The following is a 72,089-nucleotide window of genomic DNA, read 5'->3' as shown; positions in this document are numbered from 1 at the left end:
TTAGGGGTTAATAAATATAATACAGGGGTCGGCGGTGTTAGGGGCAGCAGATTAGGGTTACATAAGTATAACGTAGGTGGCGGCGCTTTGCGGTCGGCGGATTAGGGGTTAATAGGTGTAGGTAGCTGGCGGCGACGTTGTGGGGGGCAGGTTAGGGGTTAATAAATATAATACAGGGGTCGGCGGTGTTAGGGGCAGCAGATTAGGGGTACATAAGGATAACGTAGGTGGCGGTTGGCAGATTAGGGGTTAAAAAAATGTAATCGAGTGGCGGCGATGTGGGGGGACCTCGGTTTAGGGGTACATAGGTAGTTTATGGGTGTTAGTGTACTTTAGAGTACAGTAGTTAAGAGCTTTATAAACCGGCGTTAGCACAGAAAGCTCTTAACTACTGACTTTTTTTCCTGCGGCTGGAGTTTTGTCGTTAGATGTCTAACGCTCACTTCAGACACGACTCTAAATACCGGAGTTAGAAAAATCACATTGAAAAGATAGGATACGCAATTGACGTAAGGGGATCTGCGGTATGGAAAAGTCGCGGCTGAAAAGTGAGCGTTAGACCCTTTTTTGAGTGACTCCAAATACCGGAGGTAGCCTAAAACCAGCGTTAGGAGCCTCTAATGCTGGTTTTCACGGCTAACGCCAAACTCTAAATCTAGGCCACAGTCTAATTTCCAACCCTATTACTAGGAAAACCTTGTAAATATGATAAATAGCCAATAAAGCAAACCAGCTTTTAGCATCCAGACCTGGTCCCCTATCCTCCCTAACTCATAATGAAGAATTATCAATCAATGACCTAATTAATTTTTCAACATATACTGACATTTATCAAATTGTAAACAATGAACAGTTATACTCACAGGATTATTTGAAGGAACAAAATGTTTCCTGGGCATCAAATTGGTTTTCCTATAGAAGAGTCCATCATTATATTAACACTCACAAACAATATCTCAATTTGACTCAACCTTTAACTAACCTAGAAAGACTATACACTTCAGCCCCTCCCCTTAAACATTCATTGTCCCGTATTCACAAAATGTATATTTAACTTCCCTCAGGAAATGTACCACATTATATCAAAATATGGGAAAATGAATTGGGAATAGTCATCACCCTTAAGGCCGCTACAAATATTTTTATCAACACAAAATCATCCTCCACTTCTTCTTCTATTCTAGAGAAAAACTAGAAACTGCTACACGGTTGGTACATGACTACAAAACCCATGCATAGATTATTTCCTTAAACTAGCAACTGTTGTTGGAGATGTGGGCATGTGGGGAGTGGGATGGGTCATATGTGGTGGTGGTGTTCTCAAATTAACCAATACTGAAGAGATATATTTATGGAAATAGAAGATATCTTACACATTACCCTCCCCCTTGATCCTCAGATTTGGCTATTAAATAAATCCACAAAACTTCCTAATAAACTTTACAAACCCCTCTTTAAAATTATGATTTAAAGTGTGAGAGTCCTAATAGCAAAGAATTGGAAATCAAAAGAACTCCCTACCCTAAAGATGTGGAGATTAAAAGTTACAAACCTACTCGAGTTAGAGAAATACAGTTCCTATAAGTCAGAAAGGAGAGACCATTTATTGAATTCCAGTCATTAAGGGAACAATACTTTAAAAACATACCAAACTCCCCTGTTATCTCCTCATAAAATATGCCTATATTATAGTTTCTAATCATTCCCACAACTTCATAATACGACACGAGTAGGTTAAAGATTACCTTTATGGGTGAATACATTTTATACACACTGGAGCAAACCAAATATTTACATTTAACATAGTCTGATAGAGGGTTAATAATATTGCTTTATGAGAAATTAAAAGAGAAACAGAGAATACTAATTTTGTAAAATTTTAGTTTATTTTTTGAAAATGTTAAGATAAGAATTCGAAATGTTAAAAAGAATACATGTTTGTTCAATTTGTTTGAATCAATTCTATTTTCACTTTAAAAACTTAAATTAACTACAGAAGATCAGTTGATTTGTTATACTGTTATAATACGAAATCAGCTGTTTTTGTAAAAGTTTATTTTTTTTTTAAATGTAAAGTAAAGAATCCCAATTGTAAGACAGAATATCTAATGTTCATATTTATGGAATTGATTTTGTAAGTTCACTGAAAATTGTATTATACTTTTGGATTCTTAATAAAAAGAAATTGGAAAAAAAATAATACCTCATCTTTCTCCTGCTACGTCCCAAGCCTCAATGGCGTCACATGCAGTGCCCTGCGGTTCATCTATAACTCCTAGTGGAGTTTATTTAAAAGCAGAAATTGCTGCCCAGGTATCTTAAGCGGTATCTGCAGCACTAGCTGCCATTCCGAGATTACAGAGAATCTAGAAAAATCAAAATAGAGGGCGCCACATGGTGCAGATCAGATGGTAAATGATATTACAGGCTAAGGAGGACAAAAGAATCCTACTTACGAAATGTAGAGCACAGATGTGCAATACCAGCAGTCCGGAACCACTTGTCGTCCGGTAGACCAAATGGATATGATCACAGGGGCGAATCCTCGTCTCACCAGGGAGAGTCCAGGGACGCCTTGGGGCAGGAGTCAGTCAGCAAAAAGGAATCCAACACAGGCCAGTCCCACACCTCAAGTGACTAAAGGGGAGACTAGACCAGCTCCAAGAGGGTCAGCGATTCAGAAGATAATCAAGGTAGGCAGCAAGTGAGGAGATAAATATATCTTTAAAAATTTATTAAAATAATAAAAACATATACAACGCGTTTCTCAGTGTAACACACTGTTTAATCAGGTTACAGCCTGATGAAACAGTGTGTTACACTGAGAAACACGTTGCATATGTTTTTATTATTTTAATAAATTTTTAAAGATATATTTATCTCCTCACTTGCTGCCTACCTTGATTATCTTCTGAATCGCTGACCCTCTTGGAGCTGGTCTAGTCTCCCCTTTAGTCACTTGAGGTGTGGGACTGGCCTCTATTGGATTCCTTTTTGCTGACTGACTCCTGCCCCAAGGCGTCCCTGGACTCTCCCTGGTGAGATGAGGATTCGCCCCTGTGATCATATCCATTTGGTCTACCGGACGACAAGTGGTTCCGGACTGCTGGTATTGCACATCTGTGCTCTACATTTCGTGAGTAGGATTATTTTGTCCTCCTTAGCCTGTAATATCATTTACCATCTGATCTGCACCATGTGGCTCCCTCTATTTTGATTTTTCTAGATTCCTTATCCTTGTGTCGTGGCATGACACTCTAGAGGAGCGGCCCTCCCGTCTGGAACATTTTTCTCTGGAACTTTACATTACGGATATTAAGGACTTTGCCGTCACATACCATCCCATTTTGGATGACAGTTTGTACATTATAGATATTATTGTCCTATCTTGCTTACAGTCATTTTAAAGATTTTTGCATTTATTTATTTATTTTACCTGTTTCTGTTTGGTACTCCTAGGCGCCTCTTTCAAGTACCTTAGTGATATTAGTTGTCACTAGAGTACTAGTTTGTTTAGATTACAGAGAAAATGCAAGAGGAAATCTAGAAATTCAGAAAGGAAGGTGCCTGTCCTTAGTTTTGCTTCCCAAGTTGTCCTTTCTCATAAGTCTGATGAGGAAGATACATCAGGACATTTTGAGGGTGAAATCTCAGATTCGGACAGTATAATTCCTTCTTCTGAGACTGAGGTGGTATCCTTCAGATTTAAGCTTGAAAACCTTTGTGTATTGTTAAAGGAGGTATTAGCTACTTTAGATGACTCCGATTCCCCTGCCGTTGTCACTCCTAAGAAATCTAGTACACTTTATAGTTTCTTTGATGAACCTTCTACTGCAGAGGTTTTTCCTGTGCCAGACAGTGCTAGGGAGATTATCTCCCAGGAATGGGTGAAACCAGGGGTGTCTTTTTCCCCATCTTCCATTTTTAAGAAAATGTTCACTGTTGAGGACTCCATTAAAGACGCTTGCTGCTCCTTAACATGTCCGCCACCTCTGAGGTGGCGGACAGCAATCCGCCTGTTAAAATACGATCGAGCTGATTGACACCCCCTGCTAGTGGCCCTGAATCTGCAGAGGGTGGTATTGCACCAGCAGTTCACAAGAACTGCTGGTGCAATGATAAATGCTGACAGCGTATGCTGTCTGCATTTATCGATGTGCGGCAGACATGATCCACTACATCGTATCATGTCCATCCACACATTAATAAATGGATGAAATTCAAGATAGGATTATAGCTCTTAAGTTGGCCAATTCCTTTATTGCAAATGCCATTTTACAGGTTGTTAGATTAGCAGCTAAAACTTTTAGTTTCGCTGTCCTAGTCTGCGGGGTGTTATGGTTGAAATCCTGGTCTGCAGACCTTTCCTTTAAAGTCAAGCTTCTGGCGATTCCTTACAAGAGCAAAATCTTTTTTGGACCTGGTTTGGCAGAAATTATCTCTGATATTATTAGAGTAATTTTCGTTCCTTTCTTAACTTCATAGGAAAGCCTTCCCTTCTTCTTCTAAACAGGAACAATCCAAGTCTTCTTGGAAACCCAATCAGTCTTGGAACAAGGGGAAACAATCAAAGAAACCAGCAGCTGATTCCAATGCAGGGTTTCATGCAGGATCAGCATGCAGGGTTTTCCCCCTATCCAGTATCGGATCAGGTGGGGGGCAGACTTTCTCAGTTCTCTCAAGACTGGATATGAGATGTCCCAAATCCCTCGACTGTGGACATAGTATCCCAGGGTTACAAATTGCAATTCAAGACTCTCCCAGAGGCAGATTCCTTCTCTCAAGATTATCTACATACCAGATAAAGAGAGAGGCATTCTTGAAGTGTATACATCATCTTTCCTCCATGGGAGTGACAGTTCTAGTTCCAGTGCAGGAACAGGGTCTCGGGTTCTACTCCAACCTATTTATGGTTCCTAAAAAAAGGGAACTCAAGATTATCTGCAGACCAGATAAAGATAGAGCAGTTCTTGAAATGTATACATCATCTTTCCTCCATGGGAGTGATAGTTCCAGTTCCAGTGCAGGAACAGGGTCTCGGGTTCTACTCCAACTTATTTGTGGTTCCTAAAAAAGGGAACTTTCCATCCCATTCTAGACTAAAGTTTCTCGAAGTTCCATCCTTCAAGATGGAGACAATTCGCTCCATTCTTCTTTCAATACAAGAGGGTCAGTTCATGACAACGATAGACCTAAAGGATGTGTATCTTCATGTTCTTATTCACAGGGACCATCACAGATTCATGAGATTTGCCTTTCTGGCAAACATTTCCAGATTGTGGCCCTTCCATTTGGTCTAACCACGGCTCCCTGAATTTTTTCAAGGGTTCTGGGGGCTCTTTTGGCAGTGATCCGTTCTCATGGAATTGCTGTGGCACCCTACCTGGATGACATATTGGTTCAGGCGCCATCTTTTCAACTAGCAAAATCTCACACTGAGATATTGTTGTCTTTTCTTCATTCAAACGGTTGGAATGTGAATCTGGAAAAAAGCTACCTTTCCCCTGCTACAAGAGTAGTGTTCTTAGGGACCATAATAGATTCTCTATTGAAGAAGATTTTTCTGAGAGAGGTCAGGAAAAACTAAATAATTTCCTCTTGCTTCTCTCTTCAGGCTTCTGCTCATCCTTTAGTGGCTCAATGGAAGTAATCAGTCTGATGGTGGCTTCCATGGACATCATTCCTTTTGCTTGATTCTATTTGAGAGCTCTCCAGTTGTGCATGCTCAGACAATAGAATGTCGACCATGCAGATCTATCTCAGAGACTAAAGTTAGATCAGTCGTCAAGGGATTTTTTCCTGTCGTGGATTTCTCAGGAACATCTGTCTCAGGGCACATGCTTTCAGAGACCTTTCTGGGTGATCATGACTGCGGAACACCAGTCTGCTGAGCTGGGGAGCAGTCTGGAACTCTTTAAACGCTCAGGGCCTTCAAACTCAGGAGGAGTCTGCTCTTCCCATCAACATCTTGGAGTTGAGGGTGATTTACAATGCTCTATTTGCTTGGCCTCAGTTGTCCTCAGCCCAGTTTATCAGGTTCCAGACAACATAACCTCTGAGGCTTACATCAATCCCCAGGGAGGAACTCAGAGTTCCTTAGCCATGAAGGAGGTTACTCGAATTCTTCAGTGGGCTGTAACCCACAATTGCTGTCTATCTGGAATCCACATTCCAGGAGTAGATAACTGGGAAGCGGATTTTCTGAGCAGACTGATTTTTCATCCTGGGGAGTGAGAACTCCATCCAGAGGTGTTTTCCAGCTTAGTCCTCAAATGGGGGGTGCCAGAGTTAGATCTGATGGCGTCCCGTCAGAACGAAAAACTTCCAAGGTACGATTCAAGGTAAAGAGATCCGCAGGCCATTCTGATCGATGCTCTGGCGGTTCCTTGGGTTTTCTGGTTGGCATACTTTTTTCCTCCGTTTGCTCTCCTTCCATGAGTCATTGCTCGTATCAAACAGGAGAGGGCATTGGTGATTCTAATAGCCCCTGCGTGGCCTCGCAGGATCTGGTTTGCAGACCTAGTGGAGATGTCATCTCCCCCACCTTGGAGACTACCTCTGAGGAAGGACCTCCTGATTCAGGGTCCCTTCCTTCATCCAAATCTCGTTTCTCTGAAGCTCACTGCTTGGAGATTGAATGCTTAATTCTGTCTAAGCGTGGTTTTTCTGAGTCGGTCATTGAGATCATCATTCAGGCTTGCAAGCCTGTTACTAGAAAGATTATCCATAAGATATGGCATAAATATCTTTATTGGTGTTAATCCAAGGGTTACTCTTGGAGTAGAATTAGAATTCCTAAAATTTTATCTTTTCTTCAGGAAGGCCTAGAGAAGGAATTGTCAGTTAGTACTCTGAAGGGTCAGAATTCTGCTAATTCATTTGTCTTATGAGACTGCTGGACAGCAGCTTCCTGAGAGAATTACGACTCATTCCACAAGAGCTATTTCCTCTTCTTCGGCTTGTGGTGTCATAAAACCAGAGAATGTATCTGTAGAGTGTTCAAGTAGTTAATTCTTAAATTTACAAACATATTTTAAAATATAGACTAGGCCGCTGGATTAGTCTTTGTCTAAGAAGGACACTCCCATGTAGCCTTTGATTGGTGTATGGTAGGACACACCTTAAGTGAATTAAGTATACAATGGGAGCCATATAAGCATTCTTATGCATTTACTTTGGGATAAATTCTCTTGTTCACTATGTTTAGTTAATATTGCTTAATCTGGGTTTGTTTAAGATACATTTGCCCTATATAATTTGGACTGTATGTTTGTAGCTCTTGGTATTTCTTGAGACTTGTTTTATATTTTGTAGCTTATAGATAATTGTTAATCTTCATACTTATATTATTTGTCTTCCAATAAAATAATTTTAAAAAGTGGACAACCCCTTTGGTTTAATATTCTGTTATTAATTACCACCACAGGATTTTTAAAAATGAAGCTTCTGTGAAAAAAAATTGCAAGGCTGCAACTTGGTCTTCTCTACATACTTTTTTCAAAATTTTACAAATTTTATACTTTTGCCTCGGCTGAGGCTTCTTTTGGGAGAAAGGATCTTCAAGCTGTGGTGTCTTCTGTTTAGGACAGCCTTTCTTGTTCCTCCCTATTTTTCTGTGTCCTCTAGCTTGGGTATTGGTTCCCAACAGTAATTACTCAAGCCGTGGACTCACCATATCTTAGGAAAGAAAAATAAAATGTATGCTAACCTGATAAATTTCTTTCTTTCCAGATATGATGAGTCCACGGCCCCACCCTTTATTTTAAGACAGTTGTTCTTTTGACTGTAACCTCAGGCACCTCTACACCTTGTGTTACTCCTTTTTCCCAATTTCCCTTCAGTCAAATGACTTGGGGTTGTGAGTAAGGGAGTGATACTTAACAGTTTAACTATGAAGCTCTTTGCCTCCTCCTGCTGGCCAGGAGTGATATTCCCAACAGTAATTACTCAAGCCATGGACTCACCATATCCGGAAAGAAATACGTTTATCAGGTAAGCATAAATTTAGTTTTTTTCTAAGTATTTTTTTGTTGTGGTCATTTTTTTTTATAAATTTTTAAGGTAGTTAGTATTTTGCTATTTTATGTTAGTGAAATTTAATTGGGGTTAACTTAGGGGTTGTTAGGTTAGGGGGCTTAGTTATTAGATTAATACTTTAAGATGTGTGGGGTTGGCAGTTTAGGAGTTAAAAGGTTCATTAGTTGTTTGCGTTTTGGGGGGTTGGTGGTTTAGGGGTTAATAGTTTTATTAGATAATTTGCATTGTGGGGGGGTTGGTGGATTAGAGGTTAATAGTGTAATTAGGTATTTTGCGTTGTAGGGGGTTGGTGGATTAGGGGTTAATGCTTTTATTAGTTATTGCAATGTGGGGGGATGGCGATTTAGAGATAGATATTGAGCATACAATAGGTATTTGTTAAGGCTTCCAGGGAGTTACAGTACTTTCATAGTCAGCGGAAGGCTTGCTGCCCCTTGTCTATGTGCTGTGAGGTGAATTTGGAATAAGATTTCTCCATTCTGCGCTCGTAAGTCCTTGTGCTGGATATGTGATACTGACTTGCGACGTCGGTTCTATGTTAGTTTATGGGAGAAAAAAACGAGGGTGACAGGTAAAATATATGCACTTAACTTGTATGCTTCGCCATATATGTGATCGCTAGATACAACAAAAATTGGTAACGCTGGCTTTTGCGCCCGACGCTGCATATGTGATTGGGCCCCTATATATATATATATATATATATATATATATATATATATATATATATATATATATATGTGTGTGTACAAGGATTTAACAGCGCCTATATATCCGCTTAAGATATGTATAATAATAAAGATGAAAAATAGTAAACTAGACAGTTCATATAAGTCCTTAAAGTGTATTTAGTCCGTGGTGGATTTCCAACATACAGTTGATATGAAGTAATAGATGGTATTTAATACCCTTACCAGATATTACCCCAATCTAATGAGGTAAGTATGCCACACTGGGGGTATGTGTAGATAGTTTGATCTCCTCCTTGTATCCAAATGAGATGGTTATACGAGTTTCGTTAGCCTCCTGGAGTATGTAGGGATGTGCTTCTGATAGTGAAGGTATCCCTTAAGCTTCCTGTGTAGATTAGTGGTTAGCCTCTTGGAGTACTTCACTGTCTCGGTATAAACTTTCTCCGGCGTAAGGATACCCAGGGAGACAAGAAAGAATATATAGTGTAACACAGTTTTATTTACAGCAAAGCAAAGAAATGCAATTCACATAGCACTCACATTTAACATCCTCAAACAAAATGAGGTATGTATATAGCATATAGGACCTTAATAGGTCCCTCCACGAGTGGGTGTCAGTTAGAATTCCCCAATCTTAGTTGAAGGCTCCGTAAAGAAGCTCCACACAGCTGTTACTTAATCCCAAAGGAGGATTGTACAGAACAAAGTTATTCGTATTTAAAATAGCGCTAGAATTCTAGCTAAAAGGAGGTACAGTAATGTCTAAAAACAAGTAAACAATGAACAGTTTAAAATATATAATAAAAGAGTTGTTCCCTGACGCGTTTCAAAGGTTACTTTCGATTGTTCCTTCTTCTTCAGAGGGGTATGTCATTTGGGGTCATTATCATGTTGGAATACTGCCCTGCGGCCCAGTCTCCGAAGGGAGGGGATCATGCTCTGCTTCAGTATGTCACAGTAGATGTTGGCATTCATGGTTCCCTCAATGAACTGTAGCTCCCCAGTGCTGGCAGCACTCATGTAGGCCCAGACCATGACACTCCCACCACCATGCTTGACTATAGGCAAGACACACTTGTTTTTATACTCCTTAACATGTTGCCGCCACAGGCGCTTGACACCATCTGAACCAAATAAGTTTATTTTGGTCCACAAGACATGGTTCCAGTAATCCATGTCCTTAGTCTGCTTGTCTTTAGCAAACTGTTTGCGGGCTTCCTTGTGCATCATCTTTAGAAGAGGTTTCCTTCTGGGATGACATCCATGCAGACCAATTTGATACAGTGTGTGCCGTATGGTCTGAGCACTGACAGGCTGACCCCCCACCCTTTCAACCTCAACAGCAGCAATGCTGGCAGCACTCATACTTCTATTTCCTAAAAACAACCTCTGGATATGACGCTGAGCACGTGCACTCAACTTCTTTGGTCGACCAAGGCAAGGCCTGTTCTGAGTGGAATCTGTCCTGTGAAACTGCTGTATGGTCTTGCCCACCGTAATGAAGCTCAATTTCAGGGTCTTGGCAATCTTCTTATAGCCTAGGCCATCTTTGTGTAGAGCAACAATTCTTTTTTTCAGAACCTCAAAGAGTTATTTGCCATGAGGTGCCATGTTAAACTTCCAGTGACCAGTATGAGAGAGTGTGAGAGCGATAACACCAAATTTAACACACCTGCTCCCCATTCACACCTGAGACCTTGTAATACTAATGAGTCACATGACACCGGGGACGGAAAATGGCTAATTGGGCCCAATTTGGACATTTCCACTTAGGGGTATATTCACTTTTTGTTGCCAACAGTTTAGTCATTAATGGCTGTGTGTTGAATTTTTTTTGAGGGGCAGCAAATTTACACTGTTATACAGGCTGTACACTCACTAATTTACGTTGTAACAAAGTGTAATTTCTTTAGTTTTGTCACATGAAAAGATATAATATAATATTTACACTTTTGTGAGATACTGTACATATTATAGCCTTTGAACCCTTGTAAAAAAATGTCTGAATATTTATCTGACTAATTATTATCAGATGTGTTTATATGAGTGTAACTTTATTTTAATATATTTATGTTTTGTTTGCTGAAACGTTTATTTTATCTCTCGATTGCCCTCGAGCGGACGTGTTTACTTTCAACTTGTAATATGCATGCAAACTATTGCGACCGCAATATATTCTAATATTAATCGTGCACTAACGTTATCACACCATTTGTTATATAGCCCGTTGTGTTTTATTTACCAGGTACTCAATATTATTGTTTTGAATTGTAATAGCATTTTGTTTTTAATATTAAAATAATGCATATGAAGTAAGGAGCCACCTGGCTGCATCTGGCTATAAATCTGTACTGTGTTAAGATGATATTGTTTGCTAATATTTATACTGATTTACAGTATAGTTCCTCCTAATGTAGCTAAATTAATATTACAATAATGGTGATTTTCAATGCCAAGTTGGATCTAAAGATGTTATTTTTCTGTCATATAGAATAAAACCTGTGTTAGAATAATTATGATATCATAATTTTAATTTCAAACATGATAGCCCAGTGTGCCAAACTTGTCCTCAGGGAGCTGTAATAGGCTAGGATTTAAGAATATCTAAATCTGATCACAGCTGTTCCTTCAGTAATTCAGCAGCTTTGATTAAGACACCTGTGCTCAGGTAAATATATCATTAAATGTTGCCCTTTTAGGGTTCTATGGAGACAGATTTGGGAAACAATGCACCAAACAATATCTGTAATTTAAGTAATAACTGATATTATGTAGTACCCAGATACAATAGGCACATGCATGAAGCTTTTCATCTTGTGATGATTCACACACATTTTTTCTAGTAGTTTTTTTTAACTCTTTCTCTATTGAGCCTTATATTACTGCAGTGCTAAGACAATTGAGCTTATTTTGCTACTTACTTTTAAACCCTACTGAAAGTCAAATTTCAGTGAGTGTTTTTTTTTTCCTTCTTCAGCAGGCCCAGTAGATTCACAATATACTATTTTTATATGTATAATTCATGGCATTTGAAATAGCTGTGGCAAGGACTGTAAACATTTTTTATAATTTTGACTTAGATTTTAGTAAATAATACTCACCTAGATTACAAGTTATGCGCTATAGAGGGTGCGAAACAAACGCAAAAAAAGTTGCGTTATTTCACCCTCCATGGCGCTGTCATTACGAGTTTTGGAAAAGCCGCCTTGTGCGTGCGATATGGTGGCGATGAGCTCCATACCGCACAACATACAAGTGCTGCTCTAACGTGCTGGTGCACACTTTCCCCATAGACATCAATGGGGAGAAAGTGTTAGAAAAAAACACCTGCGATCGCGGAATGAAAAGCTCCGTAACGCAACCCCATTGATGTCTATGGGGGAAAAAAGTTACGTTTAAACCTAACACCCTAACATAAACCCCAAGTCTAAACACCTCTAATCTGCTGCCCCCGACATCGCCAACAACTACATAATGTTATTAACCCTTAATCTGCCACTCCTGACATCGCCAACACCAAAATAAATATATTAACCCCTTATCTGCCGTTACCAATATCGCCGCCACTATAATAAAGTTATTAACCCCTATTCCCCCGCACCCCAACATCGCCCACACTAATAAAGATATTCCCCGACATCGCTGCCACTAAATAAACCTATTAACCCCTAAACCGACAGCCCTCCACATCGCAAAAAAACTAAATAAAACTATTAACCCCTAAATCTAACAACCGCCTAACTTTAAATTAAAGGGACAGTAAACACCAGAATTTTTGTTGTTTAAAAAGGTAGATAATCCCTTTATTACCCATTCCCCAATTTTGCATAACCAACACAGTTATAATAATATACTTTTTACCTCTGTGATTACCTTGTATCTATGCCTCTGCAAACTGCCCCCTTATTTCAGTTCTTTTGACAGACTTGCATTTTTAGCCAATCAGTGCTGACCCCTAGGAGCTTCAGGTGCCTGAGCTCAATGTAATCTATATGAAACACATGAACTAACGCCCTCTAGTGGTGAAAAAATGTCAAAATGCTTTCAGATTAGAGGCAGTCTTCAAGGTCTAAGAAATAAGCACATGAACCTCCTAGATTTAGCTTTCAACTGAGAATACCAAGAGAACAAAGCAAAATTGGTAATTAAAGTAAATTTGAAAGTTGTTTAAAATTACATGCCCTATTTAAATCATTAAAGATTTACTGTCCCTTTAAAATTACAAGATCCCTATCTTAAATAAATAAAAACTTACCTGTGAAATTTAAAAAAAACCTTTAAAATATGAATTATACTAACATTACTATTATACTAGAATTAAAATAACTATCAATTAAATAAATTAACTACTAATTTAAAAAACTAACACTACTAAAAGAAATTAAATCTACAATTGCAAAAAATAATTCAAATCAGCCAATATAAGTTCAGTAGCTCTCATCCTATTGGCTCATTTGAACAGTCAATAGAATTTAAGTAGCTCTCATCCTATTGGCTGATTTGAATTTCCAAAATCAAATCAGCCAATAGGAATGCAAGGGACGCCATTTTGAAAAGGCTCCCTTGCATTGAAGATTCAGTATATGGCAGCGACCGTATGAAGAGGATGCTCCGCACCGGATGTCTTCAGGATGGAGCTGCCCCGCGCCGTCGGGATGAAGATAGAAGATATTACCTGAATGAAGCTAGAAGACGCCGCATGGATGGATGAAGACCTTGCCACCTGGATGAAGACTTCTCGCCGCCTGGATGAGGATGGATGTCCGGACTTCAAAAACTGTAAGTGGATCATCAGGGGTTAGTATTAGGGTTTTTTAAACTTTTTTTGGGTGGGTTTTTTCTTTAGATCAGTGTTGTGGGCTTTCTTAAAAGAGCTAAATGCCCTTTTAAGGGCAATGAAAAAGAGCTCAATTCCCTTTTAAGGGCAATGTCTATACAAATGCCCTGGCAATGGCTAGCTTAGGTTTTTTTTAAAGTTAGGTTTTTTACTTTGGGGGGTTGGTTGGATGGTGGGCTTTACTGTTGGTGGGTCTTTGTATTTTTTTTACAGGAAATAGAGCTGATTTCCTTAGGGCAATACCCTACAAAGGCACTTGGTACTTTATTGTAGGCTAGGGGTTTTTTTATTGTGGGGGGGGGGGTTATTTTTATAGGACTATTAGATTAGGTGTAAATGTTTTTTATTTTGGATAATTTTGTTTGTTATTTTTCGTAATTTAGTGTTTGTTATTTTTTGTTCTTTAGTATTTTTTTATTTTTTGTAATTTAGTATTTTTATTTTTTGTAACTGTAGATTTAATTTTTTTTAGTAGTGTTAGGCTTTTTAATGAGTAATTTAATTTATTTAATTGATAGTTATTTTAATTTTAGTCTAATAATTATGCTAGGTTAATTTATAGTTTAAACTTAGTTTTAGGTTTAGGGGTTAATAGTTTAATTTAGTTTTGGCGATGTGGGGGGCTGGCAGTTTAGGGGTTACTAACTTTATTTAGTGGCAGTGATATTGGGGAGCAGCGGAATAGGGGTTAATATCTTTATTATAGTGTGGGCGATGTTGGGGTGTGAGGGAATAGGGGTTAATAACTTTAGTATAGTGGTGACAATGTCGGGGAGCGGCGGAATAGGGGTTAATACATTTTATTAGTGGTGGCGATGTTGGGAGCGGCAGATTAGGGGTTAATAACTTTACTATAGTGTTTGCGATACGGGAGGACCTCGGTTTAGGGGTTAATAGGCAGTTTATGGGTGTTAGTGTACTTTGTAACACTTTAGTTATGAGTTTTGTGTAACAGTTTTGTTGCGTAAAACTCATAGCTACTGTTCTCATATTGCCAAACGAATCGCGTCGGTATAGGGTGTAAAGCAAGCTTTTTAGCCTCACCGCAAAACTTGTAACGTCATTTTTTTGAGTGTGGGACTGACTTTGCGTTACAGGCTAAAAGGCTTGCGGTACAGCTATATCGACAAGACTCGTAATGGCTGCATTGCTGTTTTAACACTGAAATGGACATTATTGCAGCGTTAAAACACAAACGCGGAGGACACCCGGGCGGCGGCCATCTTGTAGGTCGCACTGAGCTTCAGCTCCTCAAGCTTCTTTGACTGTTTTCTAATTAAAAGCCACATCTCTATCGAGACCTTGTTTAAAACAGTAGAGAGGCTCGTCTGAAGAGGTCTACATTCCAGTAATAGGGTTTTGGAAGGTGACTGGGCTTCACTGCCCTCAGTACAGGACTTTTTACTTTGAGGCCTTCCCCTATAACAGAAGCCTCAGCCTGTTCCCATAACGAGCTGTGCCTTGAGTGCACAGTCCTAATCTAAGCTCAACATGTACAAAACGGTTTCTATGCTAACGGAGCTCAGCAATCTCTTGGATGGTTACCAGGCTGCCTTTGAAATAACTCTGCAAAAAGGGCTTTACCTACCCTCAGCTACTAACCAGGGGGGAGACCGGCGGGGAGACTGTGGTCCTAAGGAGGCAGAGAGGGACGCTTCATTTGAGCCCAGACTGACAGTCCAAATCCCCCCGAGTGTGACACAAGCCTCTGTGACAAAGAGCTATGAGCGGTCTACAAGACACTCACCTACCTTAATGGAGACCGGGAAATGGGATAACCTAAGAGGGGACGATATGCCAGCCCAAGAGCCACTTGTTCCCTCTATACCTACGGATACCTCCAAATCGAATGGCGGCTCCTGCAGAAGCGACCGACGTGCTGCACAGAGATTCATACCCCATGATGTAAGGAGCCGGCGGGCTCCAGCGGCTACCCTGTCCATCTCGAATCTGGATTGCAGGATAACCACTATGCAGGGGAGGCCTTATATAGCACCAGAGATGGCTCCGGTGGGAAAAGATAGTGCCTACCACGCCATTCCTTGCGTGTCTGCAGATCTTCCTGTGACAGCCGCACAGCTGACTACCGGGGCCTGGAACAACTACAGTGTGAGCCCAGATAATCTGCCATTAACGGGAGAATGTGCCACAATGACGGTCTCCTTTATCCTGCTGCTACATGTAGTCCGGTACAGAGTTGGCGTGGGGTGAATATATGAATCACTTTAGTTTGCAGCCGTCACTCTCCAAAAGCGGTATCTTTTTGTTTTTTTATTTTTCCTTTCATGCATTGGACTGCTGGTTTTCAATAGTCCTGGCCATTCTGAGACAGATCTAAATGAATATTATACAGAGTGCCCTGAACTGGCCTAATTTGACTTTTAAATGGACTTGACAATGTATTTGTACATGGTCTCTCTGTCAAGGGCCTACATATGTTTTCCATGTTACTATACTACTGCTTGGTGCTTTTTGTGACTAGCGTGTTATATAAAGTTTTCTCTCCCTTTTTTCTGTATATGAAACTAACCCACTTTATCCTATGCTCATATATCCTTTACATACAGGGGGGGTTGTTTTTGTTTTACTTAACTGATGATATATAGCAGTAGTTGAACTAACAGTTTTGGTATGCGTTGTTGTATTAACATATAATGCCTTTCACTACATCATACCAGAGTATGCTGCTGCCAAGAGTGCAAAACAGGGACCACCCTAGGTTCTCCCAGCTGGTTTCCCTCTTACTCCAAAAGTAGTTATAACCCTCATGCCTGTATTGTTCTCAACCCTGGTAACTATTTATCATCCAGCTAACATTGTTTCTGAAAAATTGAGCCCTCAGCGTTCTCTTATAAGTTTTAGTTATTGTTGCTAATTAACTGCTGTTATTAATATTACTGTGGGTCCAAGAGTGACCCAATCAATCCTATTACCCCAGTTATTCCCCTTAAAGGTCATTACTGCATCCAGGGGCCCAAGAGTGGCCCCCGCTTGTTACTAGGGGATATCATTCTAACGCAAACCTTATTAACTTCTAAGGGGATATCCTAACACTGTCATAATCGAAAACCTGAGGTCTGTTTTGTAAAACCAATACAGTACTAAATGTAACTTTACTGCTTGTATGAACATATTTACTTTGGGAATTTTGACTGTAACTTGTTTTGTTTTATAACCTCAATAAAAAATACTTAAAAAAAAAAAAAAAAAAAAAACACAAACGCAAAACTTGTAATCTAGGTGACTAAAAGTAGCCCAGTGATCACTGCTATAACTGTGATCAGCTTACTAAATTGTCATCAAGGGTAGCCACATGTGAAATAGAGGACCATAATGGCTTTAGGGGTCATAATATAAATTAGAAAGGCCCCATTGTTCAGTACAGAAATAAAAGCACTTTATTTTCTTGCAAGGTGTTCACTTTTACCACAGTGATCCCCTGACTATACAGACAAAATTCATATATTTTTTGGGGGAGAGGGTCTAATCTACTAAAAAATAAACTTTATTAGGGGTCTCTAGACATACCAGATTTTTATAGCACCTATAATTCCATTCCCAAGGAAATCCCAATGTGTTTTTTACTTTATAGAAAAAAATAAATAAAACTGGTGTGTGGAACTGCTCCAAGACCAGTAAATTCTCATTCAAATTTGGGGTCTTGGAGGTTTGTTGCTACTAAGGGAGCTGAGATTGAAGAGTTTGAAGGACCTACTTCATCCAGATCTCTTGAAGCTACTCTAAGCTTTCTGGTTCTGCCCCTTTTGTAACATCACCACATGTGTATATGGAGACATCACCAGCACTCCCATGAAGCCTGTAGTGTAGGGGATCACTGATCAAATGCTGTTTGAGGTAAAGGGCTCATCATGCACCCACATGCCGTGAAGTTAAGTAGCTGCTATCTTAAGTCCGCTGCTACATATTCTCTCCGCCACCTAAAGTATGGCAGATTTCAATCATCATGATCTGATTGGGATGATTGACAGCCTCTGCTTGCTCTCTATTGGTAGCACGGGATTGGAGGGGGCAGCATTGAACAAGTAGCTTTGTGCAATGTTAAATGTGAGCAGTAAATGTTGCTGACTCACCACAAGGAGGAATGGACAAGGTCTATGATAGGGAATCTCTTCTGCCTGGCAGATGATAAATGGAGCCCTAAAACGTATAATACAACTATGTTTTTTGTATTATCTGAACATTATTTAATGTTCATTTTTTATGTAATATTTATTTATTAGCACTATACCTTTGAAGAACTCATTAATTACTTAATCTCAAGCATGACCTCTTCAGGAGAGTAGAAGCTCTGCCTGAATGGCCCAGACACTAAAACTGTGAATTTAGTGCACAAAAGGTGCATTCAGACACAGTCCTGACTCTTGAATGGGACTGATTATAGGCCTTCTCAGCTTCTCCCCGATAATAAGTGATAGGTCTTAACCAACCAAGGGTTTTTATCCACAGCCCACATCAATTGGGCAGCACACAACAATAGGCAATATATTCTGCATTTTTTTTTATTATAATTCTAGTATGATTACCTTAATCTTTGCTAAACACTTGTCAGCTAAAAGTCTCACATTTATCATGTTACAAATTAAGCAGTTGATTCTTTATCACTATAAATTAAATTTAACTCTAATTTAATTGTAAGACAATGTATTGTTTAGTTGATATAAATGTACATTAAATATCCTAGCGTCCTAAACATGCTTTTTCTTGTAACTGTAATAGTGTATTAAAAGTAAGAAGTTGTATTTATTTTTAGCTTAGGGAATGCTCTCTTATATTGCAGTTTTTTTTTTAATTTGTATTTTTTATGAATACGGCATTTCTAATAGTGAACCTCAAGTTGTGAAGGGTTATGTTTAGGGTTGCCACCTCAGCCATGTTTTCCTGGACACTTATGAGTTACACATGCTGCAGGGTGTGCAGGGAGGAACATGTATTGTGTTTCTGGATAGCAATATTCATATTCCTCCCTGCACACCCTGCAGTATGAGTAACTTATAAGTGTTCTGTATTTTTAAGGGACGGGTGGCAATACTATTTATGGTGGGTTTCTAAAGAGAAAACAAAGACAAAAGCACAAAACTAGATGTCATAATTTACAATAGGCTACAGAGGAGGTAGTGTAAAAAGCATCCTAAATTTTATTTTAAAAATGTTCTTAAAATCTTTGGCTACGCAGTTCTGCGGCCTTCTCAGTGTCACAACTTTAAAGTGATGTTAAACTGCTGGGTACAACTACATTTGAATATTTTAAAGCTGTTCACTTATTTTTGCACTTTACAAGTGCTGGTCAATAAAGTTTTGCATCTTCCCACTGGGCACCGCCATCTTGGAATTTAAGATTTTGCACACCCTGTGACAGAAGTAGTGTGCACTCACAGATCAGTGATATTGTTGTTTTCTTGATAATCCTTATTATGCATTTCAGTTTAAAGTGTAAATTACAGGTCAGGAGCTGTGTGTTTTGCAGTGGCTGCTTTATTTTATTCCTGAAGGGTTCTCTATATTTATGTAACTTTTAAATTGAATACAAAAAAAAACTGCAAATCTGTAAAGTCTCTGCTTTTTGTTGTGCAAGCTAAACCAAAGTACAAGGATATACAGCTGCCAAAAAGTCAGTAACAAAAGTTATCTGTGAAAACACACTGCTTCTATCACAGGATGCAACAATCAGTGTGCTACAAAATGGCGGTGCCCAGTATAAAGATACAGAACTTTACCAATTGGTTTCTGTAATGGGTTAAAATACAAGAACTGATTTAAAGAGAGTTGCAGACACAGGAGGAAAAACTATATTATGGGTAGTAATAATTGTGCTGCTGAAGTTGTACCCTGCAGTTTACTGTTCCTTTAAATTATAGAGAGTGATGGGTGGGTGAATGAGGGGTGGGCACTACCATTTATAAATTCCCACATTTTTGAGTCAGTGAATTTTGTCCATGCAATACTACTTTCACCAAAGGGATTTTTTGAATCTCGGTTAGAGACTTACCCAACAACCATCTTGAGGGAATTTGCCCACCTCAAACTTGTCAAAGAAGGAAGAAAGATGCAAGATACGCATGATATATAAGATGTGTTTAAATAGAATGCTGCATAATAATTTATTATACAATGGGAATGATAGCAAATCGTTTGCATATTAAAAGGAACGTAAAGTGAAAATTAAATTTTCATGATTCAGACTGAGCATTCAATTTTAACCAACTTTCCAATTTCTTCTATTATCTAATTTGCTTCATTCTCTTGGTATCCTTTTTTGGAAAGAATAACTAGGTAGGCTCAGGAGCAGCAGTGCACTAATGGGAGTTAGTTGCAGATTGGTGACTACCACTCACCCAATATTTTCACCTATCTCCCAGTAGTGCATTGCTGCTCCTTCAGAAAAGGATACCAAGAGAATGAAGCAAAGTTGATAATAGAATTTATTGGAAAAGTGTTTTAAAATTGTATGGTTTATCTGAAGCATGAAAGATTTCCCTTTAAGTGAGATGGTATGGTAGATGTATCATGAATAAAATATAAATAATTAACCAAGGAGGATCTATTGTTCATTTAAAATGTAATTAGTAATTTAGGTCTTGGTGTAGATTTAAAGAAAAAGAAGAATTTACAACATATGACCCAGTTAGGCATATGGAATGGCAGATTAACACCCTGGCAAAAATCAAAGCAGGTTAGTAGGTTGACACTGGAGATAATTGATTAGCTTACTATTAGCTAATTAATAAATATGCAATAATCACAAACATCCAGTAGCAATCTACCTTCAAACACATTCATTTTTTGTTATCTATGTTGTTTGAATTATTGAAGGCATAGTAAATCAAAATTAAAAAAATTATGATAAAGAATGCAATTTTAAACAACTTTCCAATTTATTTCTATTATCTTATTTGTATTTTTTCGATTGGTATCTTTTGTTGAAAAGCATACCTAGGTAGGCTCAGGTGCAGCAATACACTACTTGGAGTTTGCTGTTGGTGGCTACACATATATGCCTCTTGTCAATGGCTCATATATGCCTCTTGTATGTTCTATCTGAATCAAGAAAGAGCAATGTTGGGTGTCATGCCCCTTTAGGCTTTAAGCCAGATGCTACAGTAAGTTTAGATTTAGGTTAAAGAGCCACTAAATGCAGTAGAATTGCATACATAACAAGTGCATAATAAAAAGACAATGATTTAACACAATTTTAAATAAGCAGTAGATTTTCATGCGACAAATTTATGTTTTCTCTTCTATTTTTTGGCCCCCTGTATCATGTGACAGACATCAGCCAATCACAGACTAGTATACGTATGCCCTGTGAGCTTCTGCACATGCTCAGTAGGATTTTGTTCCCCAAAAAGTGTGCACAATTTGATAATGGAAGTAAATTGGAAAGTATCTTAAAACGGCATGTTCTTTCTGAATCATAAAAGTTTATTTTGATTTGTCCCTTTTAATTACTGAACTCACTGTTTGGTTCACATATATAGTTTTGCCTTAAATGGCCTAGTTGGTTTCATTTTGAAAGTAAGATGCTTTGTAGTTTGTATCAATTTTTATCATAATAATTCATATTTCTTTCCAAGTCTTGCTTGTTCTGAAAACTAATTAATAATGTCAATCATGGGTCTTTTTCATTTTTTTATTTTCAAATAGCTTTGTAAGAATATTGTTTTCCCTTTTATTAGTTTGTGCTTGTAAAATGTTAATTTGCATATTTTGGTTAGTTTCTTTAGCTTGTTATTTCTGTCTTATAACTAGTCTAATTGCTTTTAATTTTGTATTATTCACTATGCCATTGTGTGCTTCTATGTTCTTAGAGGATTTACTTAGCATATGCTATATAAGTCATGTACAATACTTCAACTGCATTATTCACAAAAAATAGTTGGTCAACATATAAATAACACAAATACAATGATTTTTCTTTGATTTAATGTTATATTGAGTGATTCTACAGTCATTTAAAAAGAAACCGTATCAGCTTGCAGCTAATGAAATCTTTTAAAATATAACAGCAGGCATCCTTTCATCCTTCAAGACTAAAAGAACAAACGTTTCTTCTTTTTCTCTGAAAATTTCTCTTTACTATGTAATCAGCTTACCAGAAAAAAAACACACAAGCCCAATTCATATACTGTATGTCCTAGAATAGTATTTAGACAAGGAGGTTCAATCATTCCTTGCAAGCTCAAGATCTAAATATATGCACTGATTATATTTTCATTTACTTTAATTTATTATACATATATAGTTTCAAAATAATGTAATAGTATGTTAACTCCAGGCCATTTTCACATGCGTTCAAATGTGCTTACATCTATGTATGACTAGATTCTTATTTATAAAATATTCATGGATGGGTAATATATTAATCTTATATGTTTAAAAGCCTTATGGTTGCAGACAGCTATAGACATAAGCAAATAAAAGGGTTTGACAGTCATATCTTTCTTTAAAGGATTATTTATTTAAGGATGCAGAAAAAATGTTGTATTGTATTTTAAGATGCTTCAGGAAAACCCTTTTAATCTGTCTAGACTCTGCCTACATTATTGAACTCATGTTCACAAAGGTGTGGTTCTGTTTGTAGATACACGTGTGTAGATTATAGGCCCATGTATCAAACTCAGTGCAGACAAGGTTCTCAACTTGAGAACCTGACTACACGGCTTCTCGTGGGTATGCGCAGCGAATCCTGTTTGTCCGCTGTCCATATGTACTATCACACACTCAAGCAAGTGTGTAATGCCGCCTCGTTCCCTCATGCAACCAATTGTGCAAGAGAAGGGCCTGTCAATCAAGCGTGTTCAGGGTATTTTCTCTCGGACAACTCAGTGGTGGGGATTGTAAGAAGCAGCAGTCATCAGCATGTGTGAACCTGCCCTGCAATGGCTCCAAAGCAGCTTAAGGTGCTTAGTACATGGAGCCCTAAGCATGCAGTCTCAGTACTGTTAATATCCAGTATACGAAGATCAGTCAACGTAAATGAAGTTTTTTTGTTTCACTCCAAACCAGAAGCGGTGCTTTTACAATCAATAAATGTAAAAATTGTGAAAAACAATACTTATAAAATATTAAAAGTTACAACTTAGCCATAGAAAAAACATGCCGGTGGGTTTCCGGTAACGGCGTCTGACCACGCTGTGATGCAGGTGCGCATGGAAGAGCGGAGGCGGTAGTGAACGGCTGAGCACGCCAGCAGCAAGCGGAGAGGAGAGTGGTGACAGCCCCAAGCAGTAATTACAGACAGCCGACTGACACTACGCCTCCAGCTCCTCACGGCCAGTATACACAGAAATTCGGAGGCAAGCAGGAAAGCAGCCTGGGTCTGGCTGAACACGCACACCTACCTCTGTCCGTGGCCTCGAGATCTCTTGGCAGGAGTATCCAGTCTGAGAAATAGCCGGAGCAATTCGGAAGGGAGGCCGCACAAGCTAAGCAACATCATAGCTTGGACCGGTAAAACCTAACACAGGCCTAATAATGTCTATTGGCCACAGACAGTTTAATTAGTATATGCTTCGCACTAATAAGGAATATAAGGAGTATAAGCGGGGCCTTTTTTTTTGGAACAAGCATGATGGTATAGCCCCTTGGCTTATGTATTTACAGACACAGGTATTTTAAGTCTGGTAGACCTTGGAGGGTGAAGAGAGTTTAATGGGGCACAAGCAGTAAAGTGTTGTATACTGATGGAGGTTAACAGCGGCTTGGTATGCCATTAATTTACAGAGTAAGTCCCTCTTAGAAGCTGCCAGTGAAGTTACCTGATTATGCCTGCTCTTTGTGGAACAGTTTGCTAATACAGGCAACACGGTGCTGAGGAGCAGGGCCAGTCGCCAGTCTGGAGGAACAGGGGGAGGGTGAAGAGTGACAAATTAAGAGGGGGAAATAAGGAAAAGGATATTCTGCATATAATGCTACCCCCCTGGTGACATACCCTAGGTCTAAGTCCCCCACCCTGTCCCCAGTGAAGCAGCCCTGGGTAAAATAGTAATCTACCCCGCACAGATTTGGGGAAGCTGGAGTCAAGAGAAGTGTATTGGTCTGTTGGGAGGGTGAAGAAAATCCGCTATCTGGTGACTAGCATTAAAATTTTCTGGTCGTTTGTTGAAGGGCAAAGCAAAATCAAGGGAACTGTGTTTTGGCCTGCATATCTTCGGCACAGCTCTATATTATAAAAATTGAGTCTTTGCGGACTTAGTAATACTGCATCTGAAAATCAGGAAGTCCCTCACAGACCCTATACTTCACTGTTGTTTATAGTTGATGGACTCTGGTTTAAAAGGACTAGAACGCTGATATATGTGTTTATATTAAATATAATGCAGGTCTGATTAGCTAGTTGATGATATGCTTAAACAGTTCATTTCTGTATAGCAGGCTGCAGTGGAGATTGATGATAAGGTCTGCTCATTCAATATACATATAATTGTCTCAGAATTTTTGGCACATGCACTAATTGTATATAAGGCAAAGTGAAATTCACTCATATTTATAATTTTTTTTTTTTCTCTCTTTATTTATTTTTTTTGAATTGCACAAATTTAAATTTAATTTAAGTTTGGTTATCCTAGGACATATAGATCTTAGGGGAATATTGTGGTATGTTGCACAGTTTATGATATAATCACGTTTTTACATTTTCTGTAGTTAAATTAGATATATCTCTATGGTACACATATGGAGAAATTTGTACACACAGTGAAAACAAAATCGCCAGTAATTGCTCCTAAAAAAGACAAAAAAAGCAAAGCCACTGTTTTGCAGGATAGTATATTGGAAGAGGGTAGTAGCTTTAAAATGGACACAGACTCACAGGCTTTGATAAAAGCCATATGCGTGGCAATGTCCCCACAATTTGACCAACTGCGCCAAGACGTACTCACACTCACAAATGAAATACATGGATTCAATAGCAGAATAGAAGCAGCTGAACTGCGCATTTCAGATATCGAGGATAGAATGAATATAGTAGAACAAGATACAAGCCAGCATAAAACTTCATTAAAAAAACTGCAGGACAAGGTAGATGACCTAGAGGATAGAGCCAGAAGGAATAACCTGAGATTGGTAGGGGTCCCAGAAACACCAGAATATACCGACTTAAAAAAAATTTATCGTAGAGAAATTACCCCTCCTGTTAGATTTACCAGATCCTAAACGACAGATAGTGATTGAAAGAGTGCGCAGAATAGGGCAGGTAAGAACTAGAGGTGATGGTGCGCAGATACCCAGACAAGTGATAGTGAAACTGCTAAATTACCAAGATAAAGTAGATCTGTTGAATACCTATCGCAAAAAGAAGGAAGTCTTGTTAGAAGGTGCTAAACTATTAATGTTTCAGGATTACTCGGTTGAAACAACAAATAGGCGGAAGGCCATGGCCCCTTTATGTACACGCATTATTAAAAAAGGTTTTGAAGCATTCTTATTGTATCCAGCTAGGATAAAGGTCCGTAAAAACAACACCTGGTTTATGTTAAATACATATCAAGAAGTTAACATGTTTTTAGAGGAGAATGAGTAAGAATGTGTTTGGTTCTTAAAGAAGATGAAAGAATCAAATTCCTATAACAGTGATGATGCATATAATTGAAGATGCTTTTAAGTATCAGTGTTGGTTTTTTTTTTTTTTTCCCTCCTCTCCTTTCTCCTTTTTTTTTTTTGGCATGCTTTTCCCCTGTCCCCCCCCCTCCTCCGATAGTGAGAGTCGCATTAGGTCTATGGGACATCTATTATATTATGGAGCATAAAGTCAAAAGAGATTTAAAGTTTCCAGGTTAGTAGAATGACAGAGATTGTAAACATTAATCTGGTATCTTGGAATATTAGAGGCATAACAAACCCAATTAAAAGAAAAATGGTTATAAAAAACCTTAAAAAACTTAAATGCAATATTGCATTTTTACAGGAAACTTATGTAACCCAAAAGGAAGTAAATAAACTGAAAACAGATTGGGTGGGTGAAGTTATCGCTTCAGTTGGGACTACCAGAAAATGTGGGGTGGCTATTTTGCTACATAAAAATTTAAATTATAAGATCGCCCAGTTAGAGATAGATGTAGAGGGACGGTTCATTATAATGCAGATAGAGATAAAGGATCAAGTATATATATTGTGCAATATTTATGGACCCAACAATCAAAGCCCAGAATTTTGGGAATAAATAAAAGCTAAATTGACACCATATATAGAAAGCAATCTGATAGTTGCTGGGGATTTTAATCTAGTCGCTCAACTCCCACTAGACAGATGGCCGCTTAAAGTGAGAGGCCTAGGTCGAGAGAAAAGCAATATCACTCGTTTTCGAAAATTCAGAAACACGTTAAATTTAAAGGATGTGTGGCGGATTCAGAATCCAGAGTCAAAAGCTTATACATGTAAGTCCAATACGTATAAATCACTATCACGGATAGATTATATATTAATAAATGAAAGGCTTGTTGGGATTGCTGAGGCAGATATAAATACGATTATTATATCAGATCATGCTCCAATATCATCATCTTTATCAATTGGTTCTGCTAGTAAAAATAGCCCCACATATCCTTTCCCAAAACATCTATACTCAAATCTAAAATTTCAGAATTGGTTAACAGAGGCCTGGAAAAAGTATGAATGTTTGAATAAGAATTCAGTCAAAAGCCCTGAGACATACTGGGAAGCCTCGAAGGCGGTACTACGTGGTGAAATAAAAGCATATTTACATAAGTTATGGAAAAAAACTCAGCTCCGGGAGGGACAGCTAACAAATCAGTTATCAAATGCATATAACACATATTTACATACAGCCTCGCCATCTAATTGGCAGAGCTATGCTAAAGTAAAAAAAGAAAGAGATATATTCCTCCAACAAAAAGCTGCTTACACGCTGGCCAGGGTCAATGCAAGATTATATAAGTATGGGGGAAAGATAGGTAAAAATTTAGCTAACTTAGTCAAACAATATCGGGGTTCTAATTTCATATCTGCAATATCAGTTAATGGCAGTCGCTTAACACAGTCTAAGGACATAAGCGAAAAATTTCTAGAATATTATGCTCAAATTTTTTTATCTAAGGATATTAATGAGGACAATAAAAAAGCTTTTTGGGATACATGTAGGCTCCCGACATTGGATGAGAATGCATGCAAATCGATGTGCGAACCAATTAATAAAGAAGAAGTCACTCAGGCAATAAAAGGTAGCAAGCTTAATAAGGCCTCAGGTCCGGACACATTTCCGGCAGAATTTTATAAAATTCTTATACAGCAAATAACGGATCCTCTATGTGAACTGTTCAATGCATATTACCTGCAAGGACACCCCATCTCGAGTAATTTCAGTGCGTCCCTAATAGTGTTAATTTTAAAGAAGGGCAAGAATGCAGAAAATCTAGACTCCTATCGCCCTATATCCCTGCTCAATGCCGATTATAAATTATTAACAAATATTTTAGCAGCTAGATTACAAAAAATTCTGGACAAACTTATCCATCCAGACCAAACTGGTTTTTTAAAGGGCAGATCTCTCTTTTCAAATTTAAGGAAACTATTACTAACAACAGAATATTATAACATTAGGAAGAAATCACATAAGGCTGATAGGGAGGACAAGGCTATCATTGCTCTTGACGCCGAAAAGGCATTTGATTCCATTGTTTGGGATCACTTATTTACCACAGTTGAACAGTTTGGAATTAGAGGTGCCTTCCTCTCCTTTATACAAGCACTATATCAGAAACCAAGGTCTGCCTTAATTGTGAATGGCAGGACTACAGAATGGTTTCAATTGGTGTGGGGTACCCGACAAGGGTGCCCACTCTCTCCATTACTTTTTAATCTCTGCATTGAACCCCTGGCTATAGTATTACGCAATTCCATTAAGGGGATTAGACTTGGGGAGACAGACATCCAAATCTCCCTATATGCAGACGATTTGCTTGTATTCCTTTCTAACACTAAGGAGAAGGTACCTATATTACTGAGTCTATTGAAGGGATATGGTTCATTCTCAGGTTATACAATAAATGATAATAAATCAGAGATTATGTGGTTAAACAGGACCAGAGATTCTCTGGGGGCATTGCCCTTTAAGGAGGTTAAAATGATAAAATATCTCGGTATTAATGTGTCAAACTGCCCGGAAGAGTGGTATCGAGTTAATATCGATGGCGTAATCAAGAAAATTTTAGAGGATATCTCTAGATGGACATCATTCACATTAACACTAGCTTCCAAAATAAATCTCATAAAAATGATCGCACTCCCTAAACTTCTGTATATAATGCAGAATATCCCACTTTTCTTACGAAAAGGAGATATAAACATGCTAAATTCGGCATTTAGGAGATTTTTATGGGGAAAAGCAAAGCATAAGTTATCGTTAAAAAGACTATTTCAACCAAAGGAAAATGCAGGCTTTGCCCTCCCCTCAATTTATAATTATAATCTGGCTTGTTTGATGAAGATAGTACCAGATTGGCTATTAGATATGGGTCAGCTAGCACCTCAGGATGTTGAAAATGGCCTTCTTAAACCTCATACCTTAAAAGCTCTAATACATATGAGGCAAAAAGATTGGCCTCCTTTACTTAAAGAGATGTACACTCTTAAAAACCCTATCATAGCCTGGCAAAAATTATGCATGGCTGTGGGTGTCAATTTCCAGTGTTCTAGATATTTACCAATACAGAATAACCCACTTTTCCCCGCAGGCTCTGATACTGAAATTTTTAAGAGGTGGAAGGTAGGGGGCCTAGTCTATTTTGTACAATGTATTGATGAAGATAGACAAGTTATACATTCATTTGGCTCTTTAAAAGAAAAATATAATCTCCCTAACCGTGATATGTTTGGTTATTTCCAAATTAGGCATTTTCTCAACAATACAGCACTCAAAGACTTTTATACAAACTGGGAAATTTTAACTAAAGCTCTGTCCCGCCGTCAGTTTGGCAAAGCTTCCATATCACAATGGTATAGCTTATTATTGCTTAAAGAAGGTGTATATAGCATGGAACGGCTCTGTGAAAGATGGTCATTAGACATCCCGCAAATAGAGCTTAAGACAATCCAAGAAAGTATTGATAGGGCTTGGTCAGCGACTCCTCTGTTATCCTGGCGCGAATCTCACCTCAGATTAATTAATAGGACTTATATCACTCCAGAGAAGCTAGGGAAGTGGAATAATACACAAAGATATGAATGTACACGTTGTCACTACCCAAATGCCAACTTGATTCACTGTATTTGGGAATGTCCCAAAGTCAAACAGTTTTGGGCAAAAGTCTCATTTTGGCTCTCAAAAATATTAAAGCTTAAAATCTCTCTGAAGGTGGAGGAAATTATCTTTCTAAGGGAATATGATGGAAGAGAGTGAAACATAAAATTTATTAATTTTGTAATCTTATCTGCTAGAAACATTATTTTTTCCTCTTGGAAATCTAACAGAAGCCCTATGTTCACCTCCCTTCTGAACATGTTAGACTCCAAATTAATATATGAACAATATGAGACGCAGATATCTTCCGAAAAGAAATTGCCAATTTTTTCAGGAAATGGGGAGAATATATTCTCTCCAATACACTGGAAGTTCAAAGAAGTCTCATTGCTCCCTTTAAGCATTCTGAATGAATTCAGAATGCTGTATTGAGAGGGGAAATTAGTAGTGGTGTAATTGCTTAATCTTTGATGGCCCCGGCCTCTCGGGGAGGGGGGGGAGGGGGAATTTAATTTTTTTTTTTTTTTTTGTGTTTTTGTTTGTTTGTCTCGTTGTTTGTCTGTCTGGTTGTCTTTTTTTTTTTTTTTTGTTTTTTTTTTTTTGTTTTTTTTGTTTTTTTTGTTTTTTTTTCTTTCTCTTCCCAGTTTTGTTTTTGTAAAATTTGTTCTGGGTTATTGTATGTTAAAAAAGGAGAAAATGTTTTGAGGTACAGGCTTCTTAATTTTATTTACAACTTCTACTCCAAGAAGTATTATTGGATAAGGTTCCTGAACTCTGTAAAAGCATTTTGTACAGCTTTTGTTTTATAAGCGGTTGTTTCTATTGTATCACTTTATAGTTGCATTTGTGAAACTTGTTCCTCATCACAATAAAATAAGAATAAAAAAGAAAAAAAAAAGAAAAAAAAGAAAAAACATGCCAGTGTGCCCATCATGCCAACATACAAATGACATTCAGACGTTTAAGCAGTGGTGAGGATGGAATCAGATTGCAATACGTTAATCTCAATCATGTAGAAAAGCATTTCCTTTACACAGTAAACAAATGGGTTAGTTCCGATCAGCCAATAGAATGCGAGCTCAATCTGATTGGCTGATTGGATCAGCCAATCGGATTGAACTTGATTCTGATTGGCTGATTCCATCAGCCAATCAGAATATTCCTACCTTAATTCCGATTGGCTGATAGAATCCTATCAGCCAATCGGAATTCGAGGGACGCCATCTTGGATGACGTCCCTTAAAGGAACCATCATTCTGCAGTTGGACGTCGCCAGAAGAAGATGGGTCCGCGGTGGAGGTCTTCAGGATGGAGCCGGTCGTCATCGGATGAAGATAGAAGATGCCGCTTGGATCAAGATGGTTGCCGGTCCGGATCGCCTCTTCTTCCCGGATAGGATGAAGACTTTGGAGCCTCTTCTGGACCTCTTCAGCCACCGGATGATGGATCGCCAACCCCCGCTTGGGTTGGATGAAGATTTTGGAGCCAGGACGGATCGGTGATACCTGGTGAGGTGAAGACAAGGTAGGATGATCTTCAGGGGCTTAGTGTTAGGTTTATTTAAGGGGGGTTTGGGTTAGACTAGGGGTATGTGGGTGGTGGGTTGTAATGTTGGGGGGGGGGTATTGTATGTTTTTTTTTACAGGCAAAAGAGCTGAACTTCTTGGGGCATGCCCCGCAAAGGACCCTGTTCAGGGCTGGTAAGGTAAAAGAGCTTGTAACTTTAGTAATTTAGAATAGGGTAGGGCATTTTTTATTTTGGGGGGCTTTGTTGTTTTATTAGGGGGCTTAGAGTAGGTGTAATTAGTTTAAAATTGTTGTAATATTTTTCTTATGTTTGTAAATATTTTTTTATTTTTTGTAACTTAGTTCTTTTTTATTTTTTGTACTTTAGCTAGTTTATTTAATTGTATTTATTTGTAGGAATTGTATTTAATTAATTTATTGATAGTGTAGTGTTAGGTTAATTGTAGGTAATTGTAGGTAGTTTATTTAATTAATTTATTGATAGTATAGTGTTAGGTTTAATTGTAACTTAGGTTAGTATTTATTTTACAGGTAATTTTGTAATTATTTAAACTATTTTAGCTATTAAATAGTTCTTAACTATTTAATAGCTATTGTACCTGGTTAAAATAAATACAAAGTTGCCTGTAAAATAAATATTAATCCTAAAATAGCTACAATGTAATTATAATTTATATTGTAGCTATATTAGGGTTTATTTTACAGGTAAGTATTTAGCTTTAAATAGGAATAATTTATTTAATAAGAGTTAATTAATTTTGTTAGATTAAAATTATATTTAATTTAGGGGGGTGTTAGTGTTAGGGTTAGACTTAGCTTTAGGGGTTAATCCATTTATTAGAATAGCGGTGAGCTCCGGTCGGCAGATTAGGGGTTAATACTTGAAGTTAGGTGTCGGCGATGTTAGGGAGGGCAGATTAGGGGTTAATACTATTTATTATAGGGTTAGTGAGGCGGATTAGGGGTTAATAACTTTATTATAGTAGCGGTGCGGTCCGCTCGGCAGATTAGGGGTTAATAAGTGTAGGCAGGTGGGGGCGACGTTGTGGGCGGCAGATTAGGGGTTAATATATATAATATAGGGGTCGGCGGTGTTAGGGGCAGCAGATTAGGGGTACATAAGGATAATGTAAGTAGCGGCGGTTTACGGAGCGGCAGATTAGGGGTTAAAAATAAAATGCAGGTGTCAGCGATAGCGGGGGCGGCAGATTAGGGGTTAATAAGTGTAAGGTTAGGGGTGTTTAGACTCGGGGTACATGTTAGAGTGTTAGGTGCAGACGTAGGAAGTGTTTCCCCATAGCAAACAATGGGGCTGCGTTAAGAGCTGAACGCAGCTTTTTTGCAGGTGTTAGTTTTTTTTTCAGCTCAAACAGCCCCATTGTTTCCTATGGGAGAATCGTGCACAAGCACGTTTTTGAGGCTGGCCGCTTGCGTAAGCAACTCTGGTATCGAGAGTTGAAGCTGCTTTAAAAATGCTCTACGCTCCTTTTTTGGAGCCTAACGCAGCCTTTATGTGGACTCTCAATACCAGAGTTATTTTTATGGTGCGGCCAGAAAAAAGCCGGCGTTAGTTTTTCGGGTCGTTACCGACAAAACTCCAAATCTAGCCGAAAGTTTGCAAAATGTCTGCAAAACGCTATGAAGATCAGTGTTTACTATTGTCAAGAACCAAGCCTCCAGACTAAAAAGAAAAAGAAAAGGTCTGGGAGGAAATCTGCCTGACAGGGCTGTGCTTTACTTCTTTGTTTGCTTATGTGTTGAGCCACAGTCAGTTCTAGCACTCTGAGATTTATAATGCAATATCATGCAGCTTAAAATAACAGCCTAGAGAGTATTTGTCTTACTTGTAATTACACCTGTGCAAAACACAGGTGCTCTTAATTTTTGATTTACTCAGAACCAACCCTGTGCAAAGCCTCCCTATTTAAGGCTGTCTGTTAGGCTGCACAGGGCCTTCACATTGATTCTGTTTTGTCACAAGCCAGAACATTACCTGCCTTGACTGGACCCTGGTTTCCTGCCTCATCAATTTACTAAACTTCAGTAAGACTTTACATTTGAATCTGCATCTATGTTTACAAATTCTTGCACTTCAGTTCCTACCTGGAGAAAGACTTTACTTTTTAAACTGCATCTCTGTTTAGAAGTTTGTATCCTGCCTTATCCAGATTCCTGCACTTCAGTTCTTACCTGGAGAAAGATTTTACTTTTGAATCTGCATCTCTGATTAAAAGATTGTTCCTTGCCACTCCTGGTGTTTGTGGACAATACATACCTGAGTAATTCGTACTTAATTTAACTGCAAGTATCTGTTCATTCAAAAAATTTTCTTATTCAAATAAATATCTGTTCTACATGGCTTCTACTAATCTTCATTTAAAGCATCTGTTCCAGAAAATGAGGCTCTCACAAAATATTCTGAGACAGAACATGACAACTATTGAAGCAGCATCTATTCATTTGGTCTGAATCTCATGAATGTTCTTTTTTGTCATCTGAACATCTCAAACTTAGATTCATCTGTCCATAACACTTGTTTCCAATCTTTCTTTGTCCGGTGTCTGTGTTCTTTGCCAATCTTAATCTTCTTCTTTTTATTAGCCAGTCTGAAATATGGCTTTTTCTTTGCAACTCTGCCTACAAAGCCAGCATCCCTGAGTCTTCACTGTTCATGTTAAGACTGGTGTTTTTGCAGTTACATGAAGCTCTTTAGTGCAATCGAAATCTGTCACTTCAAAGGTTTTGCTGCTTGTTTAGAATGGTGTCACCTTTTACACAGCTCTTGTTTCTTCCATCTGGAATATTCCAGGTTGGAGGTTGTCTTGTGGTATCTCCATAATGAGCTCTTGCCAAAGCTGGTACCTCCTTGTTGAAATCTTTCCAAAACTACACAGCATCTCAATTAACTGCACCCCGATCACTGTCAGCAAATCAGTGTGTTCCATGTCCAGCAAGAGAACAGCTACAGCTGTTCTCACAGAGTTACTCACAGAGCTCAACCTGTTATATGGCTTAACTGAACTGAATAGTCTATTATCTTGGGTCCATTATTATAAGAGTTCTGGCCATCCTAGAGTACTACGCACTACTCAACAACTCCAGTCACAGGTATGGTGGCTGAACCTTCAAAAATATGTCAAAGAATATGTTTCCTCATGTGCTACTTGTGGAGCAATGACGGTATCTAGAATGCTGCCTTATGGTCTCCTGCAACCTCTCACAGTGCCTAAACAACCTTGGACACATTTGTCTATGGACTTTATTGTGGATCTACCACCATCTAATGACTGCACTGTGATTTGGGTTGTCAAAGCAGGCTCATTACATACCACTTCCTAAATTACCTTCTGCCCCAGACATGGCTACATTGTTTATTACCCACATTGTTAGACTGCACGGGTTGCCAGAAAACTGTCTCTGATCGTGAAACTCAGTTCATATCTGCTTTCTGGAGAGGTCTTTATAAACGCCTGGGTACTACTGTAACTTTATCTACCAGTCATCACCCACAGACTAATGGGTAGAATGAAAGAATTTATCAGGAACTTGAAAGCTATCTCCACAATTATGTTAATTCACAAAAGTCGAACTGGGCAGATCTTCTTCCATTAGCAGAGTTGGCTAAGAATTCCTTGTGGAACAGCTCTCTAAAAACCACTCCATTTCTGGCTTCTCTAGGTTATCAACCCAGAAGCTTTCCTCTACACTCATCACAAATTGGTGTACCTGTGGCTGACCATCGTGTTCAAAATCTAGAAGCCAATTGGTGCAAGATCTGCATCATACTTCAATGTTCTACTTGTCGTTACAAGAAGTACGCAGACAGATCCCATTAGATTCCTCCTAAACTGAAAGTTGGTGACAAGGTGTGGCTCTCAATCCGTCACATCTGGTTGAAACAACCTTCCTACAAATTAGGTCCTAGATACATCGGTCCTTAAAAAATTGTGCGACGTGTCTCTGACACAGTGTTTAAACTAGCACTACCATCATCTCTAAATGTTTTTCCAGTATTTCACGTGTCTCTGCTAAAACCAGCTGCTTTTAACCATTTTCCCGAACTGTACCTCCTCCTCCTCCAGTTACAGTTCATGGCCAGCCAGAATATATCATTTTAAAGATTCTGTATTTCAGATATTACAGCCATCAACTCCAATACCTTGCTCACTGGAAGGGCTATTCTGTTGCAGATTGCTCCAGGGTTCAAGATATCCATGCTTCAGCCCTTCTTAAAGCATTTCATCTCACTCATTCACATAAGCCTGGTGGCCCTCGGAGAGGTCCTTAAAGAGGGGGTACTGTCACACCCTGGGATTGAACCTGGGATCTCAGTTTCCTGGGCTGTTGCTATGTGCTATTCTTGCAACTGGACTGCAGTCTGTTTCTTTTGCCTAGTTAGTTTTTTGTTTTCCTGCACTTTGGCTCCACCTGCCTGCAGCTGAAGGTAGGTGACAATTACTCTCTGCCTATATAAACCCAGCTCTTCCAGCAGTCATTGCCTGTTTATTGAGTTTTCACAGGGTGTGTTCTTTATTGCTATTTTGAATTGCTCGGACTTGGGTTTGGATTCTGGACTGGATTTATCTGCCCCTTGGTACTGCATTGTATCTGCTGTTTTCTTTGATCTTGGTATTGGACTTTGACTATTCTTTGCTTTAACCCCTTGTACCTCACTGGATTGTTTGCCTTACTGTTGCTGACCTGGATTGTCTTTGACTACGCTTAAGTCTGATCCCTAGTGACTGTTTCCAGTACTACCGGATTGTATCCTTTTTGCAGAACTAGTTTTCCTTGTGAGTACACCCCTAAGTGGAAATGTCCAAATTGAGCCCAATTAGCTATTTTCCCTCCCCGGTGTCATGTGACTTGTTGGTGTTACAAGGTCTCAGGTGTGAATGGGGAGCAGGTGTGTTAAATTTGGTGTTATCGCTCTCACACTCTCTAATACTGGTCACTGGAAGTTCAACATAGCACCTCAAGGCAAAGAACTCTCTGAGGATCTGAAAAAAAAATTGTTGTTCTACATAAAGATTGAGCTATAATCCTATTGGCTGATTGGAACAGCCAATAGGATAAGAGCTGCTCAAATCCTATTGGCTGATTTTAACAGCCAATAGCATTTTAGCGGCTCTAATCCTATTGGCTGATTGGAACCTTTCAGTCAATAGGAATGCAAGGGATGCCATCTTGGATGACATCACTTGCATTCAAGATCCAGATTACGACGGAGACCGTATTGAAGAGGAGCTCCTCGTCGGAGGTTTTCAGGATGGACCCGCTCCGCGCCGGATGGCTGAAGATAGAAGAGGCCGCATGGATGAAGACTTCGCCGTTTGGATGAGCCATATGGGTTATATTGTTGTTATAGACACCACCCGGAAGTAGTTGTTATAAACTTCCAGGGTTACAATGTTAAGTATATACCGGAAATAATGTATGTTTGGCGCTTTTTTTCACAGGAAGGGGGAGGTACCACTTTATGTTTGTATATTATTTAAACACTGTATGTAAGTGGTAATATTGTTCTGAAGAAGGGGAGATAATTCCCCCGAAACGTCAACAAATTTGACTGTTGTATTTGCTGAAAATCCTGGTTTACTTCTGTTTTGTGAGATGATATTAAGCAACACAAATTAACCAGGTAGTTGACCTAAGGAGGCCGGATTCTGTGTATGTATGTATATATATATATATATATATATATATATATATATATATATATATATATATATATATATATATACCTCCAACAAAAGCAGGCACTCATCGAGTTTGAAGTGGCAAAAAACTTTATTCCAATAGAGTGACGTTTTGGGTCCTCAGACTGAAACAACAACAATTAAATGCTCAACAACCTTCCTTAAATACCCCGTTCACCATACATGTGTTTCAAATAAGTGTTAATTACCTTGTGTGCAAAACCAGGTGTTAGCAAGCACTTAGCATACATCACTAATAAGCATTGCATGTTGCCTAGCAACCAAACACTAAAAATTCTAGATGCACCTAAGCAGTAGAATCTATACAACAATTGACAATATACATGTGTTATTTAAAGTGACCATATAATATCGGCTAACGTGACTTATAGAACATCCGTTTACCAAATTATGTGTAGCGGTAATTACCCAGTGCCTGTGCGAGCGTCACTAATGGATGCTGTGGATATGTGTAACTTAGCAACTAATCGCACGCTAGACACAAAGTGTCCAATGTGTTAACTATCTCTACTTCTACTTTTACCCAGAAAATACATATAAACATAAAAACATAAAGAAATGTACAGCAATATTAAAAATGCTAAATCTCAATTCAGCATGTCAAGAAACCGTTATATTAATACGGGGCTATTATACCTATTCCTAGGGCTCAAATGGCTACCTCTATTGGAAAGCATATAAACACAAAATAAAACACAATTGGCCATAGTAGACTATAGTAAGGGCATATACATAGCACCAATTAACTAATATATCCTTGGTCAATATTAGACCGGACGCAACGCAGCAGTGTACAAATAGAAAATTGTAAACAAAATTACACACAATGTTACATCTAACTAAGTTGCCTAAACTGAACTTGAATTACATATATATACAGAAATGTAATTTGTGCTTGGCATGGAAAGATTGGCATCGGGACATTACAGAAAGCTGTGACATTCAATTTAATAAGGCCCTTCGGGATCAGTGTGTCCAGTTCAAAAGTCCATCTAGCCTCTCTCTGCATAAGTATCTTATTCTGGTCCCCTCCGCTTGTCAACGGAGGGACATGATCAATGAGAGTATATCAATGAGAGTATATCTCAAATCTGATACATTATGATTGTTCTGTAGGAAGTTGCGTGCCACAGGTTGTTCTGACTCTTTGTTATTGATAGCTGCACGGATGGCGCTTCTATGGTTAGTCATCCTTGTCCTCAGATCATCACTCATTTTTTCTACATAAAACAAACTACAAGGACAGTGTACTAAATATACCACAAATTTGGTGGTGCATTTCAACCTGTGTTTATGGAAGTATTTTTTCCTGTTCCTCGGATGATGAAAGAAGGATCCCGTCAGCATTCCATTACATGTGGTACAACCGCTACATTTGTAGCAACCACACAGGCACTGGGTAATTACCGCTACACATAATTTGGTAAACGGATGTTCTATAAGTCACGTTAGCGTATATTATATGGTCACTTTAAATAACACACATATATTGTCAATTGTTGTATATGCTTAGGTGCATCTAGAATTATTAGAATTCTTAGTGTTTGGTTGCTAGGCAACATGCAATGCTTATTAGTGATGTATGCTAAGTGCTTGCTAACACCTGGTTTTGCACACAAGGTAGTTAACGCTTATTTGAAACACATGTATGGTGAACAGGGTATTTAAGGGAGGTTATTGAGCATTTCATTGTTGTTGTTTGAGTCTGAGGACGGGGGTAAAACCCCAAAATGTCACTCTGTTGGAATAAAGTTTTTTGCCACTTCAAACTCCGTCTTGAATTTGTCTGATGACGGGGTCGCTCCCCGAAAACGTTCACATGGAATAAAACATATCTTTGACACGAAGATTACGGCGAGTGCTCTCTTTGGCCTTCTCATACATACTATAATACCGGGGATGCAACCCGGAGGAATTTGGGTATAGAGAGTGCTGGACTTTTGCACTTATATATATATATATATATATATATATATTTATATTTTTATATTTATATATATATATATATATATATATATATATATGAATATCTATTTATAAATACACAGAACATATTCTGCTATGTGAAATATATATAGTAATTACATAGTTAAAGACTTAATTAAATATACTTTTCATGATTTTATCTATGTAACTGCAGAGGGCTCCAATGCCCACACACTAGGGTGACCATATTGCCGCTTTAAAAAGGGACACATATGTAAAATACATATGTCATGGTTCTTATACAAAACATTTCTTTAAACAGCCCTGACATGTAGTTTTCATATGTGTCCCTTTTTAAAGTTACAATATGGTCACCCTACCCCACACATACCCCCACCTCAATAATCAACTGCTAGGGTGCCAACAATTTAGTACATAAAACATAGGGAGGCACTCTCTGGTCTTTATAACAAGTTAAGTTTAATATAACAGTTGTGACATTTTGGGGACTCACTCACAAGTGTGTTCCCTAAACTTCACGCCTGTTATATTAAACTTCACTTGTTAAAAAGGCCAAAGAGTGCCTCCCTATGTTTTATATATATAGACATGCAGTCCTTTTTTTATAACACCTGAGGTCTCATATCTTTGAGCCACTATAACGTTTGTTTGCAATATTTTTTTGAATAATTTTTATTAGATAGTGTTATTTTGAGTGTAACATTACTTTGTAATGTATTTTTTCTTTGATCTTTAGCTTCACAAACTCCCCCTTTCCTCTTTCTGACCACCATTTCCTCACCTGCAACATATCATCCCTCCCTACAACTCTCCCTCCTCCTACTCCTCACATCAAACTTCACAGAAGCATTAGGTCTTTAGATCAGCAACAGCTTGCTAATTCCCTCGAACCTCTCCTTTCATCCTTCCCCTCCTTTTTCTGCCCTGACCAATCTGCCACTATTATTCCACCCTTACATCCATCCTTGACAATCTGGCCCCTGTTACCATAGCTTGGAAATCATACACTCATCCTCAGCCCTGGAATACGCCTCTGACATGGTACCTACGCAGATGTTCCCGTACTGCTGAGCGGCACTGGAGAAAATCTCTGAGTTCAGCTGATTTTCTTCATTACAAATTCATCTTGAATTCCTACTATTCTGCCCTTAATCTCTATAAGCAACGTTACTTCTCTACTCTTATTTCTAATCTTTCATCAAATCCAAAATGTCTGTTCTCCACTTCCAATACTCTTCTTTGCCCACCCCCACATCCTAATACAACTTCTCTGTCAACTCAAGACTTTGCCAGCCACTTTAATAACAAAATTGACTCCATCAGAAACAAAATCAGCTCTCAACATAATTCCATTCTCTCACCCCCTCAAACACTCGCAACCAACCACAACCCACATAGCCATAAACTAAGCTCTTTCTCCCCTGTTACTGAGGAAGAGGGTTCGGCACTTATACTGCGCTCTCACCTCACTACCTGTCCCCTTGACCCTATCCCCTCACAGCTACTCCCCTCCCTCTCTTCTACCCTTACCCCTATACTCACACACATTTTCAACGTCTCCCTCAGCACCGGTATATTTCCCTCATCTCTGAAACATGCACTGGTCACACCTATCCTCAAAAAACCTTCCCTTGATCCAACATCCTCATCCAACTAACGCCCTATTTCCCTACTCCCTCTTGCCTCAAAGCTTCTTGAAATACTAGCATATGCACGCCTATCCCATTCTCCTTGACCCACTGCAATCTGGATTTCATCCCCATCACTCCACAGAGACAGCATTTGTTAAGGTTACCAATGACCTACTTACAGCAAAATCAAAAGGCTACTACTCTCTGCTTATCCTTCTTGATCAGTCAGCAGCCTTTGATACTGTTGACCACCCTCTTTTGCTCCAAACCCTTCAATCCTTTGGCATCTGTGATGCAGCCCTCTTGTGGTTCTCTTCCTACCTGTCAAAGCCTACCTTTAGTTAGCCTTATCTGGGGCCTCCTTTGCCCTGTCACCACTTTCTGTTGGGGTATCACAAGGCTCTGTCCTTGGTCCCCTACTCTTCTCAATCTACACATCATCATTAGGTTCCTTAATAAAGTCCCACGGTTTTCAATATCATTTGTATGCCAACGAAACCCAAATCTACTTCTCTGCACCAGACCTATCTCCTTCCTTGCTAACCCGTGTCACTAACTGTCTTGCTCACATCTCTTCCTGGATGTCCTCTCACTACCTCAAGCTAAATCTCTCCAAAACTGAGCTCCTTATTTTCCCCCTTCTTCCAAAATCTCCACTCCCAATCTCTATATAACTGTCAAAAAATCCATCATTACCAAAAGAAAACAAAAGAAGGCGTGATGTCAATAACAGCCCACACTCAAATATGATGTACTTACAAGATGTAAGGCACTTGATAAGTGCTACAAATGCCTTCTGAGCTCTTATAGTCACCCAGCAAACTATTCCTCGTACTCTCCAGACTCCTCCATGCTTTGTGAACAGCCTTCATTATGTTGTACTGGCTTATTGCCACAGGTAGGTCTCGAGTAGGGAATTAGACTGTTCGGTTCCAACAGTATGCATATATAATGGTCACAAATATAGTCTATGCTTCAAATTAATGTGACTCTAAAAACATAAAAATCTGTGGAAAGTCTATTATGATTAAAAAGACTATATTTTTAAAAGCAATAGAACACAACATTTCACGGTCTACAACAACCGTTTCATCAGGTGTATTACATATTTAAAATTACCACAGATTTAAATACACTCCTCTGCATCCTAGAAGGTTACACTGCACCTGCGCAAAGATTTTCCATAGTCCTCATAGGGACCAGTCCTGATTTGTTCAAATCGGCCCAATCAGTGCCTACTATTTTATTCACACCTCCGGTTTAGGCCACCATTATTTAAGTAATTGAGGGACACATGTTATGTGATTGCTACATACAAACAATTATATTTGTATGTGAATGGATACATACAAACAATTATATTTGTATGTGGATTGATATTTAACACTTTTGTCACTATTAGGCGCATCCAATTGTTGTTTTATATAAATCCATCATTACCCCTACCCCACATGCCCGATGTCTCTGGGTCACATTTAACTCAGATCTTTCTTTCACTCCTCACATTCAGTCCTTGGAAAAAGCCTGCCGCTTCCACCTTAAAAACATCTCTAAAATTAGACATTTCCTTACACAAGACACAACTAAGATTTTAATCCCATCTCTCATCCTTTCCCGCCTTGATTACTGCAACCCTGTCCTCTCTGGTCTCCCCAGCTGCCGCCTAGCTCCTTTACAATCCATAATGAATGCCTCTGCCAGGCTCATCTTCCTTACACGTCACTCTTCATCTGCTGCAATTCTCTGCCAATCCCTTCACTGGCTTCCTCTTGCCTCTAGGATTAAACACAAAATTATCACTCTGACATACAAAAGCCCTCAACTGCACTGCTCCCCCCTATATCTCAGACCTTGTTTCCAGATACTCTCCCTCCCATCCCCTTTGCTCTGCTCATGACCTCCTACTCTCCTCCTCTCTTGTTACCTCATCACACTCCTGTTTACAAGACTTCTCCAGACTTGCTCCCATCTTGTGGAACTCTCTGCCTCGCTCCACAAGACTCTCTTCTAGTTTTAAAAGCTTCAAGTGCTCCCTAAAGACTCTACTGTTCAGGGACGCATACAATCTACGCCAACCTTTCCTAATACCAGTTTCTCTCCTCCACTGCAATCCCCTGAACCCCCTTAGCATGTAAGCCTAAGAGTCCAGCTGTTTGTAGATCACCTTCTTAAGAGCTGACTATAACAGTGCAACTCTTGACAGGGCCCTATAATTGTTTTGTTGTACTCCCCCTTTGTTTATAGCGCTGCAGAATCTGTTGGCGCTCTACAAATAACCGATAATAATACCTAGATTTAGCTTTAAACATAGAATATAAAAAGCAAATTTGATGATAAAAGTAAAGTTGTTTAAAATTGCATGCCCTATCTGAATCATGAAAGCTTAATTTTGACTAGACTTTCCCTTTAAGTGTAGTCAATCTTGTCAAATTTTATAATGTGTAAATACATTTTAGTCACTTGGCCAAAACTTGCTTAGCTCAAGGGGAGCTCTTTCCAATCATTTACTAAGGGCCCCCAAAATTTCTACTGGCATCCTTGTTCTTGTGTAACTAAAATTACAGAATATATAAGATATAGGACAATTTAGCACAGTTCATGAACATATTATTTTGAACTGTCAGGAGCCAAAACCAAAGAGCTAGATTGTATGATATTCACATAAGAGTGAATGCTTCTACTTGTTTATACAGAGACAATGCTAGTTTTCATGGATCCGATCATCGCTGTGTCGCCACGGCTCCTGGATCCGTCTGCTCATCTTAATAGTGTCATGTTGCCTAGCAACGTGATGTGGTCTCTAAGCCGACCCTCTCTGAAGACATCAGGCGGGTCTTTAAATCTCCAGCGGGAATAATCTTCTGGGCCCATTTGTTGGATCATTCCTGTATCCTGGGTTCGTGTTTTTTGTTTTGTGTACCTTTGTGCCTGATTATCCTTTGCCTGGCATATAGTGTTACTCTGCTTTGTCTGACCTCTCTCTTGAATTACCCTCTGCCTGCCATTAAGTGATACTGACCTCTGCTTTGCCTGACCCCTCTCTTGGATTACCCTCTGCCTGCCATAAAGTGATACTGACCTCTCCTTCCTTGCTAACCCATTTCACTAACTGTCTTGCTCACATCTCTTCCTAGATATCCTCTCACTACCTCAACTAAATCTCTCCAACACTAAGCTCCTTATTTTCCCCCTTCTTCCAAAATCTCCACCCCCAATATCTCTATAACTGTCGACAACTCAATCATTACCCCTACCCCGCATGCCCGATGTCTCAGGGTCACATTTGACTCAGATCTTTCCTTCACTCCTCACATTCAGTCCTTGGCTACAGCCTGCCGCTTCCACCTTAAAAACATCTCTAATATTAGACACTTCCTTACACAAGACACAACTAAGATTTTAATCCACTCTCTCATCATTTCCCACCTTGATTACTGCAACTCTGTCCTCTCTGGTCTTCCCAGCTGCCGCCTAGCTCCTTTACAATCCATAATAAATGCCTCTGCCAGGCTCATTTTCCTTACACATCGTTCTTCATCTGCTGCAATTCTCTGCCAATCCCTTCACTGGCTTCCTCTTGCCTCTAGGTTTAAACACAAAATTCTCACTCTGACATACAAAGCCCTCAACTGCACTGCTCCCCCTATATCTCAGACCTTGTCTCCAGATACTCTCCCTCCTGCCCCCTTTGCTCTGCTCATGGCCTTCTACTCTCCTCCTCTCTTGTTACCTCATCACACTCCCGTTTACAGGACTTCTCCAGACTGGCTCCCATCTTGTGGAACTCTCTGCCTCGCTCCACAAGACTCTCCCTTAGTTTTGAAAGCTTCAAGCGCTCTCTAAAGACTCTACTGTTCAGGGATGCATATAACCTACACTAACCTTTCTTTATACCAGTTCCTCTCTTCCATTGCTATCCCGTGAACCCCCTTAACATGTATGCCTAAAAGTCCAGCTGTTTGTAGATCACCTTCCTAAGAGCTGACTACAACAGTTTGACTCTTGGAAGGACCCCATTTGATTCCTATAATTGTTTTGTTGCACTCTGCCTTTGTTTATTGTGCTGCGGAATCTGCTGGCACTCTACAAATAACCGATAATAATAATAATAATAATGATATTTTTTATGTGTTGTGAGCAACATTTTAGTTTTGGGAAACAGTTAATCAGAGCTCTAAAGTTGTGGTAAAAATTCTACTGTAAATCTAAATTGCGCTAATGTGATCATGTTTACTTTCAACTCGTAATACAAGTGATAATTCAGATTAGCACAAGCCCCCGCGATAAACCCCTTATCGCTCACATCTTATCGCCTAACTTGCCTAAATATCGGCTAGATTATGAGTTATGCGTTAAGGTAAAAAAGCAGTGTTAACAGGTCCTAACGCTGCTTTTTTACGCCCACTGGTATTACGAGTCTTGCAGGTATAGGTGTACCGCACACTTTTTTGGCCTTACCGCAAACCTACCTACGTAAAGGCTTTTTTTCTATGGGATTTCCATAGTGCCAGTATTACGAGTTTGTCCTGGGAGGCCAAAAAGTGAGCGGTACACCCTCTACCACCAAGATTCCTAACCCATTTTAAAGTCAGTAGTTATGAGTTTTACGCTACAAAGCCGTAGCATAAAACTCATAACTAAAGTGCAAAAAAGTACACTAACACCCATAAACTACCGATTAACCCCTAAACCGAGGCCCTCCTGCATTGCAAACACTAAAATAAAAATATTAACCCCTAATCTGCCACTCCAGACATCACCATCACTATAATAAACATATTAACCCCTAAACCGCTGCACTCCCACCTCGCAAACATTAGTTAAATATTATTAACCCCTAATATGCCATCCCTAACATCGCCGCCACCTACATTATACTTATTAACCCCTAATCTGCCATCCCCAACATCACCAACACTATTCTAAATTTATTAACCCTTTAAACCTAAGTCTAACCCTAACCCTAACAACCCCTAACTTAAATTTAAATAAATCTAAATAAAATTAATATCATTAAATTATTCCTATTTAAAACTAAATACTTACCTATAAAATAAAACCTAAGCTAGCTACTATATAACTAAATGATACATTGTATCTAGCTTATGGTTTATTTTTATTTTACAGGCAAGTTTGTATTTATTTTAACTAGGTAGAATAGTTACTAAATAGTTATTGACTATTTAATAACTACCTAGCTAAAATAAATACAAATTTACCTTTAAAATAAAACCTAACCTAAGTTACACTAACACCTAACACTACACTACAATTAAATAACTTACCTAAATTAAATACAATTAAATAAATTAAATACAATTAGCTAAATTGCAAAAAAAACAAATTACAAGATATTTAAACTAATTACACATAATCTAAGAGCCCTATCAAAATAAAAATGCCCCCCAAAATAAAAAAACCCTAGCCTAAACTAAACTATCAATAGCCCTTAAAAGGGCCTTTTGCAGGGCATTGTCCCAAAGAAATCAGCTTTTTTACCTGTAAAAAAAATACAAACAACCCCCCAACAGTAAAACCCACCACCCACACAACCAACCCCTCAAATAAAACCCTAACTAAAAAAACCTAAGCTCCCCATTGCCCTGAAAAGGGCATTTGTATGGGCATTGCCCTTAAAAGGGCATTTAGCTCTATTGCTGCCCAAAGCCCTAACCTAAAAAAAACCCTCACCCAATACACCCTTAAAAAATCCTAACACTAACCCCCGAAGATTCACTTACCGGGAGAAGTCTTCATCCAAGCGGCAAGATGTCCTCAACGAAGCCGTCAGAAGTGGTCCTCCAGACGGGCAGAAGTGGTCCTCCAGATGGGCAGAAGTCTTCATCCAGATGGCATCTTCTATCTTCAACCTTCCGACGCGGAGCGGCTCCATCTTTAAGACATCCGGTGCAGAGCATCCTCTTCAATCGACGGCTTCTTCGGAATGAATGCTTCTTTAAGTGATGTCATCCAAGATGGCATCCTTTAGATTCCGATTGGCTGATAGAATTCTATCAGCCAATCGTAATTAAGGTAGAAAAAATCCTATTAGCTGATGTAATCAGCCAATAGGATTGAGTTGGCATTCTATTGGCTGTTCCAATCAGCCAATAGAATGCAAGCTCAATCCTATTGGCTGATTGGATCAGCCAATAGGATTTAAGTTCAATCCTATTGGCTGATTGCATCAGCCAATAGGAGTTTTTCTACCTTAATTCCGATTGGCTGATAGAATTCTATCAGCCAATCGGAATCTAAGGGATGCCATATTGGATGACGTCACTTAATGGTACATTCATTACGAAGAAGCAGTCGATTGAAGAGGATGCTCCGCGCCGGATGTCTTGAAGATGGAGCCGCTCCGCGTCGGAAGGATGAAGATAGAAAATGCCGTCTGGATGAAGACTTCTGCCCATCTGGAGAACCACTTCTGCCCATCTGTAGGACCACTTCTGCCAGTTTTGTTGACGATTAGACTTAGGGGTTAATAAATTTAGAATAGTGGTGGTAATGTTGGGGGTGGCAGATTAGGGGTTAACAAATGTAGGTAGGTTGTGGCGATGTTAGGGGCAGCAGATTAGGGGTTAATAAATATAATGTAGGTGTTGGCAATGTTGGGGGCAGGAGATTAGGGGTTAATAAATATAATGTAGGTGGCGGCGATGTCCGGAGCGGCAGATAAGGAGTTAATAAGTATAATGTAGGTGTCGGTGATGTGGGGGGCGGCATATTAGGGGTTAATAAGTGTAAGATTAGGGGTGTTTAGACTTGGGGGTCACGTTAGGGTGTTAGGTGTAAACATAAAATGTGTTTCCCCATAGGAATCAATGGGGTTGCATTACTGAGTTGTACACTGCTTTTTGGCAGGTGTTAGACTTTTTCTCACCCGGCTCTCCCCATTGATGTATGGGGAAATCATGCACGAGCACGTATAACCAGCTCACCGCTCACTTAAGCATCGCTGGTATTGGAGTGCGGTATGGAGCACAATTTTGCTCTACGCTCACTTCTTGACTTTTAACGCCGGGTAAGTATTTAGCTTTAAATAGGAATAAGTTATTTAATAAGAGTTAATTTATTTCGTTAGATTAAAATTATATTTAATTTAGGGGGGTGTTAGGGTTAGGGTTAGACTTAGCTTTAGGGGTTAATACATTTATTATAGTAGCGGTGAGATCCGGTCGGCAGATTAGGGGTTAATTATTGTAGGTAGGTGGAGGCGACATTGGGGGAGGCAGATTAGGGGTTAATAAATATAATATAGGGGTCGGCGGTGTTAAGGGCAGCAGATTATGGGTACATAGGTATAATGTAGGTTGCGGAGGTGTACGGAGCGGCAGATTAGGGGTTAATAATAATTTGCAGGTGTCAGCGATAGCGGGGGCGGCGGATTAGGGGTTAATAAATATATTATAGGGATCGGCGATGTTAGAGGCAGCAGATTAGGGGTACATAGGGATAACGTAGCTGGCGGCGGTGTACGGAGCGGCAGATTAGGGGTTAAAAAATTTTAATAGAGTGGCGGCGATGTGGGGGGACCTCGGTTTAGGGGTGTATAGGTAGTTTATGGGTGTTAGTGTACTTTAGAGCACAGTAGTTAAGAGCTTTATGAACCGGCGTTAGCCCAGAAAGCTCTTAACTACTGACTTTTTTCTGCGTCTGCAGTTTTGTTGTTAGATTTCTAACGCTCACTTCAGCCACGACTCTAAATACCGGCGTTAGAAAGATCCCATTGAAAAGATAGGATACGCAAATGTCGTAGGGGGATCTGCGGGATGGAAAAGTCGCGGCTGCAAAGTGAGCGTTAGACCCTTTCCTGACTGACTCCAAATACCAGCGGGCGGTAAAAACCAGCGTTAGGAGCTATGATTGGAGGTGTGGTGATTAATACCAGGTGTATGGAATCCTCATTAGCTTGGTTCCCATAGAGACCATAGTACATACAAAAAATAAAATCTGTTGATGTTTAACACAGCACAATGTGACAGACATACACATCTATAAGTGTATTGTATGATACATAATACATAATATACAAACAAATTAATTAATGACAGTCCCTATATGGGAACACACATTTATCCAAACACATCCTAGCTTCAATAATTAAAAAATCTAAATATATAATATATATATATATATATATATATATATATATATATATATATATATATATATATGCAAATAAATGGATTCCTATTGAGATAATTTGTAAGGGTTAAGGCTGCCTTTCTGTACCTTTTAGCACCTGCTTATTTAAGGCACCTCCTACCTATTCACATTGCTGCTTAATTGAGTTCCCTTCCTGCTTCAGCCTGTGGACGCTCACTTTTCTGAGTACTAGTTGGCAGCTACTACTGAACTCACCTACAACCTGTCCCTCTAATAGAGAAGTTACAAGCCGTGACTAACCTCTTTTTTTCTTCCTGCTCCGGTGATACTTCAGGTTCAGCATCTCTGCTTCTCCCATCAACTGTGTCTGTGCGGTACTTCAGGTTCAGCACCTCTGCTTCTCCCATCAGATGTGTCTGTGCGGTACACACAGCCGCATACGTTATCAGACACAGCCGTCAGCACTTCTCCCTGCCTGTTGTTTCCAGTGCTTGCCTCGCTCCTGCAGCTCAGCTCCTGGTTAAACACCCAAAGACCTCAGGACACTCACAGAGGTAACCGGAACACTTTAGGAACATTTACAGGTCAGGACATTTATTTGACTCTTAACATAACTGTTTTACTCCGATCACTTCTGCTGTCTACTTGGAGTGCTGCTTGTTGCATTACGCTGTGCGTGTTCAAGTTCACAAATTCTGATTTGTTTCACTGCCTCCTAAATAGATTGTGTAGTCTAAAGTTCATATAAACTATCCAATTCTATTTCCTGGCATATACTAAAGTACTAGGGAATCCTGGGAAATCCTTCCCTGGATTACCTAGCCTACAGCAAAACCTTTTCAGTCTTCTTAGGAACCTTGTCATTACATGAAAAGACAGCACAGTTCCTACAATTCCTAACATAATGTAATTCATCAGTACCTCCCTAAGCATGGAAAAGAGCATAGTTACTAATGTTACCTGTTGGCCACCTATGAATAGGAACAAAATCATCAACTACACAATAGATATTTAAGTAATTTCTTATGTGTGATTGCTGTTCTAATTCACACAACTGTTATATTACCTATTGGCCATCTATATGAGAAGAATAAATCCTTAGATAGATGAATGTCAGATGCAAAAATGAATGAATAAACCTATGTTGAATTTGTAATATCAGTTCCGGTCCACAACACTGCCATAGCCCACAGATTCAGACGTAGTCGGACTGCCCATAAAGCATGTCATCCAAGTCAACCAATCACGGCACAAGATAGCGCTAGTGTCAAATGACTCACAGGCTGTTATGTGGATACGGAGCCTACAAACCACAAAGCAAGTACGTCCTATTACTAGCGTAATGATATGGTATTATCAAAAGGGTCCTTCAGACTAAACAATATGGATCATGTACTTGCCCGCTATAACAATACGCATGTTAAGATTTGCCACATTATTTATACCCAAACGATCATAAAATAATAAAATGTGGTCCAAAAATTGTGGGAAATAGACTACAAAGTTAAAATCAATTGAATAAATAACATTAATATAGCAATAACTAATGAGATGTTTAAAAAAATATGAATGTAAGTGATATTTTATAGGAGAATCATATGACCTAGTGAAAGACAACAACAGGAAAACAGGAAAAAATAAAGGTAATGTGTGCTGGATTTACACTCAGCATAATTAATATAATATATACAGTATATACACACATACTGTATATTAAAATTTATATATTATGGTGTGGTTATTTGCTATAATATAAACAATATAATGACCAAACACATGATTATAGGAAGGCAGCCATATCCAGATTCTCATTAAGTCCATCTGGTTGGAGTTAATTTCGTGATCCAAAACGATTCCCTACCTCTAAGTGTGAGAAAAGCATTGGGTTGGGATCTAGATATCTGTTCTATCTGAATGATTTTCATAGAAATTTTATGTCTGATATGGCTGAAAAGGTATATTTAAGATGGAGGGGAGAGCTTTGAATATCAGAAACTCATGGTGATGTTTACCTATCAAAATACTGGTTACTCCCATGGAATGCCCATCAAACTCCAATGGAAAGCCTAAATATTCAAGATTTCTGTGATCTCCATTGTCAATAAAGACAAAAACCTTCCTATTAAAACTATAGGAGCTGTGGGAATGTGGGTACATTAAACATTTATATACGTTTTTTTTTATATATATATATATATATATATATATATATATATATATATATATATATATATATAAAATTGTATAATACTAGAATATGTATTGTAATTATTGTCATGTTTTTAAAATTGTGTGTATTTTGCTTTTGGTGTTTTGTGTTCATAATTTCATTATTATTTCATAAAAGACAGTAGCCATGACTATCTAGTTTTATTTATCTATTGCTGTGCGGTCACAATACAAGTTCAGAACAGTGAGAATGTATATCTGCAATAAATAAAGAAAACTAGAAAGTCGTGGCCACTTCTTCCTAAAAAAAAGAAAAGAAAATATGCTAAAAGCAAAATACACAATTTTTAAATACATGACAATAACTAAAATACATATTTCTAGCATTATACAATAAAATACATATAAATAAATAATTGTATACAAATGTACAATATGCCCACAATCTTCCATCCCCTATTGGTGTGTTAATGATATTTCACTATTGTATTGTAAAGAAAGGTGTTGAGTTTCTATTGACCCATGTAAATTGCATTGCCAAACAACACCGTCTAAAGGGATAATTTATAATCCATCTTCAATATAGGTGACAATGCTGCTTTTAAAATATTGCCAGAATCCCCTCCCACTAAGATGTAAAGTAAAATGCCTCTCTGCGAGACTGCCTTTAAATACTGATGTCAGTAGTTTTGAATATTTCACCGGCAATCTTATTCATATCATGAATCCCTTTTGAATATATTGCCACATCGTATATGTTTCGATCATCAGGGCCTAGGAGTTTACATGGGTTATGTAAGGTTTGAAGAGAGTATATTTCTGTGTGAGGATGAGAAAATGCCTGGGTGTTATGTATGTGAGAGTACATGGTGGGTGTGTAAAAGCAGAAAAATGGTATGCATAGGATAAGGAAAATATCTAGGGTGTCAGAGTTGTGCAAGAAAGGAAAAGCACCTTGGCAATCTAAGGCCTCGCTTCCATTGAGTCGTAATTCAGTTTGCGTGCACTCGCAAACCGTTAAATATGCTGTCGAAAGCAATAGCGTTTAACGACTGTTTCCAATGGCGCGTTATACCTCTATATCGGCTTCCGGACTTCGGCTGCCGAAAAGATTTTCGCGTCCCATAGAAAGTAATAGAAGCCGTTAATCGATAAATTATACCAGGTTTCCATTGAAAGCGCTAACCGTTAATACACTGTCGGAGGCTGTCGATACATTGAGACATATTACCCCCAGCTCAACTAGGTGTAAAGGAGGAAAAAAGAGCTTTTTGAGGCCTGTTTCTCATTGAAATTGCAAATCAAAAAAAAATTATGAGTGTTTCAATGTACAAATAACATTATATATGCTACATTTATTGGTCCTATGTATAGGAATATTTGCACCCATGTTGTCATAGAAATTTCAATATGTATGTGCATATAAAATATATGCAAGCACCACAATTATGGAACGACCTCCCGCACACTTTTAAACCTTCCCCATGCCTAATATCCTTTAAGAGATCCCTCTCTACATATCTCAAAACAGAATGCACCTGTCATTGTTGATTATATATTTCCTACCTGTTCTATGTTAAATTTTTGGGCATATGTATTATTATTTTTTTTTTTTTTATTGTACCCATTGTATCAATGCAATGTTTTGTGTACCCAGGACATACTTGAAAACTATAGAAATCTCAATGTATCTTTCCTGGTAAAATATTATAAATATAAATAAAATATCTACCTATTCAAAATGAAACCTTTGCCCAGGGATGCTATATATAATCTCAATACATATAGAAAAATAATTCAAAGGAAATAAGTTGTTTATAATGAAGATGAGTTTTATTATTACAGATTTACCCTCATTCAAATGTAATTTTCAATGTGAAAATCATATTTATTCAATACAAAACGATGACACATTAAAGTTATGTGTCATAGTACTAATATTTATAAAATATATGTAATGTCATGTCTGCTAAAGCAGATAATACATTTGCAATATTTAGACTATTAACCAAAATACATAAGTGCTTAATATTCCATACTTCAAGAGATATGAAGTATTGTCTTTAACATGGAATTATTGAAACAATTTAAAAGTGCATTGTGCATTGGTCCCAGGGAGAGTCTGTGTCTGTTCATATGATGTCAATTAAAATGTATTAATCACCTCTATATCATGGCAATCACATATATGTTGTGTATACATCATTGCTTAAATATCATAAAGATACATTTATCTAATTATTCTAAATATTGAATAATAATCTTGACAAAAAGGAGTGCATTAGTCATGATAGGTATATATTTCAGATATTACATTCCACATAGGACTAGAATGAATGCAAGGTGTTTGGCCATATCAACAGGAAGGAATATTTACTTTTCAACTCTTCTATAACTGTATAAGCCTTATTAGCTTCATCTGAAGGAGCAAACAACATATGCTTGTGGAATATAAATCATAACATTTACACATGTCACGTTGACCAATGTTAGATAGCATATACTGTATAAATTTCAGACACGTATCCCCAAGTATTCTTAAACGGCATAATATCCTCAATAAAAGGACACATACATTTATCAACAATGTACACCTGCATATTAATTGACATCATGTGAAATAAAAATGAATAAAGCTGTTAATGTTTTGAAAATAAACAGCTATTAAAACAATTTTGAAATATATTTTCTAATTTTGATTAGAAAAATATATGCATATTTATGAGATGGAAATCACACTTAAGAAAGTGCTTCATACAAAAAAATTAGATATTATATATCTGGAAATAATTTAAAAAGAAAAATACTTATTAATGCTTGCGGCGGGATTTGGCCTTTGGAGGAGAGGTACTTGGGATGGAAGTGTGGCGTCTTGGGCGACGCACACCAGCTGACTGGGAGGCTAAAACATGCGATTCAGGGTCCTGCAGGGAGATAACGGAGGATGCGAGTGAGGAGGGAGTTTGCGGCCTATCTGCAAGCCTCTCCACTGCCTCTGCCAGGCGGACGAGTGCGGCATTATGTATGTCCATCTGGCTCTGTAGCCTCCTGAAATCCTGCTGCTGCTGGAGCCTAGTAAGTCTAAGCTCCCTGTGAATGAGCCTCAGTAGAGCATCCTGCTGGGACTGTGCGGGGATATTGGATTCCATGGGGGGCACTTGTGGCTGTATAGGTGTCTCCGGCACATATTCCTGGCTCTGTGTGAGGTTGTCGTCACTCAGTCTTGGGGACTGTGTGGGTGGCTCAATATCCAATTGAGGACAGACATTGGTGGGGGGGGGGTGGTGATTGTTGTTGTGGTGGTAGTGGTGGCGGCATTTGTTGTGCCATGGGAGGGTGCTGAATCTGTTGTTGAGGTGGCATATAGTACATATGCTGCGGTGGAGGATGCATCTGCTGATGCTGTGGTGATGAAGGAGGCATCTGCCGATGCTGTGGTGGTGGAGGATGCATCTGATAATGCTGTGGTGGAGGATGCATCTGATAATGCTGTGGTGGTGGAGGATGCATCTGATAATGCTGTGGTGGAGGATGCATCTGATAATGCTGTGGTGGTGGAGGCTGCATCTGATGATATGTCCTCCCAGATGAATATGGGGATGGGCCAGGAACATTTTCAACCTCATAGGCCAGTGGCTGTTGCTCATCTCCTTCAAGTATGCTGAGGTAGGAGTATCCAGCTTCAATAACATCCCCCTCCTCCTCCTCACTGAATTCCGGAACATCACTGGCCTCCAGTCTTGTTGAGGACTCATACTCATGTTCCAAATCTGAAAAATAAATTGTAATTATAAATTAATCTGATGAAACATCTAACATTTGAAAATCAATTTTATAGATATAGATATAGTTTTATATATATATATATATATATATATATATATATATATATATATATATATATATATATATATATATATATATTATTTCTGTATGAACTTAAACATATTTAACCAGAGGTGTATATTTAAAGATTGTGCCTCTAAGCGACTCTTTGTATTACACATAGTCCATATATATGATATAGATAGAAAGAATTTAAATCTATACCCTTGCTTGTTTGAGCAGATAGCCACTCCAGAAATCAGGATGAATATATCCACTACAACTATGTTAAGATGCCATTAAAGGGGCAATGAAGTACAAATTAAACTTTCATGATTCAGACAGAGCATGCAAATTTAGTCAACATTTTATATTTTACTCCTATTATATTTTCTTCCTTCTCTTGGTATCTTTATTTGAGAAGCAAGAATGTAAAGCTTAAGAGCCAGACAATTTTTGTTTCAGAACCTGTGTTGCTGTTGCTTATTGGGTGGCTAAATGTAGCCACCAATCACGAGCGCTAGCCAGGGTTCTGAACCAAAAATGCAAAGTCTCCATAGCTTACATTCCTACTTTTTCAAATAAAGATACCAAGAGAACAAAGAAATATTTATAATAGTAGTACATTAGAGAGTTGCTTAAAATTGCTGCTCTATCTGAATCATGAAATAAAAAAATTGGGTTTACTATCACTTTAAGTTACTGTGCAAATTAGACTTTGAACCATGTAAAACATTACTTGTACTAATCCTACCTAGGTATGTTTTCCACTGATGCTTGAACACAATTGATTACTAAACATATATAATATATAAACATTCTATATTCTGTATTACACATGTGTATGATTACATTTATATTTTAAAAAACAAAGCCGATATATATTTCTGATGTTAACATATATTTGTTAGAAATAAAACATTTATTACATATGATATTTAATATTCACCTTCATGGACCTCTTCAGCTGGCACTGATGTGTCCATTGTCCCCTTACATCCTAGGACAGATTCATCTGAGATGACATTGGCCATCATCTCCTCCCATGACCTTAGGTGTATTCTCTTGCTAGGACCACCACCTGTCCCACGTGCATATTTGGCCTGCTGTGCCAGCTTAGCTTTGGTTTCCCTCCTGCAGTCATGATAGCGGTGTTTAATGCTGGCAGTAGAACGATTACGTCCTAAGCAGCTGACTGCCACTCGAATCTCCTCCCACAGCTTATTCCGGACAGCCGGCCTCAGGTTAGGGTTCTCCAGCTGAGCTGCCCTCTCCAAGTAGGCCTCAACAAGAGCCTCCTTCTCCTCCTCAGAGTACCTCTCCTCTCTAAGCCTGCCCTTCACACCTGAAGGGCCAGCAAACACAGACTCTCCCTCCTGTGACTGGGGACCAGCCCTCTCTACCTCCTCTGTCCCTGCAGGCTGTGACAGGCTACCACCAGCCCCACCCCCAGTTGCCACAGTCTGCCCCACTTTCCCTTTTCTTTTGTGCCTAGCTGAGGCTGACTCCTCCTCACTCCTCCCACCTCCATTCCTCTTCCACCCTCTCTCCTTCCCTCCTCTGCCAGGGTTTGAGGAAGGACAAATCCTCCACCCAAACCTCGGCCCCTATTCCTGCCCATACTACTCCCTACTTCCCCCCTCCCCCTCCCTCTATCCACCCTCACCACTGCCCTCCCCCTAGCCACCCCCTTCCCAACTCCACTAGGCCTATCCATCCCTTTCTCCTTCCTCCCTAACTCTAACCTAACACTAAAGTCCCTAGCTTACCTAACTACACTAATTCACCTAACTAAACCCTAAATTAAATAGCCCCAAAACTAACTACCTAACCTATCTAGACCCTAACTATCTCTATTCTATATCCCTCAAAAAAAAATAAATGTGGGGGTGAAAATAAACAAAGGGATGTAAATGAAAAAGGAAAAACTAAGGAGGATTAGAACAAAATTATAGAAAAATAATAAGGGATGCAAATGAAGAAAGGGGTGAGCTATATAGTCAAATGAACCAAAAAATATGGGATGTAAAAAAAAAAAAAATAGGATGGGAAAAATGTATATATAAAAAAAAAAGTTATATAGTGAGGAAGGGAAGGGTAGTCAAAGGGGGGATGGGAAGTGGAATAAGGGGATTAATGAAAGGAGTAATAAAGGAAGATGGGGATATGGGGTTAATGAAAAAAAAATGTGAATGTGTTTGTATCAAATAAAAGTGTGTATGTGTGTGTGTGTGTATTTGTGTGTATAAACTAATGTGTGTTAATTAACTAATGTATGGATGTGTGTGTGTGTTCCTAATATTATATGAGGCCTACAATAAGAATATATGAAAATCAAATATCAAACTCTCCACTAACTCTCAAACAACTCTCAAAAACCCAAAACTCCTACCAACGCAACTAGCTCCCGTGTCTTTCTCTCTAGAGGCGATCACAGGTAAAGAGCGCAGGCGCAAACCGTTATTCTTATAGACAGAGGTCGGGTTACCATGGCAATGCACTTGTTATGGCGTGCTTTTCGACAAATCCGACATCGGTTGGCAACACAAACTTACGTACGGCCGAAAAGAGCGACTGCGCGCAACACGCTAATCTTTTCAATGGAAACCTGGTACTAAAATGGAGCTGTAAATTACTTTTAGCTGTCGTCCGCTTCGGTAGCTTACGGCTCCATTTTTAACGACTCAATGGAAGCGAGGCCTAAATCGGTGCTCTAACAAAATGCCGACGGACATTTGGCTGACAGCATTCTGTCCAACGAATGTTCTGAGTTCATCCGAGGGCAGATAGGTTTCCGAGTGCTCTGTTCTAATCAACATCCTCTGGGAACCTAACCATGGTATCTATCTATCTATCTATCTATCTATCTATCTATCTATCAAATTTATCTATCTATCAAATATATTTATCTATCTAATATATCTATCTATCTATCTATCTCGTGGCCGGACTTTTATCTGACAGCCACTTGTCTGTCGGACTATTATCCGTTAGCCAAATGCCCATTGGTTAACAGTCCAGCCACGATCTAAGTCATACCTCCCGATTTTTTTTTAAATGTGGCTGGCAGGAGCAGGGACGGGGCTTAAAAAATCATAAGACCAAAGTAATATAAATGAAATTGTAAAAAAAGTCATATATTTTAATACTCAAATGCAGAAAATCAAACACAAGCTCAAACCACTGGTATAGCTATGTGAGCTCTGTATTTAATTAGCCTTTCCAGAGACAGTGCTAAATATTTTTATCTTAATTGGACATTTAATAATAGATTATTTAAAACTACTCTCTGCATTCCCCATTAATATTCTAGATTCTGGCTTTTAAAGTCAGCAAATATGCACAGTAACACACTACATAGCTTAGACTTACACATGCAGATACAAACACACACTACATACTACATATCATATACTTATACAGGCATATACAACACAGCATACACTTATACATGCAGATACAGTCATACACACACACTACATAGCATACACTTATACAAGCAGATACACACAGACACACACACTCTCACTACATGACATACACTTATACATGCAGATAAACACACACACACTACATAGTATACACTTATACATGCAGATACACACACACACACTGCATAGCATAAACGTATACAGGCAGATACACACACACTACACTGCATACACTTATACATGCAGATACACAGACTACATAGTATATACTTATACATGCAGATACACACAATACATAGCATACACTTACACATGTAGATACACACACACACTACATAGCATACACTTATACATGCAGACACACACACTACATAGCATAAACTTATACAGGCAGATACACACACACTACACAGCATACACTTATACATACAGATACACAGATACTACATAGTATACACTTATACATGCAGATACAAACACACACACACACTACATAGCATACACTTATATATGCAGATACACACTTATACATACAGACACACACACACACTGCATAGCACACACCTATACATGCAGACAACACACACACTTATACAAACGGATACACACACACACTACATAGTTTACATTTAGACATGCAGACACACATACACACACACACTACATAGCTTACACTTATACATGCAGATACACACACATATTACATAGCTTACACTTATACATACAGATACACACACACACATGCACTACATAGCTTACACTTATACATGCTGATACACACACTTATACATACAGAGGTTGCCACTGTTTGTTACCCTGGTGTTACCACTGCTCATCGTATAAATCTGAAGGCATGCTAGTATTATCACCAGGGGTTAGACGTCATCATTACCAGAGATTAGACATCACCATTACCTAAGGTCAGAGGGTATAGAGCCTTCTTACTCCTGCTCAACCCACACACAATTCCTTTTCCACAGGGAATCTAACAGGTATCTAACCTTGGGAGAGAAAAGCCATTTGCTTCTGAGTATGGGCCCAATAGGGGCTGTTAATATATATACAGTCGTATGCAAACGTTTAGGCACCCCTGACAATTTCCATGATTTTCATTTATAAATAATTGAGTGTTTGGATCAGCAATTTCATTTTGATCTATCAAATAACTGAAGGACAGAGTAATATTGCAGTAGTGAAATGAGGTTTATTGGATTAACAGAAAATGTGCAATATGCATCAAAACAAAATTAGACAGGTGCATAAATTTGGGCACCCCAACATAAATATTGCATCAATATTTAGTAGAGCCTCCTTTAGTAGAAATAACAGCCTCTAGACACTTCCTATAGCCTGTAATGAGTGTCTGGATTCTGGATGAAGGTATTTTGGACCATTCCTCCTTGCAAAAAGTGCAGTAAAAGAAATGAATGCCCTTTTATGGGCAATACCCATACAAATGCCCCTTTAGGGGCAATGGGTAGTTTAGCTTTTTAGTGTTATTTTATTTTTATTTTGGGGATTTGGTGGTGGGGGGGCTACTGTTAGGGGGGACTTAGTATTTTTTAAATGTAAAAGAGCTGTTTAATTTATGGCAATGCCCTACAAAAGGCCCTTTTAAGAGCTATTGGTAGTTTAAATTAGGGGGTGTTTTTATTTTGGGGGGTCTTTTTATTTTCATAGGGATTATGTATATTTTTTTTTATTTTGGATAATTTTGTTTATTTTTCTCTGTAATGTTGCAATTTAATGTTAGTATTTTTTTATTTTAATTGTAATTTAGTAGTAATTGGGGTTAATTTAGGGAGTGTTAGGAGGCTTAGTAATTAAATTAGTTATTTGCTTTGTGGGGGAGTTGGCAGTTTAAGGGTTAATAGGTTAATTAGGTTTATTGCAATGTGGGGAGTTGGCGGTTTAAGAGTTAATAGGTTAAATAGGTTTTTTTGCGATGTGGGGGTTTTGCGGATTAGGGGTTAATAGATTTATTAGGTTTATTATAATGTGGGGGGTTGGCAGTTTAGGGGTTAATATTTTAATTATGTTATTTGCGGATTTAGATGTTGGCGGTTTAGATGTTTGTTAGTACGGTTTAGATGTTTGTTAGAACTTTGTGCGGGAGGTTATTTTTTTTCGGTATGCTTCGTGTGGGCGGTTACATTTTTTTTAATTTCTTGCGGGCAGTTACGTGTTTTTTAACTATTTCGTGCAGGCAGTTCCGTGTTTTTTTTTAAGGCTTCGGGTTTGCCTACGCTGCATCCAGGTGGATTCTGAAAATGGCAAGCTGGTGAGGATTCTTTCACCACTCTGCCATTTTTGGAATCCACCTTGATGCAGCTTTGATGCATCCAGGTGGATTATTTTGGCTGCATGCACAGCCAACATTCTTTTGGCTGCCTCGCGCAACTGGCAACGGACCCGTTACAAACGCAATTATAGTATAGATATATATACACTGTGTTCTATATATATTATACTGTTAAATACCAGATGGGCCAGATTACAAGTGGCACACTGTTGTTGCTTAAGCACAAACTTCACTAGTTGTAATCTGTTTATGTGTCTTGGGCACATATTACAAATAAAAAGTAAAAAGTTTGTGAGCGAGTGAAACCCGACATGTGGTAAGCTAATATTGTGACCGTGTTTTTAAAAACCGGGCACTTTTATCATGAAAGTTGACATTCACTTTAATGAAGAGTACAGACAGAAAAAAAACGAACAACTATTGATCGCGCACAAACCTGACAGGAGTTATTCATATTTCTCATTCAAATGTTCTTCACATACAGAACAATGTAGTTTTATATAACAATGACAGTGTATTTATTTTTAAAGATACTGTATGTAGGCATAGATCTCTATTTTACATTAACATTATTACAGAATGAGAATATATATATATACATACAAAACACAAAAGGGACCTGCACTCTCAGTGACCGCTGCTCCATAACTTGTCCGCTGCCTCTGTGGCTGCAGTCTTCAATATGCCTGATCCTATATGATCGGACTGATTGACACCCCCTGCTTGTGTAATGATAAATGCAGACAGTGTATGCTCTCAGCATTTATCGATGTGAGGCGGACATGATACGCTACATAGTATCACGTCCGCTCGCACTTTGATAAATTGACCCCTTAGATTGGACTGGGTTCACATCCTATGACCCTGCAACATGCTCAGCCCTGGGTGTTCAATAGCACTCTCAGGAGGCTGTTCTGTCTTCAGAGTCCCAGGCAGTTAACCCCAAACAAGTCTTGGTGCAAGGCCCATAGGGAAAATTACAAAATAAATTAATACAACACACAGAGAAAGTCTAGCACTCGCTTGCAAGCTCTCAGCTATGATTAAAAGCAAAACTGGAAGAGTTAGTTACCGCGTCTGGCCAAATGGGACAAGCCCAGGTACCACGTCAAGGTCTCTCCCAAAACCTGGGTCCCTAAACCAGCTAACCAATGCAAGCTCTTAATCAAACAAACTGGGAACAAGTCAAGGGTTCACAGACTTATGTAATCACCCTAGACATATACAAAACACGGAAGAGGACTGCATTCTCAGACTCGACTGGTTATACATCCCATGACCCTGCTACATGCTCAGCCCTGGGTGCTCAATAGCACTCTCAGAAAGCTGTGCTGTCTCCAGAGTCCCAGGCGGTTAACCCCAAACAAGTCTGGGTGCAGGGCCCATAGGGAAAATCACAAAATAAATTAATACAACACACAGAGAAAGTCCAGCACTAAAGCTCTCAGCTAAGATTAAAAGCAAAACTGGAATGGAGCGGTCGCAACTCACAAGAGCTCTGTGTGCTTAACAGCAGTAACCACTAATATTTAGGCACTTTTTAGATCAAAATTGCTGAATATACCTGGCAACCACTGGAGACTACAAAAAGAAGAGATTCCAATGGCACTACTTATTAAGTAAATGTAGACTTTTATCCAATAATAGAATACTTGGGTATTATTTAACCAAAGTTACGGATTAGGTGCTGTGTATATTAGAAATTACAAACTTGGAGGTTTGTGGAGAACAGGATTTCTGCACAAGTATACACTTATAGCACTCTAAAGTCTAGAAGAGTAAATCACCCTTAGGTGATACTAAAAATCATAGATATGTCCAAATAATGATTGTATTGGGTAAGATAGATAGAGAAAACTAAATTAAAAATTAACTTTTATTAATCAATATTAAAAGTATTTTCATACACACACAGCACACAATTAAAACTACGAATAGAGGGAATGGACCAAGCGTGTCCTTATAATCATAAAACGCTATAAATTTAGTGTAAATGGAGACTACCTTCATCAGTCCTGGGGAGTCGAGACATGATCAGATCACCCATCTGGTGCACACAAGAAGACCCTAGACGTGACCCAGCTAAATGCACTAAGACACGCCATCAAAAGCACCTAAATAATACATAAAGTGCCACCCTACAACTTCACTGCTTTTCACTCTGGAGGGTCGGGGCACCACTCCAGAGCTGCACATATCCAGTTCCAGGCTTGGACGAGTGAGGCCACAATGACCTCAAACCGAAGAAGGTACCTCCCCATACCTAGTGAGTGCTGCAACCAAAACCAGCCGCCAACTCAATCAGAGCATGGCAGGGAGCGACCGATTCCCAAACCTTATTCGGCACTATCAAAATATGCTGTGAACAGCCCGCTGATTACCTAGTGATGTAGCAGAGGGCTGTGAGAGGGCCCCGTGTGGGTTGAAAAGCCGCCATCTTCCCACCATTGCTGTACACTCAGAGGACACACGCAGGCCCTGCCTGACCCATACAAGAATAACTGGCCATTTCAGAAGGGATTGCAAGATTGTCTCACCTTACTGGCCCACCTCAACTAGCCTGCCTGGGTATGTAACAGCCAGTGATCCCCATGCCAGACCAGCCCATAGGCCCTGCTGACGGAAGTGAAGTTTCTATAACAGCTAGGAATCTCTAATGCCCACTCATCCAGTGATCGGTCACTTTCTCACAACATCATTGAGCCTGCCCCTGAATTGGACACTCACAGCTCAGCATAATGAAATCCTCCTTTCAGCTACATGGACCGGGGCATAATCAGCACTTTGGTGAGATCTATGCCTTTCATTTACTCTACCCCTCACATAAGGGATCAATACATCACTCACCCTTGTAGCCCCAAAATAGGCATTTTATTCTATATCTCCTGCCCAGTCTTAAATAGACCCCAGTGAGACTGAACTTTCAACTTAACAGATTAAGATTAAGGATCTGCTTTGAACAAATTTAAAGGGGCTCACTTCTGAACAACAAGGACTTCTTGTCACACCTATGAGACTGATCAGATTTATCCTAGATAACATAGCCCCTGCCTAATACAGAGGTTACCTTTTATTCTGAATGCATATCTCAATTTTATTTGTTATCCATAACTAGTTTCACCTTAGATTTGCCGCCCTTGTTCTCCTTCTCACCTCTGCCTTTCCTGCCTGATCCATTTAGGGTTGTATCCACGAGAGAGATGTTTTACACCCACCTGACAGCCTAAGAATTTTGCCAACAATGTAAGCTCTATATTTTATTGCTACTGTTTTTGCAACCATTGTCTTATTTAGATATATGTGTATAGGTACTGACCTTACCCTCTCCCCCCTCCCTTTTCCACTCTGCTAAGTCTGAGTGGGTCACATCCCCAGGCCCTTTCCTCCTTGGTAACAGGACTTATCCCAATTTCCCTAGGGAGTGGGGGTAACAAACAGCTGATCTCACCATATTGAATTACTCTTTAAATTACTAATTTATACTAATTAAGGTGCTTCTTTCTGGTACCCAACTGCCCTCAGGTTCCACCCACCCATATGGGTGGAGGTCTACTCCCCCTGAAGTCACCTCCCTATCGTCCTCCATAGAAATTTCCCTATTTTGACCTACTAGAACGTGCCTAAACCCCCTACTACCCCCTTATTGGAGCAACAGCCCAACAAGCTAGACTGTAAGCCTCTTGCCTGTATTCTGCCACAGCATTCCACCAACCCTCAGCTAGCAACAAGCTCCCCAAGAGGGGGCACCCTCCTCCCTTTTTCCCAATCTCCCTTTATCATTATGCTATAATGAAATTCAAAGAATATGTGCCAGCCCTGCTCTATTCCATATCTCCTCTGTACTAACTGTTTTCAAAGTGTCTAGTATTTTAGCCTGTGTTAATCTCTGAGCAACACCAAAGTCATTCTCTTGCTCTCTTCAACAACTTTTACCCCAAATACCTTTGATCATGCCACACTAAACACCCCAAAACCACATACACTTTTTAAAAAACGGTCCTAGTCCTATACCACTCCCAGAAACATATCTCCCTAGACTACAAGCCATGGTGAATTCATACATCTGAGGTCTAGCTACGCATGTTACAATCACACTCTAGCCTCTCTACAATTTCATCCTCCTTGACAACTGCACTATCTAACCCCGTCTTCCTGATAGGATTCTATATAACACCATCATCCATCGACAATCTACATAATGAATTGCCATTCTATACTCTATTAGATGCAGATAAATTAATCCCTAAACAACATCTAGAAAACCTGAACTTTGTACACTTTTCCCACTGGTTTAGATATCTGCAGTTGAGACATTTCTTTGACACCCACAAATTAAAACATTTGATATTTAGAGACCTCACACCTGTTGTACCCTTGACTCCCCCCCCTCTTCATACCATCTCCCTATTATATTTGCTTCTCATAACTCTCTCTGAGATTATTCACACCGCAACTGTCATCTCTTTTCACAAAGAACTTCCATATACATTAACAGAACAAGAATGGCAAAACTTCCTAATCCGCCCACTCAACCATTTCTCCTTAGGTGGTACCTCACCCCACATAGACTAAAATACATATTTCTGGAAGCAACTAACCACTGCTGGAGAAAATGCACTGAAGAGGGAATACCTTATCATATATGGTGGACTTGCCCCAAAATCATTAAATTCTGGCAAGACATTAACTCCACTATGAGCACACTTCTGAATCATAACCTTTAGACTCCTAATATAGTTGTTCCACATTATTTTTAAACTAGCCTTCAAACTCTATGCATCCCTTCTTCAGATGGCCATATGTAGCGCTAAGCAAATAATCCCAAGACTATGGAAATCGGACACCACCTATACCCTATCTATGTGGATTGAAAGATGAAACATAATCTAATTATAGAAATATATTTTTATTACACCATAGATAAACTTGATTTTTATGCAAAATTTATGTTTTTCTGGGAATCACACTACATGCCCAGATCAACTAGAACTGATCGCCAACTAACATAGTCATAAACCCCTACACTTCTTAGTAATTTGTATTTTCTCTTTTTCTGATCTTTTCAATATGTTAAACCCATCTACCTCATCAGAGATCTCTACTATTTTACAACAAATCACTGGCTTTCCAATACACTATCAAACATGATATACTTATCCGACCTGTCAATAAAAATTAAACATAGCATTTAATTAAGTTCATGTTTTGATACCCCTTTACTCCTGCCCCCCCTTTTGTTCCTACCCTAATGTATGGAACATGTATGTGGTAAATTTTTTTTAATTTTTATTGTTCTTTCAAACTTTGTTATAAAAAAAGGTCCTAGGTCATTTCTCGCAATCCTCTAAGGACTTAGGTCAAGCTGTTAACAGAGATCTGAGTGATCCTGACTCCCAGGATGAGGAATCCCAATCAAGCACTAATTCCTGTGCACATCTACAACATTTCATAACTGAGTCTACTCTTAAAAAGATGTTAGCAACACAAACACTGTCTATCACACAAGAAATACAGAGCAGCTCCACGGAGCTCCACAAGGACATCTCTGAAGTAGGCGAAAGAGTGGATGCCTTGGAACACAAGAAAGACGATCTTACCACCACAGACCACTCTAACTTGCTGATCACCCAACTCAAATTTAAACTAGCAGACCTAAAGGATAGGTCACGTAGGAATAACATTAGATTAAGGGGAATCCCAGAAACAATTGCTCCTGAGGACCTACGTGATTACTTTCTTTCCCTATATAAAGAACTCATTGGGCCTCTGGATGGGTATACCACTACAATGGAACTAGCCCACAGAGCCCTGAGGCTGAGAACGGTGTCTCTAGACAAGCCTAGAGATGTTATTGTTTGCTTCCTCAGTTTTACCTTCAAAGACAAAGTTATGCAAGCTGCCTTCCACAAAGCAAACATTCCAGACATATATAAGGACATACAGATACTTCCAGACGTCTCTTCACATACTGTGCCGAAACACAGACTCTGTTTCCCAATCACAACAGCACTCAGAAAAGCTAATAGTAGGTATAGATGGGGCTATCCTGCCAAATTAATCATCACTAAGGACAACCAGACACACATTGTGTCCTCTATACCAAAAGGTACGGCCTTGCTTGTGTCCTGTGGTCTTCAAAATTACTTTCCTGATCAACAATCTCCCCTACGCCCGAAACTCAGAGCCTCAGCTGTGGAATTGACTGCCAAGGACCAGAGAGCTAAGAGACAAAGACCGCACCAACCTCAAGATAATACACAATTTCACTCTGCACTTGCTAGAACTATTTATTCAGGGTTTACTTGAGTCTCGTTAAAGTAAGCTTAACGTTGCACTACCTCTAAGGTTGAGACATGCTAAAACTCAAGTCTCTCTTAGTTGTTGTTGTTTTGAGGTAAATTAATTTGTATGCATAAGTTATAACAGTTTAGTATAATTATTTAAAGTTAACTGTTTTGCACTACAGCGGAAAACAGATGAACTAATCAGACTATATTCCAAAAGTTACCTAGTAGTTGAATTCACCCCGTTCTCCAAAAAAGCCAGGGGCTCGGCGATACATATCCACAAATGACTGACATATGAACTAATACACATACAGCTAGATTACAAATTTTGTGTTATAAGTCAAATAGCATCGTTTTGGCCCATAACGCTGCTTTTTCCCTAGCCCTGATATTACATGTCTTGTAGGTATAGGTGTACCGCACATCTTTTAGCCAGTCACGCAATGTCAGTACCACACTTTTAAAAATTCCTTTTTCAATGGGACTCCCATAGCGCCAGTATTACGAGTTTGCCTGGGAAGCCAAAAAGTGAGCGGTACATCCTATACTGACAAGATCCGTTCCGCCATAAAAAAGTCAGTAGTTATGAGTTTTACGTTACAAAGCTGTAACATAAAAATCATAACTAAAGTGTTTTAAAAGTACACTAACACCCATAAACTACCTATTAACCCCTAAACCGAGACCCTCGGAAATGTGCAATGCCCCTAAACCTGCAAGACTCGCAATAGCAGCGGTAGTGAAAAAGCAGCATTAGGACCTGTTAACGCTGCTTTTTCATCTTAACACAAAACTCGTAATCTAGCCGTTTGCATTTTAATCCTTTGTTGGCACAAAATTATATGTTTCAAATTGAAGGGTTAAACATTTTTTCTGTTGTTTTGATTAATTAAAAACTGACTATACACCTTATTAGCCAATAATGACACTGCAATTGCATGAAAAGCACTAAACTACAGAACTAGCTACAGATCTAGATGCAGACTTAAAATGATTACAAAAAGACAGCTGATGTTAGCACATACCTGTCCAGTATGATATTCTCAGCATTTTCTGGACATCATCCGACAACATTAAAATGTCAAATCCTATAATATAAAAGGCCAAATGTGTTTGTCCGAAGCTGTCATGCACAGTAGAGACTGCACGAGAACAAACACACCTGGCCTTCAACAAATTGACCTGGCACCTAATCCTTGAAGGTAGCAGGGCCGACCGGATTTGAAGGGGGTGGAGGCAGTTGTGATGGGGGTGGAGCCGGATGTGATGGGGGCTGGGCTGTGCGGGAGCGGCCGTGGCTGTCTGCGTGAGAGAGCGCACAAGATGGGAATATAGAGCAAAAGAAGGGGGGATATAAAGAAAAAGAGATGGGTGAGAGAGGAAAAGAGAGGGGTGAGAGAGAGCAAAAGAGAGGTGGGAGAGAGAGCAAAAGACAGGGGGGAGAGCAAAATAATGGAAGGAGAGAGTGCTAAAGAAAGGGATTGAGAGTGCAAAAGAGAGGGGGAGAGAGTGCAAAAGAGGGGGAAAGAGAGCAAAAGAGGGGGAGAGAGAGAGCAAAAGAGGGTGGAGAGAGAGCAAAATAGAGGGGGAGAAAGAGAGAGCAAAAGAGAGGGGGAGAGAGCAAAATAGAGGGGAGAGCGAGAGCAAAAGAGAGGGGGGAGAGAGAAAACAAAAGAGAGGAGAGAGAGAGAGAGCAAAATAGAAGGTGAGAGAGAGAGAGCAAAAGAGTGGGTGAGAGGGAGATCACAAAAGAGAATGGGGAGAGAGAGTAAAAGAGAGGGTAGAGAGTGCAAAATGGAGGGGGAGAGAGAGCAAAAGAGTAGGGGGAGAGAGGAAAAGAGAGGGGGGAGAGAATGGGCTAAAGAGAGAGTGAGAGAGAGTGCAAAAGAGAGGAGAGAGAGAGAGCAAAATTGAGAGGGAGAGAGCACAAAAGAGAGGGGAGAGAGAGAGCAAAAGAGAGGGGGAGAGAGAGCAAAAGAGAGGGGGAGAGAGAGCAAAAGAGATGGAAGAGAGAAAGAGCAAAAGAGAGGGGGGGAGTGCAAAACAGAGGGGAGAGAGAGCACAAAAGAGAGGGGGAGAGAGAGAGCAAAAGAGATGAGGAGAGAGCAAAAGAGAGGGGGAGAGAGAGAAAACCAAAGAGAGGGGGAGAGAGAGAGCAAAAGAGAGGCGGGAGAGAGACCAAAAAAAAGGTGAGATAGAGAACAAAAGAAAGGGGGAGAGTGCAAAATAGAGGGGGAAGAGAGAAAACAAGAGAGGGGTGAGAGAGGGAGCAAAAGAGAGGAGGAGAGAGAGCAAGATAGGGGAGAGAGAGAGAGAGTAAAATAGAGGGTGGGGATAGAGAGCAAAAGAGAGGGGAGAGAGAGCAAAAGAGAGGGGGGAGAGTACAAAACAGAGGGGGAGAGAGAGAGCACAAAAGCGAGGGGGAGAGAGAGAGCAAAAGAGAGGAGGAGAGAGCAAAATAAAGCAGGGGAGAGAGAGCAAAAGAGAGGGCAGAGAGAGAGCAAAAGAGAAGGGGAAGACAGAGCAAAAGAAAGGGGGGAGAGAGAGCAAAAGAGAGGGACAAGAGCAAAAGAAAGGGGGACGAGAGTGCAAAATAGAGGGGGAAGAGAGAAAGCAAAAGAGGGGTGAGAGAGGGAGCAAAAGAGAAGGGGAAGAGAGAGCAAAAGAAAGGGGGGGATAGAGAGCAAAAGAGAGGGAAAAGAGCAAAAGAAAGGGGGACGAGAGTTTAAAATAGAGGGGAAAGAGAGAAAGCAAAAGAGGGGTGAGAGAGGGAGCAAAAGAGAAGGGGAGAGAGAGCAAGATATGGGGAGCGAGAGCAAAATAGAGGGGAGGGAGAGCAAAAGAGAGGGGGAGAGAGAGAGCAAAAGAGAGGGGGAGAGAGAAAGAGCAAAAGAGAGGGGGGGAGAGAGAGAGCAAAAGAGAGGGTGGAGAGATAGAGCAAAAAAGAGAGGGGGGAGAGAGAGAGCAAAAGAGAGGGGGAGAGTGAGAGCAAAAGATAGGAAGAGAGCACAAAAGAGTGGGGGAGAGAGAGAGCAAAAGAGAGGGGGAGAGAGCGCAAAACAGAGGGGGAAGAGAGAGAGCAAAATAGAGGGGTGGGACCGCTGTACTGCAAAAAATAGCCTGTGTACACGGGCTTTAGGACTAGTAATTAATATTCGCCTGTTATACAATTTACCTAAATGCACAATGCTGATAAGGAAATTTGAGCAGAAAATGTGAAGGGGGCGGGGTGATTGTGATGGGGTGGAGCCAGACATGACGGGGGCTGGGCAGGAGTGGCCGTGGCTGTCTGCGTGAGAGAGCGCACAAGATGGGGATATAGAGCAAGAGACGGGGAGATAAAGCAAAAGAGATGGTTGAGAGAGAGAGCAAAAGAGAGGGGCGAGAGAGAGCAAAAGAGAGGGGGGAGAGAGAGCAACAGACAGGGGGGAGAGCAAAATAAAGGAGGGAGAGAGTGCTAAAGAGAGGGGAGAGAGTGCAAAAGAGAGGGGGGAGAGAGTGCAAAAGAGGGGGAAAGAGAAAAAAAGAGGGGGACAGAGAGCAAAAGAGGGTGGAGAGAGTGCAAAAGAGAGGGGGAGAAAGAGAGAGCAAAAGAGAGGGGGGAGAGAGAGAGCAAAAAGTGAGGGGGAGAGAGAGCAAAAAAGAGGGGGGAGAGAGAGAGCAAAAGAGAGGGGGGAAGAGAGAGCAAAAGAGAGGGGGGAAAGAGAGAGCAAAAGAGAGGGGGGAGAGCAAAAGAGAGGGTGAGAGAGAGAGAGCAAAAGAGAGGGTGATAGGGAGATTGCAAAAGAGAGGAGGAGAGATAGAGAGCAAAAGAGAGGGTAGAGAGTGCAAAATAGAGGGGGGAGAGAGAGAGAGAGTAAAAGAGAGGGGGAGAGAGAGCAAAAGAGAGAGGAGAGAGAACATAAAAGAGGGGAGAGAGAGAGCAAAAGAGTAGGGGGAGAGTGAGCAAAAGAGAGTAAGGAGGGAGAGAGAGCAAAAGAGAGGGTGAGAAAAGGAATGGGCTAAAGAAAGGGTGAGAGAGAGAGTGCAAAAGAGAGGGGAGAGAGAGCAAAAGAGAAATGGAGAGAAAGCACAAAAGAGAGGGGAGAGAGAGAGCAAAAGAGAGGGGGAGAGAGATCAAAAGAGAGGGGGAGAGAGAGTAAAAGAGAGGGACGATAGAGGAGAGAGAGAGCAAAAGAGAGGGTGGACAGTGCAAAACAGAGGGGGAGAGAGAGAGTCCAAAAGAGGGGGGGAGAGAGAGCAAAATAGAGGAGGAGAGAGCAAAAGAGAGGGGGAGAGAGAGCAAAAGAGAGGGGGGAGAGGGAAAGCAAAAGAGAGGGTGCGAGAGAGCAAAAGAGAGGGGGAGAGAGAGCAAAAGAGAGATGAGAGAGAGAGCAAAAGAAAGAGGGGGAGAGTGCAAAATAGAGGGGGAAGAGAGAAAGCAAGAGAGGGGTGAGACAGGGAGCAAAAGAGAGGGGGAGAGAGCAAGATGGGGGAGAGAGAAAGCAAGAGATGGGTGAGACAGGGAGCAAAATAGAGGGTGGGGATAGAGAGCAAAAGAGAGGGGGAGAGAGCAAAAGGGAGGGGGGAGAGCAAAAGAGAGGGGAGAGAGAGAGAGAGAGAGAGCAAAAGAGAGGGGGAGAGAGAGAGAGCAAAAGAGAGGGGGAGGGAGAGAGCAAAAGAGAGGGTGGAGAGATAGAGCAAAAGAGAGGGGGAGAGAGAGAGCAAAAGAGGGGGAGAGAGAGAAAGCAAAAGAGTGGGAGAGAGCACAAAAGAGTGGGGGAGAGAGAGAGCAAAAGAGAGGGGGAGAAAGCGCAAAAGAGAGGGGGGAGAGAGAGCAAAATAGAGGGAAGAGAGAGAGAGCAAAAGAGTGGGGGGGAGAGAGAGCAAAATAGAGGGGTGGGACCACTGTACTTCAAAAAATGGCCTGTGTACACGGGTTTTAGGACTAGTAATTTATATTGGCCTGTTATACAATTTACCTAAATGTGCACTGCGAATAAGGAAATTGGAACAGAAAACAAAATCACAAAAAAAAAGATAATTCTAAAATGTATGTTACTATGTTGAATATTGTTTTCGTGATTTTAAGAAAGTAATTTGTGATCAAAATTAAGATGTTAGATATTGAAAAAAATTATAGCATATAATAGGAAAATCCAAATAATGCTCATTACTTTTTTATATTTTAAACTATAAAATGAGAATGTGAAAAGTAAATTTTATTAATAGCTATTATATGTAGAAAATGTCAATATGCTCCATAGCATTTATTTTCACTCAGTACTGCTTAACTAGGTTTTAAACACAAAAATTAACACTATTAAGTGCCAGATTATGATATGGCGTGCTAACAGTTACGTGCAAGAGACTTTGGATTTATCGCAGCTGCGAGTTGGAAGTAGCACGCGTATTACAAGTTAAAAATAAATGTGATTGCTTAAGTACAACTGAATTAAACACGTGTTGAAATAGCACAACCTCAGAGCTCTGTTTAACTGCTACGCTCAATTAAAAGGTGTCACACAAATTTAATAGTACAGTTACACTCATAATAACACTATGGGGCCTAATTATCATAGTGTGAGCGGACATGTTCAGATATTGGGGATCATGTCCGCTGTACATCGATAAATGCCGACAGCATCGGGTTAATTTCTGGTGATGTCTGTCCGCCACCTCATAGAAGGCGGACAGGTTATGGAGCAGCAGTGACCACTGCTTCATAACTGCTGTTTCTGATGAGAAACATGGGGTATCAAGCTCTGTACGGAGCTTGATAAATATGCCCCTATGTAATAAAAATTATTACAAAAAAAAATTGCAAATGTTATAAGGACTCAAAGATTTGATGACTCAGGTGTTGGGGAGGGGGGGCTGCAAAGGGCTTGTCGTGAGTGAGCTCGTCTCAGGTGCAGTAATAAAGAGGTCCAGACCAGATATTTATCAAACAAGGGCTCACCTCAGGAGAGGCAATCTTTATTACACTGTTGCAACAGTGTCCCAGCACAAAACACAGCAACGCAAGACTAACACATTTTCATATACATGCATTTTTATACTATTACAGTAACTTACAAAGCAGAGAGCTAATTGGCTGATAATGATTGGCCAATAAATCTCACGTGATTACTAGGTGGTTACTAGGAAAGGGGGGAAAAAAACAGGTCCTCTATGTTAAAATTTGGGAGATATGTTTTCTTGGAATGTGACCAGAGGTTAGTTGGCTAATTGGATTGAGAAGTTGATACTGTACAGAGAAGCCTTGGATTTTACCTTGAGTTTCAGATATTTAGAAAACTTTGTATGGGAGAAGCCATAACTTTAAGATGTACTAATACATACTTATTAGGCTAAACGTAAGTTGTTAAAGATACAT

This window comes from Bombina bombina, chromosome 5 (genome assembly GCF_027579735.1).
Source record: "Bombina bombina isolate aBomBom1 chromosome 5, aBomBom1.pri, whole genome shotgun sequence".
NCBI classification, from domain to species: Eukaryota; Metazoa; Chordata; class Amphibia; order Anura; family Bombinatoridae; genus Bombina; species Bombina bombina.
Note: the sequence above shows the minus strand (reverse complement) of the source record.